Raw genomic sequence first — 72,089 nt, forward strand, 5'->3', positions numbered from 1 at the left:
GCATCGAAAGGAAGCACCGAAATTTGCGTTTTCAGTCCGGTAGATACCGGTCGTATAGGAACCGATATTGGCACCGATTTTCGGTACCCAACCCTAGTCCTCCCTCCACATCGCTGGCACAGCCCTCTCCTGGTTTAAATCATACCTCTCTGACCGTGAACAGTTCATCAGCATCAACAAATTCAAGTCTGACACAGCCCCAGTCTCTCAAGGTGTCCCCCAAGGTTCAGTACTCGGTCCCCTCCTCTTCATCCTCTACCTGCTCCCCCTTGGCGACATCATACGCCACCATGGTCTCCAGTTCCACTGCTACGCTGACGACACCCAGCTCTACATCTCCACCAAGTCCATCACCCCCACCATCCACTTCACCATCACCAACTGCCTAAGAGATATAAAAACCTGGATGCAAGCAAACGTCCTCAAACTCAACACCGACAAATCTGAAGTCCTCATCATCGGCCCCAAATCATTAAACAAATCCCTCAACAACTTCTCCCTCTGCATTGATGGCACCACTGTTCCTGCTTCCACACATGTCCGTAACCTTGGGATCATTTTCGATCAAACTCTCCTATGAACGACACATCAATCACATCAGAAAAACCGCCTTCTTCCATCTCAAAAACATCGCCCGTCTCCGCCCATCCCTCTCCTCTGCAGCCACTGAAACACTCATCCACGCCTTCATCACCTCTCAACTGGATTACTGCAACAGCATCCTGTACGGCTCACCCACCAAAATCATCAATAAACTACAATACATCCAAAACTCAGCTGCCCGTCTGCTCTCCCACTCCCGCACCAGAGACCACATCACCCCAGTCCTTCAAAACCTCCACTGGCTCCCCATACAGCAAAGAATCCAGTTCAAGATTCTCCTCATCACTTACAAAGCCCTCCACAACCTCGCCCCTTCATACCTTTCAGACCTCCTGCACCGTCACACTCCCAACCGCAACCTCAGATCCGCCGACGCCAACCTCCTTACCCCCCCTACTCTGTCCAAGCATCGGACCTGGGGGGACAGGGCCTTCTCCGTTGCTGCCCCCTCCCTCTGGAACTCCCTGCCCCAACACCTCAGACATTCTCCGTCACTCGCCACCTTCAAAACTGCACTTAAAACTCACCTATTTAAATCTGCTTTTAACCTCTAAAGTCAGTCATGTATGTTTTCTTTCTCTTCGTGTTTATTTTTCTTACTGTTATGTTGTAGATTTTGTTTTTATTATAAATGCTTTCATTGTTTCTGTTTTTACCATGTAAAGTCTCTTTGAGTGCCTTTTAAAGCGCTATATAAATAAAATGTATTATTATTAAATATCAAACTAAATAAATATTCATAAATACTGCAAATCTAAGTCTTGTTTATCAGTCTTTTTCTTCACATTTCTTCATTTTCTGATCTTCTTATGTTCACATTGCTTCTTGCAGTAAACAGTTTATTTACAGGTCTCTCCAGCTTGCTGGTTTTGGTCTGCAGCTTCACTCTGCGTACAGTTCCACTGGAGTCAGGTATGGTTTGGATTATCCATGTGTTTCGTGGTGATGCACTATCAACTAGTAGCACCACATCTCCAAGCTGGAAGTTTCTTTTCATCTTTGACCACTTTTGCCGCTCCTGGAGGAGAGGTAAGTATTCTCGAGTCCATCTGTTTTTTTTTTTCTTTTCTTTTCTTTTGTCCGTCAGGTGGATCAAAGTTTCCTTGGCTCTCAAAATCCATGCAACTGCTCTCTTCAGTCTGTCCCAACTTGAGTAATACTGCAGCAGTTTGTTCACAGGGTCAGCATTCTCCTCTGCTAGGATCGTATATACAGTGATGTTCCTGACCTCTGGATCTTCTTGCAGGTCCTGCATCTCCTTATCTGGTCTCTGTGGACATTCACTTTCTGGCCACAACAGAAACTGTGGTCCTTTTATCCACATATCATTGTCTGCATCTGTCTCTGGAACTCTGACCTGATAGAACATCGATTCAATGTCCGCCATTATGGCTATGGGATTCTCACGGAACCTCAGTAAGGCACCGATGAGTGTATTGATGAGGTCAGGTCCCTGCAGTAACTGTCCATTCGACACGTCTTGAAAGGAAGCAGTGCAGTCAAAGACAACGTGAATTTTATTTTTCTTTGGGTGATACACCGCATGGTGAGGGACGTACCAGATCCTGTAGTCATCACGGCCAAGTTGCTTTTCAGGGACTTCAACAGCGTAGCCTTTATCCAGTATGCTTTTCTTGAAGTCTTTGTAGTCTTCAAGAAAGACATCATTCCTTTTCAGTTTTCTCTTTAGGCTAGCAGCTCGCTGTATTGCCATACAGCGGTTACTTGGCATGTTAGCTTCTTCGTGTTTCAACGGAAGTCCTATGCAGTAATGTCCATCCACAAACTTTGTTGTCTTTTCCACTGACATCATAAACTGCTTGTCCTCTTGCGACATCTCTTCCTTGTCATCATAGCAACGTTCTGGAAAGTCTGTGTTGTATTGCTGAACCAATAGTTGTTCTAGTTCCACCACTGCAATTCGGTTGACGCTGTAATGAGCTGATTCCATCTTGGAATCAGTGGTCTCGTTCTTTACAGGTCCACACACCATCCACCCAGGACAGTCTTCACAGCGTAGGGCCCATCATCCTGACTATTAATTATGTGCCACGGCTCCATTGCCTTTGGGTTATTAGCTCCAATTAGAAGGCCTACGTCAGCGTCAATGTGTGGTAAGGTTACTTCATGCAGATACGGCCACTTTTGCAGATGTTGTTGAACTGGAATGTTTATCTTTTGAACAGGGATACTGCTGTGTGTGAAGACTTTGGGTAGCTGGACATACCTTGTGTCTTCAAGGCCACACACTTCCAGTTCTGCCAGAATGGATCTCTCCAACTCTGGATTGATCTTCTTCTGCTGCTTCTTATTATTCTGCTTCTTCTTCTTCTCGTCCTTGAACACGGGAGAACTCGTCGTGAATTTGTCTCCACGCCTCATTTTGCTGTTGAGGGTCGGCTCTTTATAACTGACGACACCTTTTCGTCTCCTGGTCCTCCTTCCGTTCTCACTGTCGGGGGTTTGAATGGTGTTGGTCAGTGTTAAGACTCTTCCTGCTGGAGAGGCTTTGGTATTGACATCAGCAGACTCCTCAATCACTGCCGCTCTACCCGACGTCTCCCTCCTGGGACTAGCGAGTAGAGAACCGGCCTCAGTGTCGGCCATGCTGACGTACATGTCCAGCAACAGTGGCGTCTCGTCCGTCAGCAGGTCCACTGTGCGTCTGTGTGACACATTAGATGTCCGCGTGTCGGCTTGTGGAACATTGTCTTGAGTTTGCCTGTAGACTAGACAACAAACGTTTCCCTCGGATTTCTGCTCTCTGTGGTCATCTTCAGCGTAGATGTCTTTCTTTTTTTTTTCTTTTTTTTTTTGTAAATATGTTTTATTTGATTTTCACAGTTTTTATCCCACCAGGGAAGAGGATTCACACATGTCTGAGGGCAATTACAGATTGAAATTTAAAACCTCATTCCCGACCCTGCCCACCCAATGCAGGGTTACAGGCTATGGAACTTATACATTCAGGTAAATTCAGGTGACGGAGATGCAGACATAATATCAAATAATTGTATTAATCGATCAGGCAAAGTAAAGCAATTTGGAAAATGAAAATAATAGCGAGAAGTTACATGTAAAAAATCTAATGATTAATAGCTAAAGAAAACAAAATAAAAGAGGAGGGGGGGGGCTGCTCACTGTTGCTATGGGGCGGATAGGGGATCCACATTAGTCTTTGTCGAGAGGCTCTTGTAAGGAGTCGTAGTATTCTAGAAAAGGTCTCCATACTTTACGAAAGGTTTGGGAGGACACTCTGAGAGTATATTTAATTTTTTCAAGTGTCAAGAAATACATGACATCTTTGACCCAGTGGGAGAACGATGGGGGGGCACGTTGCTTCCATCTCAGAAGGATCAAACGTCGAGCAAGGAGTGTTGTGAAGGCTACGACCACATTGGCTTTATTTGGTAAACGGGCACGGAAGTCTTCTGGTATTAAGCCAAAGAGTGCGCAAATTGGGTCCGGGTCAAATTGAGCTGCACTATAAGTCTCACTATAAGCTTTAAAAATACTTATCCAAAAGGTGGAGAGTTTTGGGCATAGCCAGAAAATGTGTAACAAGTCTGCTGGCTGGCCTTTACATCGAGGACATAACGGATCAGTTAGGGTAAATTTTTGCCAATCTAGCATTAGTGTAATGAGCCCTGTGTACCACTTTTAGCTGTATTAAGTTGTGTTTAGCGGATGGAGATGATGTATATATCAAGTCTAAAATAGAGTCCCATTGGTCATTTGTTATAACCACTCCAAGATCTGAGTCCCAGGCCATTCTTAAATTTTCCAAGGAGTGTGGGTTGATATTGTTAATGAGCTCGTAAGTTTGGGATATCAATCCCAATTTCGCTTGAGACCAGCAACGTTGGTGTGACAAAGGTGGGTTTCTTGTAGGAATGCTATGTCTACTGTCAATTGTTGTAGATGAGACATGACCCTTTGTCTCTTAACTGGGTTATTGACTCCTTTTACATTCCAGGATATGAACTTGGTTGGGACGTTAGTCACCTTACTGGACCAACCGCTCATAGTAGTTTAAGAAGAGGGATATAGCAACAGAGCGCTGCAGGGGGGGGGGGGGGACAAAGAACAAAAAGGAAAGAAAAAATTCCTGTGCACCTAGACCTGTTAACCCTATCCGTTGTACTATTACAAACTTTGTGCATATCACTATCATGCACTTTAAACTCTGTCTTTAAGAATGATTATAAAGGCAAAAACAAAGAGGATTTTAACCTGAGACCCGCTTCTTTTAAAGAGTCTACGGAGCAGTACATTGAAAGCCATTTTCTAAACATTGACCAACACAACAAACAGCCGTTCTGTATATCCAGGAGTTAGAATTTAACAAGAGGAGATGAGATACCCATTTAAGTAATTAGCTTCCTTCGCTATGTGAAGAATGTCTGGGTGTTTCTGTGAGCACTGCTTGCACACCATCCTCTTCTTGCATGTTTTGCTAAGATGCCCTCGTGTTAAGCATCCAAAGCATATTCCCTTTGTTTTCAGGAATTCTACACGATCATTGTGTGCTCTTTAATTTTGATGCAAGACTCCAATGTGTGATTCTTTTGACAGAAAAGACATGGTGGCTCGAAGGCACCAGCCGCTCCAGCCGGGTTGGCCTGCCTTGGTGCTGTATCCGGCCTTTTCCTCTCCACAGACACATTTGTTGCGAAGCTGCTTCCTTTCATTCCACTTTTGAAAAGTTTCTCCTTTTCCTTGCCTTTGTCTATCGTAGATGTGCGTCTGTCTTGGAAGTCTCCAAAGAGTAGGTCCATAGCAATCTTTGCTTGACGGTCAATAAAGTTAACAAGATCGGCAAATCTTGCTCTGCGTCCTCTACTTTCCTTGAGGTCAAATGCTACATTGCGCCACCTCTCTCTCATTTTATATGGCAATTTGGATACCACAATTCTCATATTTGTGGGGTTATCCATCTCCTCCATAAACTCTACATCTTCCATTGTATTATGACATCCAGTCAGAAAAATAGCATAGGCAGTCAGTGCTTTCCCATCTTCAGTTTTGATTTGTGGCCACTTTAAGGCTTTGTCAATGTAATGCTGCATTCACACCAAACGCGTCGTGAATTATTCGCACGAGTAGATTACATACAAAGTCTATGCACAGACGCGATGAGACTGGCGCGGCGCAAATTTGCGATGGGACGCGAATTTGCGGCGCGATTGACGCGAATCCGTGTCAAACGCCAAATCGCCCCAACGCACGAGTTGAAATTTTTCAACTTCTGCGAAATATTCGCGTTACGCCCCGGCGCGATAGCCTATCAGCGTTGAGTTGCTTCCCCTGTCATCACTGACGTCCTGCCGTTGTTGAATCAGGAAATAAATCCTGTAGCCGTCTGTGTTCACCCAGAGCTCTACGATACCTCATATCAATAGAGACCGGACCAAACTATGTGTATACATGTGTGTGTGTAAACCATATGGTACAAACAATGAATAGACGCTGCCGTATTTATTATTCATTGGAATTTCGGGCTTATTAACCATTTAATTTCTGAAGTATGCTCATTGTGCAGGAACTAAAGATATGTAAAACATACTGAAAATCATTTATGTTAATGACGGCAGCCGGTGCAAAACCCGAAGAGCTGCATTAGACATGGGAGCATATCGTTTTTCTACCGTGTGACAGTATATATTATTTGTGTATTTAGTTAACATTCATTGCGTAAAATAAAGACAAAACGAAAAGAATCAAACGATCTCCTGTCATTCGCGTAAGGAAATGAAGTCAATGTGTCTGCAGCTCATTTGCGCCTTAATAACGAACAACACCGACGGAATGCCGCTACAATAGCCAAATATTTTAATAGTGGGCGAGCTAGAGAAGAGAATCCATGAGGGAGCTCAACGCATGAGAAACAAGCGTTAGCTCCACCGTCTACATGCGGAGTGATGGAGAGCAGGATCCCAGTGTCCCGCACTGCCGATACATAGTACCAGACCAGCTATTGATCGACTCTGCCCTCCTGGCTTGATACATCATGTCATCTTTGTTTAGAGAGCGGGGATCCGGGACGCGAGCACTTCCATTGAAAGCTTGCAAAAAAAATTATATGAAAGCCCCTTCGCATTGGTTGTGAGCAGCGGCGTGTCCGCGTGATGATGGATCAGGTCATCTGCCCCGGTCCCAGGGCCCCGACTGTGGAGCGTCATCTTCATCAGACGACGCCCGACAGGACGTCCATCATTGCAAATTCAAGCCAATGGGCCCCGGTCCCTGATGGAGCAACGCCTTGCTTATATCAACACGTCGGCAGCAACTTCATCATTTTCACTCGTTTAGAGCGGGAGACAAATTGAACCTCAGCGGTTGACCGTGATCATCAGGGGTCCAGGCCCTCGGGGTCAGATCTGTTGTTTCTATGTCAGTTTATTACTGTACTGTTCTCACTGCCACATACCATGCACTGTGGTATTTTAAGGAATGCATGTGATCAAATTTCATATAAGTGATATGGAGGCAAACTTGAGTCGTTTTGGGTCTGAAGGTACACTGGAGTTTTTGCGTTTAAAAAATTGGATCCACAAACTGTACACAGGAAGGGGACGTAGTCATCGTGACGTCACCTATTGATTTGTGGACTGCTGTTATAAAATCTCGAGTTCGGTGATTTTGCCGTCGCCCTCTTGGAATACGGCAATCACAAGGTAGACCCGTCCTAAAACATACTCCACTTTATGGTCTGTTTGACTCTAAATGGACCATCATTTACTAAATGAACATCATGCTGTATTGAAGAAGACTTGAAACTAGCGACTAAGACCATAAACCAGAGGAGTCGCCCCCTGCTGGTCAATGGAGAGAATGCAGGTTTTACTCTGCAGAACCGGTGGTTGCCGTCTGAATGGATTTTTGTATTTTAAGGACACTTGCAGGCTCACAAGTGTGCATGAGTTCAAAAAAATTAATAATAATAGATCTCAAAATGTCTGGCTGTCGCATGTTCGGTTGTCAGAATGAATATTCCGACAGTGGACTCGAGGTTTCAGAGCAAACAGGTGTTTCAGTTTTTAACAAGTGACCATGTTAACTGGTGACTGTTCAGCCCAATGCGTCCATGGTCACCCGTTCAACCAAAAGTTGACTACCATTGACTGTTCAAAAATGCTCATGTTTGTAGCTCCCATTTTAAAACTGAACAAAGTCAAACCCCTTAGCCTTATATGTGATGGTGTCTGACGTTCTGTACATGAACACAGATAACGGAGTTGGATCATCTAGTGACTTGTAGCTCGTAATGTCGCTCTGGTGTAATGTCATGAACATATCTGGTCACTAAATATTGGGCCAAACAAAGGGTCTGTTCAACAGCAATGGTGCTTGGGTGAAGAGTTGGAGGGTACGGGTGCCGTTGTGACTCAAATTGTTGCTTCACCTAACAAAGCTCAGCGCAAGTTCAATCATTAAGACTCTTTATGTCACGGCTCCGCTGTGACCTCAGCTTGTCTCCCCTGTTGTCTGTCTGTCTGTGTGGCTTGAGTGCGGCTGCAATCATCCGGCACCTGGGCTCATCTCCTCACCTGACAACAATTACACCTTCAGCTTAAATACCCCGGCTTCCTGCAGTCTCATCGCCAGATTGTTCCTTCAACTCAGTGGTAGCTACACCTCGGCCCCTTTGAGTTTAAGTCTTCTCTTAGCGAAAGTTAGCCTTTTTGACGTTTTTAACTAACTTGTGTTTTCCCTCTGCCTCAGCGAGTCCCGTGCCACGTCGCCGCCCAGACGCCGCCGCACACACCGCCTCGCTGCTCCACCTGCATGCTCCACCTGCATGTTCCACCGGCTCCACAGACAAGCCAAATAAAACCCTTTTTTCACCTACTCTGCTGTCCCGGTGTCTGCGTTTGGGTCCAGGATAAACCGACCATAACACTTTATGCTTCATTCATTCACAATTCTCTCTCTTCACTGGTAGTTAAACCAACCAGGTATCTTGCCACGATCTCTGTCAGCCAATCATGTCGCTGCTTCTCCTCTCTGTTGCCCTCAGCTGTCATTTTCGGTGAAATCCTGGCACTCTCCAGTCATCATGGAGGTGAATTGTCAGTTTTGTTGCTAAAGGATATAAAAGGAGCTGTAAAGTGCCATCTGTGCATTTTTCCTTAGCGTTGATAAGCTAACAAACAAGCTCGCCGACGGCAACACAATGGTTTTATATGTGAAGCGACCGAGCCATGTTTTCTTTGATAAGAGTTCAACTTAACCATGTGACGCTCAGGTTGTAATGTTATCCTACAACCTAACTTTGGCACAAAGAAAAAGGCTGAGTTCTTAGTTAACGTGACGTCGCTGCTTGTTATGTGTGCTTGAAGAGTTACGCTGAGTTGAACATGTTCAGGAGATGGACTTGGTCTGGAACTGCGCCTGCATGTGTAAGAACACGGATGAGTGCACATTCCAATGCCTCACGCCATTTTCACTTATTGACGGTCGGGCGTGGTAATGCACAAAAGAAACACAATGTGTCGGGACGGGCAGCGAGGAAGACTGGGAGGTACCAAACATGGACCATATTTAAGATTAGAAGACGTAAAGGCAAAAAAATCTGATTTGAAAAACATTTCACGGGGAAGGCTGTGCATCAAACATGTTTGTTCGACCTGGAGAATGAGAAAATATATCATTTTAAAAGGGAACTTCACACATCCTTCACCGTCTGCTGCACAACCCTCGGATAGTGGCAGTTCAGGTAAATGTTTTTTTACCATCCACAATAAGACATGAAGAACAAACAACGTGACATTGTCATTCATGAACCTCAACAGACGGTTATTACTATATTATCAAAAATAATAAGTATGAAGCTTATCTGACATGTCTTTTATGGATGGTTCAGTGGGCCGATGCGTTTGTAAATAAAGTTTCACTGTTATTAATTGTATTACTCATATTGTATTAATACACAGCTCCTGATGGATGGGCTGAGGTCGATCCTACTTATTTATTCATAATGTGAAAAATGGCATTTGAGCCTATTAGCGTTATGTATTTTTGACGGGACTCTAATGAATCAAAGGTTTCCCAGTGAGCGCTGAATTAGTGGAAACACAAATAGGCACGGACTACAGACTCAGCTTCTTAGTTCAGGTTCTGTTGTGTTTTCTGTACATTGGGACGTTTATGTAGCACACTTCTTCCCAGGACATACATCTATATGGGATATTAATACAAGAGCAAGTCCATTTTGTTTTACCTACTTCTCTGTACAACACTGTAGCTAACAAGGTGAGAAGGTCGTTTTTCATTACACTGTGATTACATTTGTATTAATTATTTATTGATTCATTTATTGCAGCGCTGCGAGGCGCACCGCGTACGATGAATACGACTGTCAACACGTCACAAGGCTGAGTGATCGGCTTCATTTCACCGGCTCGTGCAATTAATGAGTGACGCTACTTTCACCCATCTGACGAGTTCATATCAGGATGTATAATATCCTGAGAATAGAGGCTAAAGCTACTGCTAACAATGTACTCTGTGGTCAGCTGCAATGCTTTCATAATAACAAAAATATATTTTATTCAATGGCCCAATCAAAGTGACCTTACATCACAAAAGATCAGAAATAAAACATACGACGCCGCAGAGCTCAGCAGAGTTAACGTGGGTACAAGATAAGATGTTGCAGTTAAAGCTAGTTTAAAAACATGGGCTCAGTTTAGTTAGTTCCATACTGATAGAAAGGAGCGTATTACTGTATCCACTGTCCTTAGATTCTTATTTAATTTCCCACAATTGTCAAATAAGATAAAATGAAGCGATGACATTTTGGCCGGACGTGGGTGCATCGTGGCTGGCTGTACAACCAGGAAAGCGGGAATCGTAGTTCTTAAACTTTGCATGTACTTGTACGGCGAGCGTTCCTCTATTAGCGGACCGTTTGTTTCACCGCGGCTTTATTTGTCAGCAGCGGAGGTTGCCTCTTGGCATGGATTAAAGCGGTGTGCGAAACACAACGCCATTCTGCAGCAACACCATGTGGATGTAATTGGCTGAACATTAACCAAGTGTGTACAGAGCAATTAATGCTGGAACGCTTACAATGGCGTAAAATGCAGAGCCTGGAAAAATGACAAATGTGGCCATTTCTGTAATTGATTTAGTGTGAGAGCAAGTAGATAGATCAGAGAGCAAGGCAGATTAGAGACTGATTAGAAAATAGGCAACTAGCAGAAGAGAGGAGAGCAAGACATCAAAGGAATAGATTGTGTCAGTTGGCAGGGTGGGAAACGCATCAACACAAATGTACTGGTCCTGTGAATTAGTGCGATCAGAGGGCTCAATCTGGCGTATCAGAGCTGGCTTTGGCTCCTTTCCCACCCTGGGACTGAAGATGGCTTCAGAAGTGAGCAGACAGAACAGAGAAGTGAGAGACAGAGGAGGTGAAAGTGGAGCTACAGAATAGTTTTATTAAGCATGCTACAGACGTAATGCAGAATACACAAGAGAGACCATGAGGGAAAACTCAACAAAAACAAAAAAGAGCAGGACACCAAGGCGTACCTCCCCTTGTTAGAAAATAATTCATCCTTTAATTGTGCCTCTTCAGAACTATACCAAATCATTACATTTTCAGCTGTATAAAATCAGACTTGAAAAAAAAAAAAATACAATACACAACTATTATTTCTGAGCAATAACCTCAAGCCAAGGTTGGGTAGTTTAAAAACATCGGGAATTAAGTCACCACTTGAAAGTTCTGGGCATCAGTGTGTTCAAATACTTTTTTTTTTGCATTAGTTCAAATGAATTAAACCACTGAAGGCACAGAAACTTTGGTCCAACTGAGGAGCCCTCTCCATGTAAACTGTCACATGACAAATACATCACAGTGGACTCGTCTCACTGCTTCCACAGCATGCAACGCTTTCTGAAGTGAGATCCTGTCACAACTACACATGCTTTAGAGAACCATTGTCACTGACAGTAAACACCTCATGGAACACATGTGGGAGAACAAAGCACAGGGACGGCTTCCACAAATAAAACACGGATACCTTCGCCACGTTGTGATGTTTGGTTGAATATGTGGAATCAAAACTGGGGGAGAAGGATCTTACGCTGAACGTACTTGTGGAATATTGGCGTTCAAAGTGAAGCTGCCTGTCGTGGGATTGCTTTTAAACTCGTACATTTAGCCTCAAGGAATATTCTCTTCTGTTGCTTAACTATAAAAAGGGAAAATGTTATGAATGCAAAACCCCCCCAAAGAGCTAAAAACAACTGTAACAAAGTTTAGAGGACAAAACAGCTTGTCTTCTCACTGTCCCTCAAAAATATATACCAATACCAATGTGCCTCAAACGCATAGGAGGGTAATAAATGAACATGTCCAGCTGTAGGAGCAGTTGATATTGTCAAGTAAGGCACATAAGTACTGTATCTTTCCAACTAAATAAAGAGTTAAACACCGATCGACATCAAACTATCATAGAGAGGGGGAGGGGGGGGGGGGGACATAATACAGAGGTACAGTTAAGAACAGCTGGGAGGATCCAGTATCTGCAAAAAACTAGTTTCCTTTCAAAAAAAAAAAAAAAATGATGTCAGAAATGTCAGTCTCTCTCTCTCTCTCTCAAGGAATGACAGGATCAACAAAAGCCCAACAACAACTGATTCACTCAATATGGTCGACCCCCCCCCCCCCCCCCCGCCCCGCCCCAGTGTACAGACACAGTCTGTAAGGTTTCTGACCACCAGCTCCCAGACTGTGGGTCACGTTGGCTGCTGTTCTTAGATGGTGGACTTAGAGAAGGAGACTCTCAGGTGCTGGCTGCCTCCCATGTTATAGTTGTGCAGGTCAATCAAGCCCTGGATGGCCTCCTCCACCGTCGACATCTGGATCAGAGCCATTTTGCGATCCCTATAAAAAACACGACAGTGTTATGTAGGAAATTAACCTGTGGATCGGGTCTGATGGTGTGCTCATGATGTACTGCTCCGGTACAACCTCACCGTGAAGGCGGTTAACCCCAAAATCAGCAAAAGCTCCAGCTCTGACGCATTAAATGTTCGCTGACCTTTAAGAAGGACCGGCGCGTGACAAGCCTCTTTTTACCTATTTAACTGAACTAAACTATTTATTAACAATCACGGATTGTTCCAAGATGGAAGGATCCTCAGCAGTAACATGTCATCAGGTCCCGTATATCATGCAGTGGGATAAGTCTACGTACTGGAAAAACTTGAAAGCTTTCACAGTTCCTCCAGCGTTTGAGAAGAGCAGCCGCAGGTCATCCTCCGTCACGTCTTGTCTGTTGAGACAAAGGTCACACAGTCAGTGTTTCTCATGCTGCATTTTATTCTATTTTTATAATAGATATATAATTAGACTTCTCCAAATCTGGACAAATTGTCTTGTAAGTCGTGGTCCGGTGCAAAATGGACCTGCATGAAGAGCTGTGGCTGTTTCATGAGACACAGCATTCTCCAGCATCAACAACAATCAGTATCAACACCGCTGACTGACCCCGAGCTCGCTGGCCTGGTACTCACGGGACGTTGGAGAGGTGGAGGGTGCCAGACGGCGGGAAGATGTTCTGGAAATTCTTGGAGCCGGGTTTCTTGAAGCGATGAAGTGGGGAGTTGGCGTAGTCCTTGGTCAGGCCCTGGTCGTCCAGGCCGTCCCGGGGCAGAGCCACGGTCTGGTGCTTGGACAGCGTCACGCGGATGATCTTCCCGTACATCTTCTGGCCGTTCAAGTGGCTCATCGCTTCGGCCGTGGGAAAAAGAAAGGCAGGTCATGGGTGAGGACGCTGCTGCCCGTCATGTGGTGTTCATTGGCTTTACTAACTGAAGCCAATAATGAGAAAACTTATAGTGAAAATAAACACAAACAACCATAAAATGAGAAACCGTGCTCATGTTGATGTCGTCAGACATTGAAATAATAAAGTGAGGATCGTTGTATTCCTCCACTCAGCTTGCTCACTAGGTGATGACAGCTCTTCATGAAGTCAACTTCTTTTCACACAACAACAAACAGGAGGAGTGATGAGCAGGCCTTACTCTGGCTACTGGGACTGTTCTATTGAAGGACAGCATAGCCTCTGAACAGACCTGTCCATCAATTTGAGAGCGATAACAGGTTCAACTCTGGAGTTTGACATTTCGGTGGTGGTTGTCTTTCATATGAATCACAGCTCTTTGTGTACGATACAGCTATAGGGTTAAAACCAGAGCGCCCCATTGTGATACCTGAGTGAAGGACTATCACCAGGCATCACGTCTTTACATTTTACCAGCTGTATCAAAGTGCCCCCCCTCCCACTTCTACTGCGGCTCCATTTGTCCATTTACGCAAACAAAGTCATGTTGATGACGTTTGTCATTTTGCTTATTACTAATGCAAAACAAGCATTTAGCAGCATTGCGCGGTCGGAACAGGTTTTAAATTGTCACAATGGAAAAACAATGCATGAAATCAAACTGGTGTGAGCTTACACACACCGAGCCGGCAAAACCAGAAATGGTCCGAACTCTTATCTGTAAGACTCAGTTTGCTCTCAGTTCATTGCCCCCTTGGATGCAGCATCGACTTCCTGCTGCTAGCATCACAGGTGGACGGTGACAACTGCTCACCTAGCTGGGCCTGGTTGGAGTCTGACATCTGAATGAGAGCGCTGTCCTTCTTATTGTAAAGAATCTTCACCCTCTGGACATCGCCGTACACTCCTGCGTTAGAGCCACAGGCAGGCGGGAGGAGAAGAGGTGAGGTGGAGAGAAAGCAGACAGTTAGAATAGAACGGAAAGTCAGCGCTGGAGGCAAAGGATATTTAAAAAGGCAAGAAACACAGAAGAGAGACTAGCAGAGTACACACAAGAACTTTACAGCAGACTTTTGAGTGAGAGGTGTGTAGAGAGAACAGGTAAAGAGAGAAGAGACACCCTCTAAACAGATACGGTATCATGCTGTGTCAGATGGCTAGAAATCATAGCAATAAAACAGCATGCAGAGATATTGACTTAACCGTGCATTAACAGATTACTACCTAGTGAATTTTAGGGCAAAGTAATCAACATTAACCCAAACCAATAAACAGGGGGTCAAAATGTATTACAAGTGACTAAACAAGCTAGTGTGCGCAAACATAAGCTTGCAATTATAATAATAAGAATAATAAGAATAACAAATGTCTCAAATATAGAATGGAAATAAAACAAAAAGAGAAGGTAGAAGAGAGAGAGAGAGAGAGAGAGAGTTGGAGAGAGAGAGAGAGAGTTGGAGAGAGAGTTGGAGAGGGAGAGAGAGTTGGAGAGAGAGTTGGAGAGGGAGAGAGAGAGAGAGTTGGAGAGAGAGAGAGAGTTGGAGAGGGAGAGAGAGAGAGAGTTGGAGAGAGAGAGAGAGTTGGAGAGAGAGAGAGAGAGAGAGCGAGAGAGAGAGCTAACGATAACATACCGAAGAGGGTAAACAGACTTTGGGGCGCAACCATCTTTAGAGGGAGAGAAGAGCAACAAGCAGCGTGAGACAGGTAGAGAGGTAGAAGAGTCGGAGCGGAGCGGAGGTAGAGATGGACAGATCGATCCAGAACGGAGGTAGGTAGGAGGAATGGTGGTTTTTGTTTTTCCCCCCGGAGAGTGATGGAGGTGGTGGGTCATGGAGTAGGGGAGCAGGCGGCGAAAAGGGGTGTCATGGGGGGGGGGAGAGGGGAGGGGTTTGTTAATGTGGGGCGAGGTGGTGGAGAAAGAAGGGGTGATTTGATGGATTAAAAAGTCCCCCACCATCACACAGTGTGGGTGGGGGTGGGGTGGGGGGATGGAGGGGAAAAGGGAGGGGTGGGGGTGGAGAGAGAGAGGAGGAGATGAATTGGGAGGCAAATGCAAATTGGGGGGAAAATAAAAAAAAATTAAAAAGTGAGGGGGGAGGGGGAGGGACAAAAATAAAATATAGGTCAGTACACTGGAATAATGCAGGTAGTTTGGTCAGAGATAATGGCTTGGATCAATGTTCTCTTTAGTCAAAATACAGCAAGTAACCAAAGTAGCCAAAATGTCTTTCACCCTGGACAAGCATGGGGGGGTAAAGGTACATTCATGTCAAAATCATAAGAAAATCAGCAATATGAAAGTCAGAACCATGAGATCAAAAACAACATGCAGCAGGTCGGAAATCTGAAGATCTATCTTTCAGCGAGGGAGGATGCTACTCCGAGAGTGTGAGAAGCTGGGGGGGGGGGGGGGGGGGGGCCTATGTTAAAGAGTCCATGCAGTTCAAATTTTGTTCCGTCGTACAATTTAGCATGCAAGAGTTGATGTGAAGGCCGCCTGGGTAAAACGTGGCGTTCACACAAGTCTGAGAGGCTAAAAGAAAGAGGAAGCGCAGTATCTGAACATCAAGTGTTTAGCTGAGATACTGCCACAGGCTCCTGTATTACACAGTCACTGAGAGAACAGACTGATGGGGGAAAGAGACAGAGACATTAGGCGAGACATATCGGATGCCCTTTAAGTCACAGTAAAAGAAGAAAGTCTGAGGAAGAGGGATTAAAGACTGAGGAAGCTTTCAGAGAGGCAGGTATTTGTTCCCAGGTTAGGAAGACCACAGAATGATTTCATATGAGCTTTCATATGAGCTGAGGAGAAGTGAGGAGAGCTTAGAGAGAAAAACAGAAGAGAGACAGTTAGCAGAGTTAGATACAGTTCGACAAGAGAAGGAAGGGCAGAACATCGGAGGGGAAAGAGGGGAGGTGACAGCAAACCCCCTCTCTCTCTCTCACAGGGACATAATGAGTCTTGACAAAAAGTTTAATAAAATTCAGCAAGGCTCTTGGTATGTAAGGAAAAGCAAAGAAAAAGGTTAGACTCTTTATATATATATATATATATATATATATATATATTTTAACTTCATATCAAAACTAACTGGAATAACGAGGTCCAGTCAAGCTCTTCTACAGCAGTTTGGATACTCAAGCTTTAATGTCACGTGTCCCCCTCAGTCAGTTCAGAGATCAGTGACCACCAGGACATAAATTAAATTGCACGTCACAGCTCCGAAGTTCAAAATTCCGTAAATACCGGAAAGAAAATGAGTTTCTAGAAATATGGACTCTATGGACAGGTGTTCTCCCTCAGACATTATCAGCTTGGCTACAGGAAAACTGAAGTCAAACAAATGGTGCACAACACCACCCTCGCATCCTGAGAAGAATGAACACAGATTCGTCCAAGATCACGGAAGCATGACAGCCTAATACGCCAAATAAGGTGATTCGAGTTGTGTCTTCAGGCCAAATTTGTGCAAAACATTTCAAAGTGAACCTTCTTAATGTCTCCTCTATATCAGACACAAGACAATGACAAATAGAAGCACAAGGAGGTCTGGCCACAACCCCAAAAAAGAACAGATGGATGAAGATGGTGGGTAGGGGTTCCATCTGACTGGTGTGTGTGTGTGTGTGTGTGTGCAGGTGTGTTACTGACCTCCTCGTTGAGGTTGCTGACCAGAAGGACCCCACTGGACCCCGCCTGTCCAGCGAGCGCCACCCTGCCTGCAGCAGCAGCAGCCGCCGCCGCAGCGCTCAAAGGGTTCAGGGCTCCTGACAGGAAGTAGACAAAGACAATGGTGGAATGGAGAGCAGCTCTTTCACTACACCGCTAAGCAAGGACGCAACTTGTCTCACGGGACTTAAACTCAGCCAGCTGGTTACAAACCACAACATAATGAAAAGGAAGAGAAAGAAAAGTGTGCTCTACCTGGGATCTTACCGAGGAGGGAGTTGGAGTCTTTGCTGAAGGCGGCGGCCACCGTGCAGTCGAGGCTGGGCTGGCCGTCGCCAGCAGGCAGCTCGGGTCGCGTGTAGTCGCGACTCTTGTCGTTGTTGTACTTGACATTTAGGTTGACCAGTTTGGAGAAGTCGATACGCAGCGTGCAGCATGAATTGTAGATGTTCTGGCCATCCAAGGCCTGGCAGGAGAGATAAAAAAAATCCATCATATATGTTGAACTATTACATTTGGTTTTGCAAAGCCCCGGCTATCAGAACAGCAGATGAATAATAAAGATGCGTGACATGACTAGTGGGAGCGGCTGGTACCAGTTTGGCCTGCTGTGCATTGACGGGATCGCTGAACTGCAGAAGGGCTTGGAACTGATTGTTCTTGGTGAATGTGATTATCTTCATGACCGTGCCGAACTTGGAGAAAATCTGCAAACAAAATATTTAACACAAACTTAAAACATTCAAGTACAAACGGTGGATATTGTGTCACGTGCCGACTGAGTCGTTTGCCACTGAGTGGGGGGGTCAGGGCAGCTGCTGCGTACCTGTTGCAGTACGTCCAGCGTTACGGGGTAAAACATGTTATCGATGATGATCCGCAGCACGGGACTGGAGGCTGCGGCGAGAGCCTCCTGAACGTCGGAGCTTGGCGACCCGCCGGACTGGACAGCTGACACCGCCTGAAGAACCGCCTGGGTCCGCTACGGCCAAACACAATGTGTCATCACTTCCTTTAACAATGGTGACCCATTTTATTCATTATTGATGCAAACATTGACACGCGTGTCCAGGCTTGCCAAATATGCCCCTATGGTTGTTGGTAATTAGACACAGAGAACATCTTTATATTTATACTTTGTTTTACCTCAACTTACTTCAGAATATTAAAGTATTAAGAGGACCAAACAAAAAAACTCTAGTTCTCAATCTAATGCTGACAAGACACAAGAGCACTAAGAGATTAAATGAACTGCTGTCATGTTTGTTTAAAATGAGCTTTCCAAACAGTGGTCAGATAGTCTGGCTCTACTCACCTGATTGCCGGAATCGGTTTTGAGTTCTTTGTGATTGGAGTACTGGATAAACACAGGGACGTTGCGGATGTGAGGCGTTACAGTAGTGTAGTAGTTGACCATGGTGATGGCTGTCTCCTCCGTCCCCATCTCCAAGAACGCCTGGAACAAGTGACGAGAGAAAACAGATCTCTGATCAGTTCCCCACCACTGTTGCCAAGAAGTAATTCTCTGATCATGTATACATGGCTTCAACTAAACTTGGACAAATATATGTAAAGTCATTTGATGTATCCTGCAAGTAGCAGACACGTTCAAATAAACATGCCAAACTACATAACATCTATGCCAGAGGGTCACTGCTGCAAAGTGTATCACAGTGAACTGCGGTTTCAGATTGATAAAGATTGGACGACACACGGACATCGGTCCTGTGAGGAGAACAAAGCAGCCAGGAATGACAGGAATCTAGGGGACAGATGCCAAGTGTCCCCTCCAGCCTTCCTCAGCAGAACCACAATAGGCTGAGCCTTTGTATGGCGCTGCAGGCATGCTTCACAAGCAGTTCCAAGATAGCAAGACCCATTCGTTTCCACCACTCACCTGGTTCTTTCCCTTCAGTGTGAGGATATTGGTGACTTTGCCGAAAGGCAAGCCCAGGGCGATGACTTCGGTCTCCGAGGCCTCGTTGGGCAGTTTCCTGATGTGGAGCACGCGAGACGGCGGGGCCTCCTCCACCCTCAACTTTTTACTGTCACTGCCGTTGGAAGCCCCGTCTAAAGGTTCAGCACAAGCATTGATTAGCACGACTAAACGACAGCCACTCTAAAGGACAAGGCCGGCGCTACTCTGTATGCAAGAAAAGCCACAATGTCTTTGCAATCCATCGTGAAATCTTTAAACGATCAGGCTGGATCAAAAGACTCTCTCTCAGCCCCATTGGTTCCTACTCAAAAGAGAATTATTTGAAATAGTCATTACTATATACCACAAAAGGCTCCGTCATTTCACAAAACTGGCCACTGTAGTTTTTAGCAAGTGTTTCTCAAATGGGAGGAAATGCATCTGCATTTGATGGAGACTATTTTCAGTCCCCAATACGGATTAATACACATTCAGTGCTCTAGTGAGTATTTGGGAAAACAGGACGCTGTGTGTGTGTTCATGCTAATGAAAGAACATGTGTGGCTCATTGATGTGTTTTAACAACAATGGAGCTCTATGACCCAGAGGAAAAAGATCGATCTTTGCGCACGCACGCGCACGCGCACGCACACACACACACACACACACACACACACACACACACACACACACACACACACACACACACACACACACACACACACACACACACACACACACACACACACACACACACACACACACACACACACACACACACACACACACACACACACACACACACACACACACACACACACACACACACACACACATTAAGAGGATCAATTCATCAATTTAAAAAATGATGTCACCAGAAGTATTCAAAAGCTCCCCAAACCTTACATTTCCAGTGCGCGTGTTGTTGATCTACAACAAGATCAGGGAATGTACTGTATACTTCAGAACACAGTGTTTCCATGTTAAGTGTTAAGTGTTGTACATATGCTTAGTTGGGAATAGTACACCTCCCTTACACAACTGCTGCTGCTTCATGAGACTGCTGATGGCTAAGGGGCAGCCTGGAGTCTGGATGCGTCTACATCCATCTAAGTACTCCATTGATCAACAGCCCTTTGTCATTTCAGAGCGTTTGGATGCATCTTTCCCCATGTGAATGCATAATGGCGGACACCGACTGCTCACAAAGTTAGGACTGATCGTAGAAGCTCACATGAAGGCATCATCACATGCGTACCATCTCTCAACCAGAATACAGTCGTTTCAGATGGGATAGAGAATACATTACCCCAACTTACAACTCAAAAAGGTGCTTCAATCATCAGGGATAGCTAGCGCTTGTTCAGGATTCATTAAAGGGCAACCTGACCTCATCCATGACCGCCTACCTGTCAGCACTTTCAATGCAATCTTAATGTGGTGAAAGTAAACATCCAGACACCGTTATACACAATGTCGTCTTAAGCGATAATAAGAATTAATATGAGATCTGCTGATGGGACCCAGTGTAGTTAAATCAAATTATTGTATTAGTCTGATTACTCTGTATTTGTGTGCATGTAAACACTTTTCTTTCATCTATCATTTTACTTGCAACTGTTAAGTTCTTAATTAAATGAGAAAATACTCATTTGTTATGCATGTAATTTACACAGGAGTACAGGAACAAACAAAGGCTCTACCCCGTGGTTATGTTACATAGACTTTATTTATTCAACTACCAGAAAACATCTAACATAGCTATATCGATGACCTATATTGGGATAGAAGATTTTGGCCGCATCACCCAGCCCTAATTTACACTATTACCTAGTAATCTCTGTTACATGTTCCACTGCTCAAATAAACGACTCTGGTGCTTGGTCTTCTTGAAGTACTGACACTAAATGAATCTAGACGATAAAAGATTGACAGTATGCTGAGCATGCACACAGTAGTCTTTGCCAGTCAAACCACCCTGCTCATGTAAACTGTGAGGGGCCATCTGTTACAGATGCTTCTTCTGAAAGCTAGCATAGCAGCACTGGGAATCCCTGCATCTAAGGAAGCGTCCATCCATATCTGCGAGACTGGTAATTCAAGATCACCAATGGCTGACATTGTGAAGCTACCCAAATAAAGGCAGCCTGACCATCTTTATCTCACTTTATTAGACAGGTCCCTGGGGTGACATTAGCTTGGAGGGGGCCGTTGTGCAGCGATGGCAGACTGGGACTTTGATTAAAGACCCCTGCGTGCGCCTTTATTTGGTGGCAGAGTGTTTAATAGCCTAATTTTGTCCATCTTCTCTTTGTGGCGCCACAAGCAGCTCTTTCAGTCATCCTTTATTCTGTGATTTTCTTCTGATAAGGTCTAAACAGCGAGGAGGCATTAAATGCAGCGGTGTCCACGATGTCTGTTCTAGTCACGTGTTGTGATGTGTGGGTGCCCACCTACTGAGGAGCGTGATGGTGTTAAGACACTAAACAGCTCCTGTGGGAAACCGGTGTTCCGCAGCCCGTTTCACTCTTCCAACACAGATTAATCTTTCATTTCCTTTCATGCCGCCTGCCACTAACGATTGCCTGCAAATTCCATCAAGCCCCCTCCCCATTAAAGGCTGGTCAGAAACAAACTCACCACTGATACTGCTCACGCCAGAGTTGGGACTGCTGTACATACTCAGCTCGTCTGATCCCCTCTGAGGAAAGAAAGACAGACGGTTAGGTACAGTTGTGAAATAATAGGGGAAACCATTTCCATTTTCAAGACAGGCCCTCAAAGACGACAATGAAGCAGAGGTCTCTGAAGACAGTTTAAAGGAGGGAGGAGGTGGAGAGGGACATAAAACAAGAAGTGGTCTGCTCCTCCTCTTCTGGTGTGGGTTTAATCTTGCTGAATTTAAGATGTCAAGATGTGTCATTTCATCCTGAGCTATACGAGGTCCCAGAAGGTTTGCTGGAGCTGACGGGCGCCCTGTGCTCTTAAACCTGACTGATGGGATGAAGAGGGAACCTGGCTGGGGACCCATTACACACACAACTTTATAATAGCTTCACACACCCCTCTTTCTTTCTGTCCGACTAAATTTCAACAAATTGTTCTTTTGTCACTAACATTCTTTATGGTTGCTGTAAACTAGGCGTTGCAGGCCGCCGCTACAGCGGCGTGACACAAATAAATTGATACCGTCAGGCCAAAATGTGAGCACACGGGGCACCGGCTGCAAGAATGCAAGAAATTAGTTCTCTCCCAACAGCTGGCAACCCCCTCGGTTTAGTCTCCGACACTGAAATATTGATGAAATAAACAGGATGACAAAGACCCTCCATATCAGCGGAATAGACATTTTATGAGTGTTCCGTTTCCCTTTGAGAGTGGACTTTAACTTTGTTTTGTGCAGACGGAAATGCAGCAGACAGTCGACAAATCAGGTTAGGTAGCCACAACGACAATGCACTTACACAAGGAAACAGGTTTGTTTGGTGATCAGCAGGGACACGAGCCCTGCCCATTTCATTAAAGCCATTCTAATGCAATGAAAGTTCAAAACATATGTTTTAAAGAAATCAAATTGGTCTTGCGTTAAAATGCAGGTATAATGCTGTAAAAGGAAATGTAACATCTCTTTAGAATTATTTCATGCTTGTTGTGGTACAGAAAGCTTAAATATAAGGCAGAGGGTTTCTAAATGTGCTAAAAATGCTGAAGTCAACAACATCTATGAAACTTCATTAATCATTTAAGTTAGCAAATATGCCAAAAGCGCACTGGTTCATTTGTCTTAAATATGAATGCTGATATTGTTAGTCTTGTATGATCAGACATGCAAACTCTAAGTAGTGACATGATACCAAACTACCAGGTAGGGGGGCAGATTTTCAGCCTTTAGGAGCCTTTAGAGATTATAATACATTGAGAAAACAACATCTCGCTTTGATAAACATAATACGTTTTATTGCATTTTGATTGTTTTAATCACAATCTCTGACAACAGGTAAGATGGGCCACAGGATAAACTGGCACTTCAGTTTAAGTACAAGCATCAAAATACACTAAAAACTACTCATAATGCAAAATGACCTATTTCAGGATAATATTATATTATAATAAATTAATGTATTAATGTGTTCATTGCTTTAATGTTGCAGCTGGCAAATGTGGTGGTCATCTTTATCTATTTATACATATTTCATCTTTCTTACTTTATATACTGCTGGGTTGCTTGTGAATTTGCGCCCTATTGACATCGTATCATCAGATAGACGATGATTGTTTTCTGTATTGTTGATCTGAATCGGCAATGTAACTAGGTAACTAAAGCTAACAGATAAATGCATTGAAGTAAAAAGTACAACTCTTTGCATTGAGAAACACCATGAAGTTAGCTAATGCTAGCTCGTTAAGCTAACATTACATACAAGGAAGCTAGCTTTTAACATTGATCTGTTCTGTCAGGCCACAGGGAATCAAACTTGACTCCAACGTGCCACTGACAATCATTCTCACGTAGTTCACTGAAGCCTGAGCAATGTTTGTGTGCTGCACCGTGGCCCCCACAACACGACAAGGATAACAACGCACGTTAATGTTCGCTACGGAAATAAAAGCTTGACATATTAGCCAAAGTCAAGAGTAGAGGTCGTCTTCAAGCCCACGTCACCTGGCAGACGAGGTCAAAGTTCCGATTGGCCCACGGAAATGAAATACTACACCAGTGATTGGACGATCCAATGAGGTTGATACCAGCCCGGGGCATAGACAGATAACGCACAATCCTCATTCCCTCCACACTCACTCATCACCGGCTTTAAATTGCACTTTTAAGATTTATTAAAATGTGTTACACAAGAAGCAAACTCCTTTAGACGAAAGAGAGAGAGCGTGCGAGGGCGAGTATGAAGTTGGCAGTAACGTTTCAAGTGTGAACGCAGTCGTGCAGTGTGTGGACACTTTATTTGTTGGTGAATAAATGCTACAACTCCACAAGACCCAAGCCAAGTTCCTGTGTCCTACCAGCCACCTGCTGATTAAAACAAAGGGGGTTAGCCCCGAAGTCAGCGACAACTTCAGCCCAGGCTCACTTTAAGTGGACTGACCCGTCTCATTTTAGCAGCACGCCACTCACCCCAAAGCTATGTAGGAATATTTGAAAAAAACACTAAAGTATCAATACCAAAGGAAAGATTAATGCAGACAATTATAATGTGCATTTTGTTTCATAATGTAGCAAGAGATGACACATGCACTGTCCAAAGTTTGTGTAGTGATCACTAAGCAAAGAACAAACAGAAAACTCACCTTCACTCCAACTGCAACATCACTGATGCTGAAAGAGAAACAATTTTCATTTGGTGAAAAGGTAGAGCTTTAAAATGGAAAACAGCATTTAAAAAAAGAATACATGATACCGTCAGATGCACAAGCATTTATGGCTTTTAAAGAAACTTGTTACGATGTCTATTAGGAAGTTTCAATTGTTGGGGGACAATTGTATGTTGTGATACATCACATAAACTGCAGATATGTGTTACAGTAAGTCCCAGAATTGCTCTAAGCCAAAGCCCTTCCACCTACAAGCCCAGCAACACCATCACTCCTACTGCGAGGCTGTTTAGTTTCCAGTCCTTCATTCTGAATATAGAATGCTGCCTGATACCAGTAACGTAACGTGTTAATTCACACTCCCTCCTTAAACACACACACACACACACACACATATATATATATATTCATATTCCTCCTCACACATCAACATTATGTGGCTTCATGCTGTTCTAGCCAAATGTATGACTCATAACACTTTGGTTGAAGTAAAATTGAAGTCCCGCTTCATGTCCACCCACAGTCTTAAACCGACACACCCGAGCACACTTAATGCAACCGTATACACTTTATAGCAAACACAGTAACGTTAGGCCCACATCACGACAGGAGTAATATAGCCGCTGGGTACCGTCTAACACCGTGCAGCTTTGCGAGATAATGGAGTGTTTGCACATATTGATTTTAGCCGGGACATATATAATATGCATTATCAGACGATTCCACACATTTACTGGACCCGCTCGGTCAGCTAAGCTAGCTGGTTAGCCACAACACAAAGGACCGACGTTACTGTAACGTTACATTAGTTAGCATAACGGGTTACTTCACTGCACGAGCCGCTTCGTTAACGTTAGCACACTGCTGCAAAAATAACGTTACTATTGCGGGAGAGTACATTTAGCAACTGTGTTAACATGTCCACTTAGAACATCGCCAAGTATTTCTAAATATAAGAAGCAATGCTGCTAATGTAATAAACAGCGGGCGTTAGCATGCTAACATTAGACACTTCCTTAATGGACGAGAGCGCGTGGCTATGGAAACACCTTAACGCAAGCATACGACTCATTATCAGCTTCTACTTAAAATGACGCATTCATATACGCAGTACTCTGTAGTACCTCGATAAAAGTCAAATGAGATATTACCCGTCCATTTCTGTAGAAATCTGTCAGTGCGTCCGCTTTCGGTCCTGTTGTCTTTCCAGTTTAAACCGACACTGCGCACGCACACATACACACGAGAGTAAAATGGAGGCAAGACGATGCAATGGCGGAAATAGTCGGAAAGTGTCGAATCTACTGAGCGCGCTGTCTATTGTTACAGCGACCAAAACACACTTACACGTATATTGAGTGAACATTGAGTAAATGTAACTGGGAGCGTAATGACGATGCTGTAACAAGAGAACCTCTTTGTACCTGATCCTCGTTTATTTTTGACAGGGATAGAAAACATGAAAGACCCTTTCAAATATGATAAAAGCCTGCAATAAATTGTCAGAAACAAAAAGGATCGGGCCACTGTTTGTACAAACTTAAATCTCAAGAATAAATAAATAGAATAAAGCATTATTTGAATTAATTATTGGGGTATCACATAACGAAATTGTAACTTTCACAGTCAGTTCATGTGACTTGTAATCATCAGCTACAATAGACACTTTTTTCTCATAAAGTAAATCATGTCCAAACTCCATTACTGGTATTTTGCAGGCTGGCTCACTGTCACACTGTCATGACTCACTAGAAACACTTGAATAGAACAGAGCCACCATTAACGTTGTTGATACCTGTGCTCTTCCAAAATGTCTTCTGTTTAAAAAGAAAAGGGCTTATAACAAATATATGTGCTGAAAATCATTTTGCCTTCACCAACATTCAGATAACATAATCCACAGTACACAATGATGTTATCTTATGGTTCTAGCTGTTAGGAATACAAATGTTCACTAATATGGAAAAACTTAATCACGTCGATTGACCTTTCAACACAAACGCTGGACTCAGAACATCCTTGTAACTTAGAAGAACTAAGTAAGAAAGTGAAAGAAAGATTTAGCATTCATCTCACAGAGATTGTATTACCTTTGAGTATGTCCCTAAAACGTCTGATTTGTGTCATGTTTTACCCTCTGATTGCTGTGATCTACTCAGATTATGCTGCTTGGACATTGCTCTGTGGTTTTATGGCTGTATAAAGGAAACATCTTTAAAATGAATGTAAGTCCAATATTCAGTCTCTTTCAGCTCTGTTTTTGGTCTCCACCAACTCCTGAGGGAAACATCTGTCTCTCTAGCGGCTACATGCACTGCTGTGCTCACCAGCTAGTCTCTAACTGTTTCCGTCTGCTGTTTGCTGCTGAGCGGGTCGAGTACAGTGGCTTTATCGGAGCCTTTCAGCTGAAAAAATCGTAGATCAGTCAGACTGAACCAAAACAGTAAAGTTGCAGACTGAAAAAAACTAAACAATGAAGTGATACAAGACAGAGAGCTCCATAGTGCTGATGGGCTTGGCGGAGTCGGTTACAATTCTCTGTGTGCAAGCGACCACTTTCACATTAGAGTCATTTGATCTCTAATTCTTTTGAAATATAAATATATTGATAAGGGCAACTTTAAAATGTCAGACTGACAGTGGGACGAAAGTGTTCTAAATACAGTATATTAAAGGAACCCTCTACCATAAGATATTCTTGAAACATCATGATCACTTCACGACTTTTCTCGTGGACATTTAGAACTTCCTGAAAATGCCTGATTGACATTATAAAAAAGCATTTCCAAGATGTCGGGGAACCACACGCGATGACACCCAGGGATGTTTTTTTTTTAGCTGGGCAGTTAGGGACTCCTTCTGCATGCAAGGGGAAAGGAGAGGGGAAAAAACGGGGCAGTTTTTGCATAATGATGAATCTTGACAGACATACGTCATGCTCCTGGGCTTCTGACAACGTCACGCCCTGGGTGAAATGAACGCCTAACTGCTTATCTTAAAGGACCTGGGATTTAATTAAAAATGACATTTCCCCAAAGACCTGTGCCTCTGAGGCTGCCACGTTGAAATTAGCTGATGAGGGGCCCTCTGAGCGAAAGGGAAATAAGCAAACTGTCAAACGCTCAGCAAATCTCTGCCGTTTATCAGTGCTGCTCGCTGCTCAGGAAATAACAGTGGACTGACATCCTGCGTAGCACCCGCCGCACCATGGATACAAGTCAAAAAACATATTGTGATTAAAAAGGAGGTGGGAGGGGGGTAAAAAAAAAAAAACAAGCCTGTCAAATATGATATTGAAACAAACAATGTGGTGTGGATAAGTAGAGGAATAGGTTGCTGAAATTAGCTCTTCAGTCACCACAGACCTATATTGCCACTGACAAAAGCATACTTTACGACTTGAAATTTCCGTATTTTCTAATGAGGCCCACTCAAATAGGGAGTCCTCTACAGAATTATACCAAGCAGGCAAAGGGGAAATGAAATGCAACACTGGTACTCTGCGTTCAGGGCCCCTATTTATCAAGCGTCTCAGAATCCCACGGATGGAATCACAAAGGTTTAGCTGAAGGTTAAACTACTAAAACACTCCTACATCAGAGCAGGACCAGAAGTTATTGATAAAGCTTCGACGCTCACTTTCAGTGAGGAGGAAGACGACTGTAAGAGAGGGAGACATCGCTATGTTTACGCTGTCGGCTGCAAAGTTGAAATAACACTGACATTTCGTAGTTTTGATAAACAATTGAAAAAAATGTAATTGCGGATGATACGATACTGGCTTTCTGTTAACAATACAAATACTGATCATTTCGGAAATGGAATTAGATTTTTTTTATATAGTTTAAACAAAAAGGTCTTTATTAGTCCACGCTACATTAGGTTTCCGTTTTGCCATTCTCTCACGTTTGATGTGGAAGTGTGCCACTTTACTCCGCCGTGTGCTGGGTTCTGATGTCACATTGGTTTCAACGGTCATGTGACACGGACCAGCAAAATGTGTCAGGGCTGATATGACACTAAACATTGTACAAAAGTAGTGAAAATGTTTGGACGTGATGCAGCAACCCACGTTTGTATTTATAGAATTTTATTATTGATATTTTTCAAAGGAATCGATACCGACTAAGTAGCTTGTGAGTAACTAAGTCTTGATCTGCCCAGAGTATACACGTTTAGTCAATAAAGCTGATTCACATACTGAATGTAGGACAAAAATGATGTTGATATAGAATATGATATAGATTACATTAGGCCAGATAGGACCGCTTGATAAATACAGGCCCAGAACCCACAGGCAATATTTGGGCCTTAATGATTGAACTCTTTCATGGGCTTACTGCCAAAAATATAGGTGTGACATCTACATGTACAGACTCTTTTTGTGTGTGTGTCTCTGCCGTAGCGGTATCACATCGAAGGCATCATTAAGAGGAGGATAGTGTCTGGCTCAGTCAGAGGTGATGTCACCAAAGCGTCCCCTACCTGGACGGGGGGCACTGAGAACGGGGCCAGGTTGTCTCCGCGGGGCGGGGCGGAACTAATGTGCTGCTGCAGGAGGCTTAAAGGGGGTTCGTCCCCCCCCCCCCCCCCCCCTCAATACATCCCTCACCTGTAATCCACCACATTAGTCTTGAGTGTGAGTTGATACGCACGCTGATGCATCCACAGGACGGAAACGCACTCACACACGCAGGCGGGAAGCATGCTACAGCGGAGCTTCCCGAGTAAGACATCATTGCCGATGCACGGCCGGGATTCAGGTTGGTAATTCAGCCCCGCGCGCTTGAAATTGAAACATTTAAACAGAGAACAGTAAAGTCATCAAATGTCATTTGTGTCATGGCAACCGGCAGGGAGATAAAATGTCATCTAGTCTGAGAATGAATATTTCTGCAGGGTCGGAGAACCCATTTATTAAAATCACGGCGCCCGCGCCCCTGTGAGCTAAAGAGACAGTATTCCCCATCATGTTTCACAGTCAACCTCCAGCTTGACATTTTGATTTCACTCATTTTGTCCTTTCCAGTTTTTCTCTCAGAGTGACAGCACGCATGCATGTACGTGTGTGTGTGTGTGTTTAAGTGTGTCTAAGACTAAAAGCCATCCTAAAAGGCAACACAAAGCGAATGTCAGAAATGTCAGGACGCCAACATGGCCGCTGGTGACATGGGGGATTGGCAGATGTGCCAGGCATCCTTGGAAGAACATGTCCCAACTGCTATTGACGAATTCGCCCGCACGACGTCTGATCTCTTTTCTCTCGCCGTTTCTCAGTGGAGATTTTCAAGCTGACACTTGATGGAGATGGCACCGGGCAGACGGGGAAAACATCGACTCCAAAAAGCTATTCTCAAAGCACATTTTTCCGTGTCTACATGCATTTCAGCGATCCATCATTCGCAGGCAACAGCTGTAGGAAGAATGTCAATGTGATATTATGCAAATTTATTCAGCAAGAATATCACAAACATTCATGGATTGCGGTGCATTGCGGAATGTGAATTTTATGTGCTTTGACACTGTGCTGAATAACTAATGATGTGGGACTGACCTGTTTGCTTGAATGCCTGCCACACAAAAAAAAACTGCACTAAGCTGCAGAACGAGAGAAGTGAGCAGCAGCAGACTTTCCCACTTTATTTGATCAAACCCGTAACTTACTGTCAAAGCAAACTCATTCATTTTGACAGGGGAGGCAAAAAGGCTTTCAGACCAGTTCTGACTGATGTGGGATTTGTGGAGGGCTGACACAGACACCTATTTTTCTGGGAGCTGAAGCTGCTGATGCTGGATAATTTGTGCCAATATTGTCTTTCCCTAAATTAGATTATTTTCGGAAAAAAAAACATCTAAGGCAGGACTTTGTCCCTTTTCATACATCGGTTGATTGATTTGTTTATTTGAGTGTCCCGCACCAAATGGAGCCCAGCCCAAATGGGCTTCCAAGACTCTGGACAGCAGCCAACAACCAAGACGGCCACATGACCAATCAATACATACAGTTCCACAAATTCAAAATGTACGGTACCTTTCAAAACTTTCAATTTCCTTTAGACAAATAAAAGTCTTGTTGTGTTGGAGAACGGCGAGAAGAGTGTCCGATTTGGGGATATCATAATTGTGTCCCTGCTCTTTGCAGATGATGTGGTTCTGTTGGCTCCATCAGACCGTGACCTCTAGCACGCACTAGAGGGGGTTTGCATCTGAGTGCAAAGCGGTCAAGATGAGGTTCAACTCCTACGAGTCTGAGGCCATGGTTTTTCCGAATGAGAGTCAACTCCTCCAAGTCTCACCCAAGTTTTGTCCTCCTGTCAATTCAAACACGGATTGGTTGTTTACAATGTAACATTATCAGAGATCAGAGACTAGAAAAGCGTAAATGCTGATGTCCTGATCGCATATTTTATTTGCGTCATTAAAACTTTATTTCATACTGTGATGGTTAACGTTAACTTGTGTAATTGGTCCGCGGTTCACATGCGTGCCGAACCGTGAGGGGGGATCCGTACGGATGACGGATCGACAGTGGTCTGTTACACCACTAGTTGCTATGAATTTTCTATAAATCTTGCGAAGACAAAATCTTCTTATCAAAGACCCAACTCAACATTTTACCTTCAGACAGCCAAAACAATCATTGCTTTTTCAAACAGATGACTCTCAAGTGACACATGGGGCAATGGAACACAAAATAAAATGTATTCTTGACTACACCAATCTCACAAAGGAGTCACTACAGTTTTGATAGCATAACCATGTATTGTACCAACAACAATCATATAGACACAACACCCACTTACAAACATCTTAGCCCTCAAGCCCCCCATCCAGACTTCGATATTAAAACAACCTCACACTCCATGTGATTAGAAACACGTATTGATTTCCAATGTGACTGCATAGAAGTTCCCATGTCTCTCCATTGGGACAGAGACTCGGAGAGAGCTGTCTCTTTTGCCTCCACACTGTACTGAATCAATGTGTCGCTATCCAGGCAATAGCCTCAATATTCTCCCCCGCTCTGTTTCCAATTTGGTGCTCGATTGGAGACATCATTCTTCAGTTGTCTTCACAGAGAGTGGCTGTCAGTGGGGACGTTAGTCTATCCACTGGCCGGTGGGCTGTGCAGGCGGCGCTGCATTTGTATTGTGACTGCATGGAGGGCCTCTGGGTCCTGAAGAGTTGCGAGCTCTTGTGTTGTTGTCCTCACAGTTGATCCCGTATTTGCTGTCATCACACAATTGATTTCTATTTTTGAGATCTGTTGAAATACAAACCTGTGCAAAGTAACATCAGAACATGCAGATTTGTTGTTGTTGTTCATAAAGACAAGGGTGGAGCTGGAGGTCCAGGTGAGATGCAACAGTGACTTTAATTAAAGCTGCACTCGTCAATATTCTCGGTATTTTATACCTTGTTTTCCGGTGTTGTCGAAGTGGCTAATGGGGACAACAATTTTTTGAAATTGGTCTAGCATTGAGTAAGAATGCTGCAGACAGCCGCCATTAAACGGGTTGTAATGTATGCGCACCGTCAATTTTCAGTAACAGTGTATGTTTTTGAAACTGAAAGGCTCAGATTGTTATTATAAGGAGTAAGTATACCACTATGGAAAGCCTACAGAGAAGGAGTATGCTTTTCTTACCTTTCACTTGATCCGGTCTTTTAATAGACACTAAACTATCAAATACAACTTCATTTAGAATAGTACGAAAAATGGCAATAAGAAACACGTGAAATAACTTAAGAGTTAACAAAATCAACAGAGATTAGTACAAAAAATACACATATGAAAGTAAAAAAAATAAAGAATTAGATATAATCAAGAACTAATGAGATATCATGAATTAAATGTGGTGACAATTTCTTTTTAAACTTCTCAAAAGATGGTAAGTTCTTGATTTGTATTTTGGCATACCAGGCTATCAACTAAGGATCAAAGTCATAAACTAAACCTGAGGCTGTGCTCCTTGCAAACGCTGCCAGAGTAAACGCCGCAGCATTCAGTTTGCATACCTGCATGGGAGTCAAGGGGCTCTCTACTGAGACAATACACTTTTAATGTTTCTTGACCACCTGCTGGTAATCTCCTGATTTCCTGATTACCTGCTGCTCATATGACTGTATCACGTGACTATGCGTGTGCACCAATCGCCTACATTCCCACACTAATGTGATGTCAGCTCTACTCTGTTTGCTAAGCTGGGATGTGTTGAATGTCGCTTCTGACGCCAAAAAACGCTTCATACATTTCATATCATCCTCGCATGAAGCTTGCAGAAACGCACACAAAGCCGCGTGGTTAACGTTGTGAAACGATTAATTAGGTTTAGGCAACAAAGCTACTTGCTTGAGGTTAAAACATAATGGTTTTATGTAACCCTCGTAAATAAGCAACAACCACCCTCACACACTTTTTAAAGCAAAGTTACGTAAAAAATAGGAACAGGTGTGACGACCCTCCTCCTCCTCTCATACACTAGGTGCCCTGTTGTATTTCATTTGTTACAGGTGCTGATCGGAGGTTCGTCTGCTGGATGAGCCACACCTGTGCCGGTGTGGCTCTGCCTTAAAATACCCTCTCCAGTTGGCAGCCGGTCTCTCTGGGAGGAAGAGCCTTGGTGGCGCTGGCTTAACACAATTGCATCGGTTTATGTTTGACTACTATTTAACTTGGTTTACTGCTGTTGAAAATAAATTGCTTCTTTTTAGCAGCCAGCTCGTTGTCTCCCTTGTTTTGTCTTTGTGACACAGTGCTACGTAGAAAGTGTAAAGACAACCTTTGGTTTCACAACGGGACATGAACAGTGGTCTCCTGGGTGAACGTCCGGTGATTGTTTGACTCCGTCCACCAGCTTTACCACGTAACTTTCAAAAAATGGTTGCTCGATATACTGTGTCACTTTCTCTGCGTATTGCTCGTAGTACAAAAACGACCGCATTCAATGCATCCAAGTTTCTCAATTTTTTTACTTTCTTTGTTGTTTGGAAATGTATACACTACAGCCTGGTCCTAGCTTATAAGAATTGATGGTGTTTGAAGAGGTAAGCGCATCGTATCAAAACTGGAAAGAATTTCTACGTTGGAAAAAGAGCAAAGAACGCCACCGAAAGCTTTTCTAGACGGTGTTTCTTCTCTTCTCCCGACTGGCTTCAGCAAGAGTTTGATTGACAGATGGTTCATCCAATCACCTGCCAAGTATTTTGTTATTAAAGGGCCTGCCCCTTTTCCAAACAGTTTCTAACGACGGCTACTGACATGGTTCAGGTTAGACCCAAGCAGGACGGGCACAGTGAACTGAACGACACGATAACAAAAATGTTATTCACTCATTCACGTAATAAACACAAAATGCAAAAACTGTGAGAAGCTATTTAGTTAATGATACAATATCAAAGTGAATGTGATTCTCTGATGTCGCTGATGATGTTCTCCCTGATGTGTGATGAAAGCTGGTCTCTGCTTCTGATGCTTTTATAATCGGCTGGTTAGACATCACAGTGCACTTAAAATAAAATGTTGCTGCAGCTTCTCGTGTCACTTTATAAAAAAAAAACCTCTCAGAGGAAAACCCTCATTGTCCCACAGCCTCATATATCAGAAGTGTCTGTCGCTGTTAAGGCAGTGGGTGGAATTGGAACATAAAAGTGTTAACCTGACAGTCAATTAGTATGCATCACAACAACAGCATCTCCTGTGAGCGTGTTGACTATGCAAAGGAAAATCCAACAGGTGCTGATATGTCTGTCACAACCTTTTTTTGTATTTTGTTAAATTCAATAATTAAACACTTGTGTGAATCCTACCACATCATTGCAGCGCAGTTGGGCTATTTTTTATGTAATCAGGCAGATATATAACTGTCAGGCAGGTTGTGATATTATGAGCTACTGTTTTGTTTCCTCTGACAAAGGAAAAAAAAATATATCAATAAAGGTTAATGAAATCTTAAGTAAAAGGGTAAAAATGAAACACTAAAGTATGGATTACATGTTGTACTTTCCTGTCACTTGCGAGTGCCTTCATCATTTCAAGTGTCGATTTGTAAAAATAAATTTTTCACACCTGTAGTGGGGTCCATTTTGTCCAGACCAAGGGGAAAAAATGAGTCATTGTTACACTTTTAGTTACGGTCAGGTTCCTGTTTATGCTGAAAAAAGGTATAAGAAAAAGGTAACTCGTCGATTGGAAAGTCTTGGTGATTGACATCCTTCATCTTCAGGACCCACGTGGGGAATTCTGATGATGAAGATGACGTCCCCGTTCTTAAAAGAGCCGTATTTAACATTCCGAACAGTAATGCACTCAAAATGCTCCCAGGCGTATATCTGATTGGCCCAGTTGTGTTTTAAGCTGCTGGTGATTCAGAGGTCTGACCCTGTAATGTTCTGCTTGATTGTTTGGTAGAAAACATTTTGAGTCACTCCAGACATGAGGACATTATTTTTCGACATATGGTTTCAGAGGTCCTACTGAACAGAATTATGCAACTTGATATAAAGAAAAAGTCTAGTAAGGGCAAAATCATCTTCTAAAAACAAGCTTCATGGTAAAGTTAGTGAAGCTAAGCTAATGTGATTAAAATAGATTATTTTCTTCTGATCATTTGTTTTTGTGAATATGATACATGGGAACAAATTGACATATTATGGTATACAGCATTAGTAGCATAATAACAGAATGGTTTGTATTTTACTGTCACCATGTAGCAATGTCTCAACTGTTTGGTAGAGGCTGATATTAAAATGGACACTGTTATTTCTATTGCCCCAAGTTCTTAGTGAGGACATTAAAAGGTAATATCTTTCTTCTTTGTTTTCTTGTTTGGACCAGTTGAGGGGCCAGACCCCCAGGTTGGGAACCACTGCACAAGAGCATCAATTGTGTTTTAATACGCCGCTGAAAATAGTCCCCAACAAAAGCTCTATTCCCTTCTGTTTGAGTAACATTTGAAAAAAACTACCAGCTGTTTCATGAAACTAAGAAACGCGTGGAAACACAGCACACCCGGCCTCCAGCTCCATCGCTTATTTCCAGAGCGTACAGTGTTTGTTGATGTATGTGCGTCAGTGTGTGAACATGTGCTTGCAAGTGTCTGTGCAGAGGGCCGCTGCATTTCATATTCCTGCTGTCTCCTTTTTTATTAGGCTGTTTACCGGTGGAGCTGAATACCAAGCGGGGGGGGGGGGGGGGGGGGGGGGTAGCAGATGAAAAGTGAGGGAGTTGTGGGGCAGTTTCGAATTTAGAGGCATTTTTCGAAATTGTATCCAATTTCTGTAATGCTCAAGCCTCCTGTTTTCCAAGGTCCCTCCACTCTCCTTTTGCAGACAGAGAAGCCTGAGCGCCGAGGCTTCTGGAGCAATATGATCACCCGCCCCGCCCACCCCGCCCAACCGCTGCCCTCACACACTGATGTGGGGCCCATTCGAACAATATTGGCACAGCTGCAGCACCCAGGGTGCCTTATGATTATGAAGATGAGGAAACAGAGAGCTGCAAGCTGTCTGCCATCTCCTGGGGCCCATCATCCCCCCCCCCCCCTCTCTCTCTCTCTCTCTCTCCCTCCCTCTCCGACATGCAGGTAAATCTAACTATCCAACTTGTCTGTAACACAAAGACTGATTCACAGAATGAGGGAGGGGAGGCATGGAAAGACAAATCAGCCTTATGACAATGCAAGATATGGAGAAAATCAAATATCCTGATATTTTTTACCAAATACCGTGATGTCGATACTGCAACGATTACTGTAGGGTTGACTATTGGGGCTTTTACCAAAAATTAGACACAATGATATTTTCGATAAAATATTATCAGTAGTGGGGATATGATGACAAAGATAAGTGGGTAAAGGCAAGTAATAGAAAAGCTAGAACAGTCTGGTAAGATCATAAAAGGACTTTACTGTAATGCAGCCTTTAAAATTAGGAAAAGACTAAACGTATGGCATACATTATCACCAATCTAAGACCATAGCTAGGCACAATATCAATTTAATTTCCAGGTATAGCCCTAGAATTAATCAATGGACGTGGTGATCATGTTTTAGAGCCAAACAATGCCTCTCTGTGGCCTCTCATCACAAGTTCACAAAGAGTAACGTTAACTGTTTCATTAAGGCCAATTCATCCTTTCCGCAGCTGCGTGTCCACGAGGTCCATGCTGACCCTTTGTGGAAGTCTGCGTGCAGCCCAAAATTTGCGACCGTGCGGAATATGCACATGCTTTGCATGCTCCGGTTTTGTTCCAAACTCCAGTCCAGTCATTGGCGTGTGCACCTCTAACTAGTTTGCCTGGAAGCAGAAGAGGATAACTAAACGGATGCTTGTTTTAAGAAGAGTGACTCTACTTCTCTCTTGATTTATTACCTCAGTAAACATTGTAAACATGAGTTTATGGTCTCAATCTCTAGTTGCAAGTCTTCTTCAATACAGCATGATGCTCATTTAGTACATTATGGTCCATTTAGAGTCAAACAGACCATAAAGCAGGGGATGCTTTAGGGCGGGGCTACACAGTGATTGACCGGTCGCTAACCAACCAGAGCCGTATACGGCGTCTCTACGTCACTCTTCTACAGTTCAAATATATTAATTAACTTCCGTTCATGGTTGCAAAAATCCAAGATAGCGCTGGTCGTAATCCCAGATGGCGCCGGCCAAAATGCCGAACTCGAGGCTTCAAAACGGCACTCCACAAACCAATGGGTGACGTCACGACGACTACGTCCACTTCTTATATACAGTCTATGTGGACGCTAGACCGATGCAGACCCTCAATTGTAGTATGGAACAGTGATTGCATCCGCGCAACTAGTATAAATTGCGCGGATGCATGAGCCTCTGCCATGTTGAGAGCATTGTGGAAGCAATCCCATATTCCCAATTCAGCCCTTTTCATATTGGGTATATATTCATTGAGTCTCATCTGATTCTTACATTGACCTACATGTTGATTAAATATCTATCCAACAAATTTAAATAACAGCTGCTGCCTTCTAAATTCAGCCCACTGTATTGTTCTCAAACTACTTAATCCAACTAGTGAAGGTCCTGACTCAAAACTATTACATTTAGTTTCTTTACAGTAAAGAAAGGATCGTATTTTGATCGGCTTTATTCTATCCATGCCTGGTTCCCAATACCAATAATGCAATCGGCTAGGACATTTCTAAATTACCCATCAGACATATTGTATTGTTTTTACTAAGTAAAATCCTGATTCTTAAGTAAATAAAATCTTGTCACACTCCACACACACACACATAGAGCCACGTGGCAGGTGAGCTCCAGGCGCACTGATCTTTGAGGCTGCAGGATCCTGCTGAGGCTCCCCGGGCCTCCTGTGATAGCGGAGCCTCCGGGGCAGAGCGGGGCTCCGTCACTGGAGCCCGGTGACGCTGTGTAGATAGGCTTTTGCAGGAGCCCTTCCACAGCCAATGCAAATTGAATGTGCCTTTTTCCAAGGCACAGGATGTGATGTAACCGTCCCTGGCATCCCTGGGTCTGACAAGATTTTGACAACAAATGATGATCTTATGTAAGGTGACTACACCAAGAGCCAAGGACAGTGTCTCAGTCAATGAGAAACATGGAACGTTTCCAAAGTGGACTCTAACTTGCACCAACATCTTTTGACTTGTTGCCATTGGAATGGTATTGCTTGTGGTTTGTTGTTGTTTGGAGTTGGATTCACTGCATTCATACTTTTAAAATATAATATTCCAGTTTATTGCAACTTGGGTTTTATTATTCTAGTTTTGACCATCATCTCTATCAGATGATATGAAGTATTATCTTAAATCTGGGGATGTGGCAGCAACAAAGCAAGCAGTCAAAGGTCATTAGGGGCCTCTAAAGCCCCATGTTCACTGTGTGGCAATTTATGGTTATTTGATTATTTGTGTGTTTGTTTCAAAGGAAATGTTTAGTTTATTTTTCTTCCAAATCTTTTTGGCTAGTCACATTGCAATCTACCAGATTTATCCCTGAACAGACAGAAGCTTTTATTTCTTGATTGCTCTTCCTGCTGTGTTGTTGGAGCTGGAATCAAGTAATGTTTGCCACATGTATTGAAAAGGAGAGATGGTGGAAAGCATGTAGGTAGAGTGAACTAGCTACAAAGATCTAAGAACCTTTGCCATTCCTGTCAAATGGAGTTTACTCAGATGCTGTAATCCCTGTCATACTATTAAATGTTACTCCACTGATTTAGTGTTGCACAAAAAAGGTCCAAAGTGAAGCAGCAGAGGCTGAGACATCCTAAAACGCTGGATGCTACATTTCCCATAATGCAACAGATAGCATCCTTCATCAGACATTCGATGCACACCAAGCTTGTAACACAGACCTTTTAGAAATGTGTAGTCTCCTAGACTTTATGCATAACCCTAATGACATCACCAGGGTTATTTTCTCAGACTCTACAAAGCTCCTCCAGAGCCACAGAAGGCACTATACAACAGTTTATTTCCGATGGCTAGACTTATCTTTATATGTAAAATTGGTGCCTTTAGTACTCCGAGTAAACTTGAGCTTGAATCGACAGTAACGTGTTTAGGATGAACTAGGATGAGATTTGTGTTACAGTAGGTCTTTTCAGGCTTCTGCTTTTCCAAAAATATATTCTTTTTAAAGATCAGAGCCTTTCAGAAAATCAAGAGGAACATTTCTATATAATTAGTCGGGTTTCCATCCAAATGTTTTGCCAATTTTAACCGAATTTTGTCAAAATCTGCAAAAGAATGAATGCGCGTTTCCATCCACTACCTTTATGAGATTATTGGGGGTATGTAAATCGAGCAATGGGTGGCGCCAATTCTCCAGTCCATCATACCACTGCAGAAAATGAGAGCGTAACAAGAGATCATTAAAAGAGAGCTCCGGTGGATGTTAAAGTCACATGCTTCATGTACTTAATCATGTATTCGATAAATCTGAATCTTTGCTGCTTAATCAACTTTTCCACCTCAGCCAAGTGTAAAAACGTATACTTACTAATTAACTAATATTTCAAGATTCATATTTAGTTTTGAAAATGCACATAAAACAGGTGGACGGAAACACAACTATTGTCCTTTAAAGTGACGTCCCGAGTAGGGAAGGAGGAATTTCTCAACGCAGACTGTCGTGAGATCCAACTATCTGACCTGACATCATCCCCTTCAACATGAACAGGTCTTACAGACACATCGAACAAAATCAATCTCTTGAAATGTCCATGTATTTCTGTTCTTCCTATGACCGAGCAACGACACACATCAATGTTCCCATTGGCATAATTCAGAGCAGAAAAACAACAGGGGAAAATGAACTAATAAAAGATCAAAGATATTTTTCAATTGACCTACCTTATAACAGTTTCCCTGCATCGTGTTTTTCAAGCTGTTTGCAGCAGTCGTGTTAAACCCATCTGCTGAATTTCCCCCAGTGTTTTACCCTCTGATTCCATGCGGCCTGGACAGCTAGTGCTCATGCTTGCTGAGCCAGAGGCAGAGCAGCCGGGCCTTCAGAGGAGCCATTAGGCAGTGGCGGTGGCTGGATGGGGCCACTGACCTTCAAAAGCTTCACTTAACGCTGCAATCACAGCAAGTCCGGTGCTAAAATAACCAATCCTCCTTGTGACCTGAGGCTCATTCACTAGCAAATCTGTCTTTTACATGGAAATGATCAGTATTCATGTCTGAGAGCCAGTGTAATACAACATAAATCCACCAGTACAACTCCATGCCAAACTCATATTTTAGGAAATAAGCTCTTTGAATAAATTGTCGTCGATGGTGAGGACATTTGCAGGAACAGCACCTTCACATGTCCGACAGTGATGTAGTTCAAAAACACTTCCGTAGCCCTTTAACACGATCAATCGGAATGACATTTCAAAGAGTTGATTACCCTTAGGACCAGTGTGACTGGTCATTATACCTCTACATTTCTGTTTGAACATCTTCTACTTCCTTCAACCAATATCAGCTGCAAGTGATTATACTGTATATCTGATCTGTTGGTCTTTCAGCTGGGAAGGGGTTGGCTGGTTTGCCATTTTCTACAGGTCTCACTCAACTTGTCAAATACTGACGCCCCTCAGGTCAGGGCCCCTCGACGTCTGATATCGACACACGCAGGCACCTTTTAATGTCTGTATGAGACCCACCAGGCTCTTAACCAGCTCTAATTTAAACCCATACATGTCAGTATAGTAATATTAAGAGCAAGAAAGTCAGCATAGGGGGGGTTTGAGGGGAGGTTAGATGGGTCAAACAGAAACAGGAGACCTTGTCCCGTGTGAGATAATGTTGACTTATTTTACCTGAGTTTTGTTACATAACTTCCACACTTACCTTACATACTTATTTTACACAACAAACTTATTTGTACCCAAACCACAATCTTTTCCTAAACTTTACCAAGTAAAGTACAACTATATTTGTATAAGTATATTTTGAAAAGCGGATCTGTAAGTTTCCTGTGAACACAGAAGTTTATTTTGAAAAGACACATGCAAGTATCGAGTGGGAACTGACCCGCCGTCCCCGACACGTCCAAAACCAGCCTAGGCCCGTTACCCTTTGTATTGTGTGACCTTTCATTAGGCCATTTCCTGTCTTCCCCAACTGCTCCTGTCATGTTTCCTACGTTCACTTGAGGTCGCCACCTAACAACAACCATGGGATCATAATAAGCTGCTTGCACAGACAACCTATACAGGCGTTTATTTGGAGGGGAATAGTCTGTGATTGTCAGTAAACTGTGCCGCTGTGAACCAACCAGGTTTTGAATGTGTTGTTTTCAAAATCGATAAATCTAGCAAGAAAGTTGCCAAGTGGTCAACTCTGACAGCCCTTCCCATCAGGCCTCCCTCCAGAGCCCCAAAATTATCATCATGACCCCTTCAAGAGCAACGACCATTGCTATTGTTAATGCTCACAGCTGTTAAGCTTGCAGCTTGTGAAAGACCCGGTGATGAGCAATGAGTGCACGGGTAGAATATGTGCAGGCAGAGATGCAGGCAGCCCGTCCGATCATTACATTCGACCCAGATTAAATGATATGACAGGTTTATTGCACTCCTGCGGCAGCCACCGATATCATATCCCAAAGACCCCGCGACCCAAGGACTTCAACAGCTTCAGGCCGGTGGTGTTAACATCCCACCTGATGAAGACGCTAGAGAGGCTGGTCCTTGTCCATCTCCGCCCCCTGGTGAACTCATCTTTTGACCCACTACAGTTCGCTTACCAATCTGGCATCGGGGTGGATGAATCTGTCATTTACCTGCTACACAGATGCCTTTCTCACCTGGAAAAGGCTGGAAGCACTGTGTTACGGCCAGTGGTGTATAGTAACGAAGTAGAAATACTTCGTCACTGTACTTAAGTCGTTTTTTTGGATATCTGTACTTTACTTTACTATTTATATTTCTGTTGACTTTTACTTTTACTTCACTACATTTTGCAAAGAAAACTGATACTTTGACTCCGATACATTTCCCCTGAAACCTTCGTTACTCGCTACAAAATCAAATCTATCTTTAGAAACAAAATGAATCATGAGACCAGCGTCGGGGACTGTGGTGGAACACAGACTGCAAGCAAGCAGGTTTGGTGAATCAGTGGTCCTAGCTTGCAAGTTAAATCATTGGTTAATCACGTTAATGCGCAATTGCAAACAAGTGCTCTCAAAGCCGCGGCGTTTTGATTCCAGTGATGCCCAGGATGCTATATGCTATAGCTAGCAAGCGACTACATGAGTATAATTCCACTCTACGATGACTGATTTCATGATGGAAGCAGAAATGGAAGCACCTGCTACTCCCGCAACAAACTACGGTGGTGACGAAGACCAACACCCGTGGATCGCTAGCGAGTTAGTGAGCTGAGGAAGTGTTGACAGTTGTGAGATTTTGTTGATTTGAGTCATCTTAGCTATAATCATTGCAGCACTAGTTGGCTAACGTTAGCTAACTTAACGTTAGCTAACGTTAGCCAACACACCATAGGATTGACAGGAGCCGCGAGAGCGCAGCATCAGGGTTAGTATTAGGGTTAGCATTAGGGTTAGCATTAGGGTTAGCATTAGGGGAATCCTTCCCAGCTGTGCGCAAGCTGTCTGTGAAGCTGAACACACCTCTACCTGCCTGTGAAAGACTATTTAGCGTCGCAGGACTAGTCTTCAGCCCAAGAAGAGCGAGACTGAATTCTCGCAACTTCTTTTGAAGATGAACTGGCTGGGTTGTTACTTTTGGTGCTGCTTCAGTATTGATCATGTTTTGATATTTGAGTCATTTTGTGGATGATCAGATGGATGATTGCAGATTCAGCTTGAGCAAAACCTTTGCCTATTGTGTTCAAATCAGGCCCATAGGAGTTTACAAGGCAGGCGTCCTTTCTCTAAACACTGACCTGATGCATCAAGTTGATATTTTTTGCTGAACACAATATTATGCATTTGCCCTCTACATCCTCTAGTCGGAATGAGCATACTTATAAACACACTGTTACAACTCCTTCATAGTGTCGTATTGCTTTTCGGAGAATTATGATGATAAGTTCATAGTAGATGCAAAAGTATACTTATGTACAATATATTATGTTGAACATTGTTGCTCCTGGATGGATCACAGCCAACCCAATTATGTTCAACACAGCTCCATGTCCTTGGTCCTGGTGCCACAGCACTTAAAAGAATAAACTTCATAATTCTCAAAATTCTGACCCTTTGCTTTTTTATTAACAGCATTTACTTGTACTTTTACTTTCAATACTTAAGTACATTTAATATCAGAAAATTACTTTTGATACTTAAGTACAATAAATATCAGATACTTTAAGACTTTTACTCAAGTAGTATTCTAATAGGTGACTTTTACTTTTACTTGAGTCATTTTCCAGTAAGGTATCTTTACTTTTACTCAAGTATGGCTTTTGGGTACTTTATAAACCACTGGTTACGGCCTATATAGTGTGCCTAGGGGTACACAGGAAGTAACATAAAAGGTGATGGAAAACCTTGGCAAAAGTTTAACAAAAACCAAGAGGATAAGGCAGCGGCAATTAGACACATTTATTAACAGTATAGATGAACAGGAATAAATCAGCTAAATAAGGAAGCGTAGCCGTCAGGGTCTCTAAGGCCAACATAAAAAACAGAAAACCCCCATGCTAACTGGAAAAGAAGAGATCAGCTGAACTACGAACAAACAAAACACAATACTGAACTCCCTAACTAGTCACAAAAACAGGAGAAAACTTTACCAAAATAAAAGGCAGAGAACCCCTACAAAGCTTCCATTAAGTTTGAACCCCAGGTATGGCAGCACAAATGCTCTTGGTAGCCGCAACAGCAAACCGACAGCGCCACAGGCCCAGACTGAACAAACGAGGGCCGGGAACTACCAGTGAACATCCACGGAACGGACATTGAGATCGTGAGATCTTATAAGTACCTGGCTGTTCACTTGAACAATAAACTGGACTGGACTGACCACATACACGCACTCTATAAAAAGGGTCAGAGCAGACTCTATCTGCTGAGGAGACTCAGGTCTTTGGAGTGCAGGGAGCACTCCTGAGGACCTTCTTTGACTCTGTGGTGGCATCAGGCATCTTTTATGGAGTGGTCTGCTGGGGCAGCAGCATCTACGGTACGGTGGATACGGTGGAGGTGGTAGGAGATGATGGAGGAGGATGATGGCTAAGCTATCATCCCTGATGAACAACACTTCCCACCCCCATGCAGGACGCCCTGGCAGCTCTGTGCAGCTCCTTCAGTCACCGGCTGATTCACCCCCGGTGTGTGAAGGAGAGGTACTGCAGGTCCTTCCTTCCTGCTGCTGTCAGGTTGCACAACCAGCTGTGCTCCCAGTAGACCACACAACACCAAAAAACACAAAAAATCTGTGCAATAGAAACATACTGTGCAATAAAAATACCCTGTCTGTATATATAATATTTTAGCATTTAAATTCTTTAGTTATACTTAGTTACTGTGGATTTTTTTACTTAGTTGATACTCTTACTGTTTATTACTTATTTAGTTATTTACATTACTTGTTGCTCTTGTTTTTTTTACTCTGTATCTTGTGTGCACTGTCCACTTTGCTGCTGTGATCCTGTGAATTTCCCCACTGCGGGACTAATAAAGGATTATCTTATCTTATTTTATTTTATACTTCAGTCTGACGATTATTTTCGAGAGCCTTAGCTTCTCCTCTTCTTACCCATCAGTCCGGGGAAAGACTGTCTCGCATGCATACACACACCACATTAGTAATCTAGTAATCATAGGGCTCATTTCCATGTGTTTTTCGATGCAGGTGCATCCATATGTCAATTGAGAAATCATCAGTGCAAATGCAAATTGGAGGTTTGAAATCCTCAACGTACGGAGCGTCATACCTTAATGAGAGGTGAGCGGTGAAATTGAATAATGCCGTAAAGAATTCCCTCGGCATCAGGCAGAGAGAGAGATAGTGGTGGTGGTGGGGGGAGTCATGCATGAACATTTCTCTCAGTGCTGGAAATCATCCTGAGCACCCTCAGCACAATTGGCTCCTCTTTAAATGTAATACATTCTAATAGAGAACTGTAAGGACGGTGGCTCTGCACACAGCCAAAGTGATATTTAGTGTAGTGCTGTCTGCTTTGTTTATCCATAAAAGAAAATTAAGGATAGAAGGGCAATCTGTTAAGACGCAACCGAGCGTGCATGCGCAAGCTTTCCAAAGTGCAATTTGCATCTCTACCCCAAGGGTGATGCCTTTTGTTTTACTCCGCCCGGTGCTGTTAGGGATGCTTCGTCTGTATTTGAAGGAAGCACATCTAAATCCCAGCACAGCGACGTTGAAGCACCCCCCGTGGCAAGGTGCCACCAGCACTGTTTGTGTTCCTCTGGCTGGGGCCATTAAGTGCTCTTAACAAAGCAAATCTTTTCTTGTAGCGCGAACACTCCTACTTTCATTTACAGCCGCCCACGGCTCAACACACACACCTGCAGCCCATTATACTGCATGTCAGGGTGTAAATTCTACACTAAACACTGATTTGAAGCTAGTTGGTTTGACACTAAAAGCTGCTTCTTTGTGCGGTCCATAACCATGTGCCGTAGCGTAAGCTGCTAACGAGTGTTTCTGATTTCGAAACTTTATTTAACCAGGTAATCTCTTTGAGATCAAGACCTCTTTTGCAAAAGAGACCTGAGTACAGCAAAAACCAAACCAAACAGAAAGCATCAGCACATAGTGTATATACAGTAGGCATTAGAAACCATTAAACACAAACAAACAAACTCTAAAAAACGTTTTAAAGGGAACATATCGTGTAAAACTCAAGTTGTGCACATATATTTGTGTATTTGTTCCACGAACCCACAAACTGTGAAATAAGACAACCTCTATAGCCAAACACTACAGTCACTTGCCATGTGACTATTCTCACCTGGGTGCAAAGAGACACTCCAGAAAAGCGTGATGTGTTTTTAAGCATTAAAGCATGCAAACACATGGCCCCCATTTACTTCAATTCATCAAGACTTTTCTCAATTGTTTTGATTCTCCTTTCCCCGTGGAGGCTGGAAGGAAAGGTAACACCGAGGTAACATGTGGTGAGTAATTGATATACAAATGGTCGGGTGAAGTATTCCTTTAAATAAGCTAACAGCCTCCTGGCAGCAGCTCAAAACTAACCCGACATGGGAGTGACATCATCCCACTCATCTATCTATTTGAGAGACAGCAAACAATCCTATTTCAAAAAATGTTGAATTACTATCCCCTAAAAATATTGATTTTCAGCCATGAAAAAAATGCTCTACCAAGTGTTACAAATGTCATTCATCTGTACTCAATGGATACTCCAACCTCCACAAGGGTAATTCAAAAGCACAGACAAAATGAGGATTTCCTTGAAGTAGGCAGAAAAAAATGCCACCTTAAATTACTGACATGCAAATTCCCACAGGACACCCGTTATCAGATGACCTCCTCTGTCAGGTGAAGTATGGGAGGTCATTTGTGGAGGCTTTACAAATTATGGACATGGCAGATTGACACAGTTTTTTTTTTTAAGAACACAGATAATCTCTGCAATTATTGCAAATAACATGAGCGAGCCATGCTACACTGGTCCTGAGTGAATAGGACTTCAGTGAGGGTTTCTCTGTAAACAAGCCTTTGTTCAGATGAACTGATGCAGGAGGCAGCATGTCTCTGAAGACACGGGCTCTCTGGAAAACAATTTACTCTTTGATTATTGTAAATGTGATTTAGAATATTGACGTTTGAGGTTTACACTTTTATCTCATATTCATTATTTTTTATCAGTAACATCGTTTATTTTTTGTCCTACAATGTCCTTGACCTGTGACGCTTTTTGCTACTCTGTCTTCATTTAAAACAAAAAATAGAAACATCAAACCAACGTGGTGTGCTGGAGCTGAAGTGGGACACTGTCTGATGCAGATGTAATGTTTAATAAATCTTCACAGGCAGCAGCGATGCATGGCTTATTTACAACTCGGGGAGCGTTTATCCGATAGGCCACAGTGACGGGTTAATCAGACACCATTTCTCTCATTGTCCTGTGACATTTCACTTATTGATAATATATGTGGATTAGATTAGCAGTGTGACAAGTAATCACAATTGAAGGCCTTAAAAGGGCAGGCCATCAGGTCTGCTCATGGTACAGGATGAAGAGAAATGCCCGGCGGCCACCAGAACAACGCTGGGGTTTCTCTATCAGACGGGAAACACCGAGTTAAAAGGAACTCGGGGCAGAGTAGTGCTTCCTTCTGCATTCTGATTAAAATTTCACTGCTGCAGATAAGACCAGAGGTGGATAATAATTAGTTGCATTTACGTGGTGACACATACCCGGTTAGCTTTTTCTGAGTAAATTGTGCTTGTTGGAGTAGTTTTAATGCAACATATTTGTTCGCCTTTTGAAATCAATACTTTTACTCTGTATCACTATTTATTATTACTATATATTACTATATATTATCCCAGGTCTGATGTGGCTCTCTGCTATCACGCAGCCATGCCACACGTCTCAGCAGAATAATGAAGGAAGCTACAGCGAGAGATTTAGATCAGATCAAACCTCCCTGACCTCACTTTTTGCCCCTCTATTGGACTGATGCTTTCAAATAGTGGATGCAGCTCATGCAGACTTCAGCTCAGACCAAATTAAGCAGCAGCTGCGATTGCTTGTCTGTGGTCAGTACATCTCTTTTTTTGATGGTATAGCATTAAATTAAGCATGGCCGTTCATGATGCATGAGAAGAAAACAAGACAAAAGAATGACTTAGATTGTACTTACCTTTCTAACTGGGTATATGTATGTCTCTCTTTACTCATGAAGTTACTCACCACTGTAGTAAGTAGTCTTTTGAGTGGATACTGTTGCTCAAGTAGTTATTTCATAAAGTAATTTGTTACTACTATTTCAGTACTTGTTCCTAACAAGTAACAGTGCTACTTCTTGAGGGCAGTGTTGGCTTCCTGACTCACCTCTGGATAAGACAGAAAACCAAGAAGACGGAGTGAGGTGTAGACGGATGACATGAACGGTATTAAAATCCCAACACAGTCTTCACCAACAGTTCGCGCCTGTCCTTAACTGTCCACCTACTGTACAATGTTTTCATTGAGACACTCGAGGAGCCAACAGGCAACACTCTGAGTATTCAGTCTTTTTTACATTTCAGTCTGCTGCTGTGTGGAGGGTAATAAATCATGTCTCCATCTCCTCTAAGAAGGCTCCAGACACTTTAATCATCCCATATTCTTGTGTGTTTAGCCATAATAATTTGGCTCTATCATGCAAGGACAGTCCTGCCTGTGATTTATGTGTGAGTGCGAGAGGAAGGCGAGCCGGAACACATCCATGCCGCTGCTGCTGTGTGGGCTTGTTTTTCACTTCCCACAATCTTTTGTCATGGTGTCTATGTTCTATCAGTTCATTTCCTCGTCTCTACCAAAGCAGGCGTCCATATGTTGCTCTTTATTAAGGCTGCAAGAGAGACAATTAGATTGTACTACACTAAACAGTATTTTAAAGTCCTATACTGTACTAAACTTTACTACACTATACTATAGTGTATGTAGACCCTATAGAAACCATCTATCCACCCATTCTCTTCCGCTTGTCCGAGGCCGGGAAGCACTGGCAGCAAGCTAGGCAAACAGTCCAGACGTCCCTCTTCCCAGCAACATTTTCTAGCTTCTCCGGAGGGATCCTGAGGCGTTCTCAGGCCAGATGAGATATATGATCCCTCCAGGGTGTTCTTCCTCAAGGTCACCTACCAGTTGGAAGTGCCAAAACCTCCAAAGAAGGCGCCCGGGAGGCATCATGATCAGATACCTGAACCACCTCAATTGGCTCCTTTTGGCTTGAAGGAGTAGCGGCCCTACTCCGAGTTCCCTGCAGATGTTGAGCCCCTCATCCTATCTCTTAGGCCATGTCCACATTACTCCGTTTCCACTTGAAACCACATATGTTTTGCTACGTTTACACTGAGCGTCCACACTACGCCGGAGTTTTCGAGCACCGTAAACGGATAAGTTTCTCCGGGGTTGCCTCTTCGTGTGGACGGTCGAAAACGGATACGTTCAGAAACGACGACGCCCACACCTGCGTTCGCTACTTGATTGGTTCTTAGCAGTCATGACGTATCCTTCCCTGATTCGTCACATGTCTATCACGTGACCCTTACCTGAAAGCTGACAAACAACAACATTGATTACCGATTGACTACCAGGTTAATTTAACATGGACAACTGATTACAGGTGTTGCTGACCTTGTTGTCTTTACTAGCAGCTGTTGTTCAGTTAAAGTCTGCATTTTTGCGGAGGAAGCAGCTGTTATTGGAGCGATTAGCGAGCGGTGTGACCAGCGGCGTTATCAGCCCTACGGAGCGGACGTCTGAAGTCACGGTTAGCAGTAAATGCTCTCCAGTAGGACAGACAGCTAAGCCACCATCAGAGCTACGAGTGAGAACAGCAATTCTGACGTTCCCAAACCGTACACTCTCCCACCCCCAGCTGCGCCTTTAGAATGGATGACAAGGGACAACCCTGGTGGAGGCCAACATCCACTAAAGCATGTTTGACTTCCTGCTGAAATTACGGACACGCCGCCACTCCACAAGACTCCCTGGGCTCACCACAGGTTATTAAACAATGGTGAACAATTTCCTCTGACAGTATATCAAATCTGGGTGAACATCTGTTTAAACCAATCTACTACTGCTACTCTAAAACTGCAATGAAATGAAAACGGGACAGTGGCAGTACATTTCTTTTTGGTTGTACCAAACAGATGCTGCAATCTGCTGTAATGTTTTGAACAGCTGAACAGGTGACGTCTCACCTCTCAATGACTGGAGAGAGAAAGAGAAAGTGAGAAAGGGAGGGAGAGCAGGGATTGAAGAGCAATCACAGAAGAGAAATGTCATATTTGCATATCTCAAAAATACATCACAGGGTGGCCATAAAGGGGCCTGTGAACACAGTTTTGCATATTGAGAGAAATTTCCACTGCTTCACAGAGAGCGCTGTTTATGTGCAATTTTAAGAGGAAGATAAAGGTTGTATTGGAAGGGAGGGAAACATATCACTCCCACCGGTAAAAGCGGAAGAAATATATTTTTTTCAGAAAACATATACGCGACCACACAGTGCCCGATGAAGCCTATCTGGTGTTTGTCAGGAGTGATGTTATCCTGTGTTGGACTCCAGACAGCCTGAAAACTTGGATGTATTTTGGTAGCTGCCCAGTCCTTTTCGCCGGATAAACCTAAAATATGAAATATGCTGGGATTAAAAAAAGGTCCCATGTTTCCAGCAGAACCATGTGAGTTGGATTAGTGCACATTAGTAGCCTCTGGTAAGCACTGCCACTCAGACCTACCTTCCTCTGTTAGTGGAAGTGTGTTAATGAAGAAGTCAGTGTGTCAGTTCTTAAAACCCATCTGGTCAGACAGCGCCAATATCTCAATTAGTGCTTACCCGAGATGGGGCTCACACTGAAGCCCTGTGATTTTGCCCGTCACCGGCAGCCACACTTCTCTCCAAACAACAGAACCATCTTGTTTTGATTTGATTAAAATGGATTAATTAATTACCGTGCGCCAAAGCTGTTGTTTGTGATTAATGAGGCGGCAACACCTAATCAGCTGGCAGACGGAGGAGCCTTATTGGCCGTCCTCCCCGTCTCACCTTGCTGTTTATTACTCGACCAAACTAATCCTCACCGGACTGCGCATAGATGGTGTTTACTGGTTCCAGATACTGATGATGTCTTGACACACTCTCATAGTCTGCGGCTGTTGGGAAGATGGTGATAGTTGTTGACCCATATGAATTTGTATCTACAGCCGTGGAATTGTTTGGAAGGGAATGACAGTGGCAGGTAAAGTAAATCAATGTTGAATGTAATTATAGACTGAATGAAAGAGAGATACGGCAATCCATCTGAGAATAATACAACATCAAGGCTTAAGGTTGATTCATTATCATTCTACAACACAAGGTTGCAAAACTAAATGCCAGCTGCAGTCCTTTTTAGCAGCTCAGTTGCCAGGAAGAAATGTTGGTGTTGTTTCTTCTGGACTTTTCACTTAGGAGACTCCAAATCAAAAGTAAACGTTGATTTTACGTTTGTTCGGCTTATTGCGTAAAGCTACGTAAGAAAATCCATCAAGTGCGGTTGTCATTTTTTACGGTAGTTGAGTTGTTATACTAGTTATGTTACGTTGTAACATTAGTATGTTTTTCTTTTAACACAAACTACTTAACACACCTTTTTTCTAACCTTCACCAAGTTGTTTTGTTGTTAACCAATCGGTTCACAACACTAACGCCGTGACGTGGCATTGTGAATTTCTGCAAGTGCGATATGAGGCTCATATAGAATATATTTGTGAAATGTACTTTTGGTTCAGAAACATTCATGTATTCTATGGTTTGCAGAAACATACAATGCAGATTTTTTTCTGGCGACTGGATTGTTTTGAATATCCTTTGGCTTCTGCGCAGGCACCTCACCTCACTGATATTACTGATGCTCGGAAGATCTGCACGGATGATGTTCTGGGCTGTTTTTCACCCGATGCAGAACCCTTCTATCCTAAGCTGTGCACAAACAATGCCAACATCACTTGAGATTATAATTTCACATCATCGTCTTCCAATAAGTACTGCTGGAGTGCATAGATAAATAAGTAACACACAACAGTAAAATGTTCCTTTAGATGATTGACAATTAAAAAATCTAATACTGCATTCGCCAGTATTGGATGGATCCGATCAACAGGTTCTTCATCTCTTACTTATCTTGCTTCTCATTGCTGCCATCAGACATGACCAGTCAAAGGTCCTCTCATGTCCACACGGCCGAGCAACACCTGGAGCTGCCAAATTGTTTTTCATAGACATTCAATACAAGATGATGTCCTGCTGATAAGGGCGCAAGATCAGAAAATCTGAAAAAAATCATTTTGTAGGCAAAGAACTCCCATCATCTGTTTGTTAGCAGACAGGCTATGTATGTCTTATTTTCCAAAGGTGTCAGTGTCCAGAATCTAAAATGTGCCGCCAAAGCCAAATTACATCCCTCAAGGTTTTTGTAAAACTGCATTAATTGATTTATTTGGCCACTCTGGTGCAGTGGAACAAGCTGTAAACACAACGTTCACATTATCACATTTTAAAATGTACAATACTCGATCATTTGTCTCTGAAAGTTGGTTATTACCAACATCCTCTGTTGACTTTGGATTTGACATATTATCCCCCAATAAATGTGATAAGGTGAACGCTTTAGCAGTTGCATATACAGAGCAACATTTATTCAAAGCTACTACAAGTGAAAACCTTTTTATATACCAACATCACACAAGGTCATTGAAAAAACGACTGATCAGTGCAGCTTTAAGTGGCATGCTCTTTTTTTGTTTTGTTTTGAAGTCCTCTGAGCTGCCTTTCACATGTGAAAGGTGCTTGATTTAGTAAATACTTGTTAACTGAAACGTGTCCTGTAGGACTCTGGGGCCAGAGGTATGGCGGGAGTAAAGGACTAACACAGGACCTTTACCCAGGAAACCGCTGTTCTTAAGAAAGCTAAAGAAAATGACTTACTTTAAGTTACGTGACAATGCTCAGTACTCAATACTTGAAGGATTAACGTTGCCTATATAAATATTTCACACACAGTACAGTGTGTTTGCCTGAACTGCAGAGTTGGGAGCGGCTTTATATGGAGTCCTCTTTACTGGATGTGTACCAGAGCTGTTTGTTGCCTCGGAAATGTCATTAATTCCCTGCCAGGGTTTTCAACAGCAGCGTGTCTACGCTTCACACGCTGACCCCCGTTCACTTTCACTGTAGCTCTTGAAGGGACTACAAATAGGGTTTCATACAGCCGAATAAACCAATCCTTAGTTTAACTGAGTGGCCTTTTACAGGGGGCTCAGTGCCCTTCTTTTTACAATTTTCTCAGTTTTCTGAAATGTCAGCTCTCCTCTGCATGCTGTTTATCTTGCCATCTAATTCCTGTCACAGAGAGAGAGGCCGAGAGAGACAGACGGGTTACCAGCCTCGGTGTTTTTGTTTTTTTAATAGAGCAGTTATGGAGGGGTTGGCCTTTTTGGGGGGTTTGAACAATGTTCTGGGAGCACTCAGTCATTTCTCACTCTGTGACTTTTAAGAGCTCATGACGGATTGGGTTGCCGCCTCTTCCACATTAAACTGAGAATGGTATCGCTCAAAGTAGGCCTGTAATGCACAAATAACCCGCAGCCATTTTAGAATAAATGCATGGCCGTGGCAGCGGGATGCGGCAGACCTTTGGGTGAACCCCGAATGGAGCCTTCTGTTTCCTATTTAGCCAATGCCTGTGATCTGTCATATGTACATACATATATACAGACTGCTCTCTACCCACTCTGCCACTGAAAGCTGTTTCTTGTGCTGGTAGGGGGAGAACAGCCAGTCTACCGTAGTGTTACACTGCTGCAGATGTATAGGGCCGATATTGGCCTTTTATTAAAACTCAGATCCAGCCCAGTTGGTTTGCACTCCCTCTGACACAATGCAGTTTTAGAGAATGCATTTTTTATTCAATCCGCCACTGAAGTTGGAAGGAGGCTGTGTTTTGTGGTAGTCTGTCTATCTGTGTGTCTTAGAAAGATATCTCAAAAAGTTACCAACAGCTTTGGCTGACAGAGCGTTCAGTGCAAAGATCACTTTACTCACATTTGGTCAGGAGCCCGATCTGGGACGTCTGCCATCCCAAACTGTTTTTAAGCAATGTTCTCCGAGCACTATGTTGTGTTTGTGAGAAGGTTTCGCGGCATTTTCCCTCTCTGAATAAAATTTGTAATTCTTAATTTTTTTGGCAAAGTCCGTCAGCAGCTTCAGCGCAGAAACACTGGTAATAAGCCAAAACACGTCACACACACACATTTATTCCCACTCACTATCAGTCATGATAGTCAAAATAGCTGTGCCATGGTGGGGCACCCCCCCCCCCCCCCCTCCCCAAAGTCCCAAAATGTCCTTCCATTTCACTGTTGATGTTCTAAAATGTAACTGTGAAACACAACACGCTGTACAAACACAAGAAGACGTCAAGGAAATGTAGCTGGGATGGGATCAGTTTAGCAATTGTGACAACATTGAAGCTTTTGTGGAGTGTCAACAGGCGTCCAAGCTGTGTGTGTGTGTGGGTTCAAAGGATTGGCTGATTAGCTTCAGCTTTAAGATACTATGAGGACCTTTTAACTCAGTAAACGAGACCATCAGAGAGAAGATTGGCTATTTCTATATAGTTATTCTTAATGCTTTCCATCGGTGCCACCAGTTTGGATTCTGGCGAAATCAGATGAAATCATGCAGGTTCACCAGAAACTCCTTTAGCTCAGACTCCAGCGGGGCCTCCGAAAGCGACCAGCCCACCTCGGGCAGACCCAGATCCGGCTTCGTGCCCGGTAAGCGTCTCCTCCATAGCCAGGAGTGGAGCTTGGCCTCGCTGCTCCGCCGGTCCCCGCTGTGAGCCAACACTGTCATTATGCTGCTGGAGACCCAGGAACCCATCACCAGGCCCATGAATTGAAGGATTGTGAATGTTATTAAGCCATGCTAAGTAGAGGCACAGGTCAGATAAGGATTTACAGTTACAAATCACTCCGCATTCATTTGTGTATTGCATTTTTTTAATTTTTTAATTTTACAAGTCACATACCTCATTTGTGCTGCACCTGAACACACCTTTGGCTCGCACTCTTGAAACTTTCACAATGATAACATTGAGCTGGAAGGACATTTGGGGATTGAGGGGCATCATAAATAATATCAGGGAGTTAGTCTTTAACATAACATTCACTAGAGATGAATACAAATTTTTGAATTCATGCATTTTCTCCAGCAAACACAGCTCCAGTGTATTCTGTTTCGCTGCTACTGACTATGCATTCATCCTGGCATCCCCTGCAGGCACTGAGAGGAAGGTTCAGATGTGACTTAAACAAAGCTGGAAGACTGTCCGGGGGAAAGTATTGCTGCGAGTCATTACAGCCTCTTCTTGTCTTGTCTGGCTTGATCGCTGCTAAAATATTTAGGACTAAATAATGTTGCTTTACTGTATCCTTCATGAATAAAGAACATTGGGGACGGCGGCGCATGCAGATGCAGTGGCCAGTAGCTCCCATGGACTTTGCTACAGTTTTGTTTTTATTCATCAAAGTAATAGTAATAGTGTCATATTAAAAGTTGGTGTACAATGTTTCCATGATGTTGAATTTTTAATGGTAAGATGCCAGCCATATTATCTGCCCAGAGAATTCACCAGTGTTTTTGTTGCTGCAACAATCAGAGCACATTTCCCTGCCTCTGCTGGCTACTTACTCCCAACTAATTAAACCGGTCAAACCACCAATATATATATATATATATATATATATATATAACTGTTAAATTGCAAAGCAGAGACTTCAGGAGAGACTGGAGAGAGACCTCAACAGGCGACTTGGGGCAGGTGATCCAAAATAGCACAAGCTACTAAAGCAGGAGCGCCCCCATCATGTGTGAGGCCACGTTGCCAGAGAAGGAAAAGAAATCATCCTCACTGGAAACATTAAAAACTGGCATGGGATATGCACGACCCAGGACAGGAGGGCTCTACAGCGGGCAATTTAAACCGCCCAGAACATCAGTGGTGGTACATTTACTGGGCATCAGTGATATCGGTGAGGTGAGGTGCCCGCACAGAGCTCAAAAGATGTTAAAAGACGATACCCACCCAGCAACAGTCTGTTCACCCTGCTGCCATCTGGCAAGAGATACAGAAGGAGCTTCTTACCTCAGACTTAGACTCCTCAACTCATCCTCCCTACTCCACCATAAAGGGACGACAACTTGTTCAACGCTGTGTTGTAGAATGACAATAAATGAACCTTGAACCTTGAAGAAAAATAATAATGGAGACTATCATCACCAGAAAACTACAATATGTTGTCTTCTTGTTCAAATGTCCAAAAGACTGATATAGTCTTTGGGTGTGCAACATGACTCTTCGACACCAGTAGAAGCGAAAGGTAATTTGTGGGGCAGAGCCCCAACAGCTGGCAGCACAACAAAATGTGGTTTTAGTGGTAGCGAGTAACTTAAAAATGAATATAATTCTCGGTTAATGCATGACAAGCTAGAGACCATCTTGCAATGGGATCCCACCAGCTGTGATGCCAAATCGGGCCAGAAGGGTTCGAAGTGTTGGGGACCATTTGACCTTCCCCACTTCCTGCACCCTTGCTCGGAATACGGCCATCTTCAACGGTGCTTTCATTTTGATCTCAACTACACACCGGTTGAGAATGTGACACTTGACAGAATCTGGCCCCAGACAGACATAAACATCTGTCAAAGTACTCAAAACTTCTTCTGTGGTAGGTACCGCTACAGTAGGTCTCCAGAACCACATTCTCACACACACACAAAGTGAAAACAATTCCAGCGTCACGGCTGGTTAAAAACCCTTGGTTGCTGCTGTTATTTAACATTATTCTACGGTCTCAGGTCAGTGGATGATAGTGTGTTTTAAACGTGCTTGAGAGGCTGCTATGCGGGGATAGCCCTACACTCTCAATGACAAGTGCTCCGATTGTGGGAAAACAACAAGAAGCGCGCCCTTGGCAATGAAAGTGGATGGCACAAATGTGATGCAAAGTGGGGCTGGTTGCCTGTTGCCAAAAACCTTTAAAAAGGATGCCTTACACTCCAGCTATTAAGTATTACACGTAAAGGTGGGGGAGATGTGTAAGACAAAATAAATCTAAATTATGAAATTTACAGTGAAATTAAGAATAAAGACATTTAAATTAAAAATACAATGGTCAATATTTAGGTATTAAGTCTCAACGAAGCCAAGTCTTTTATTTTATGCCTATATGTCTATTTAGTCTATTTATTTATCTATTCTTTTATAGGCTTACATATTCGCAAATCTGTTTTTATGGGCTATCGCTGTGATTTATTTGATGTGATTGTTTCACATTTTGTACCTCCTTGAAGTCCGGCTTTTTGTCTTCATCTCTCATTAGACAGTAATAGCAAAGTAAAGTACAATATAAGTAAATAATTACTGTAAGTTTGAGGTGCGTTTGACAGTTTTTGTTGTCGTCGTCGCCTCCCCTCTCACCGCCGTCTAAATGCACTGAAGGCCGCAACGGGATGCTCCGTGCGTGAAGACACAATGGCAGCAGGGTTTTTTACTGGCACAACTTGCCACCAGAGAAACAAACATTTATTCTAGCTTTCTCACGAAAGCTTTGATGCCCCAACAATGTAGCATTCCCAAATGTGAGTTACGCCCCACATAATCTTGTCATAAATTTGTCATGATGCAACTTGATTAAGTCTTTCATCAGACCCACATCATTCAAACTCAACACCTCCAGTTTGTAAATTGGACTCAAAACGAAAAGAGATCAGAATCACAACCGTTTATTTTGCCAGAGTATGTTGCGCATACAAGGAATTTTACATGATGGATGGTGCATAACATCAACACAGTGCAAAAAATAGAAAATATTTAAATGTACAATCAAATGTAAAATAAAGTGCACAGAAGAACAGATAACAGTACTTTAATGTAAGTGTAATTTAAAATTAAATTTAATGATTTAAAAAAACTACTAGTTTAGTTTTTTATTATTATATTCATTAGACAGCCTGAGTTGTCAAGTTATAAACGCCAAAGACTTACAAGTTTACAATGCCACAGCCATGTTTCTCTGTTCTATGATTCACAGTGTCAGCACATGAGAGAGATGTTCTGAGCCAATGGGGTTCTAAATGGAACCACTTTTCTAACCAAAGAGCCTTGAGACTTGTCTGGCTTCAGCTACACAGCTGATTTAAGGCTTTAGAGGAATCTCCAGTTGAGGAATATTTTACAGCAGTGAGCGTAGATCTGCTGCATTTATTCTCTAACAGCCTCCATTAGTGTGTGAAACTAGCTCTGATCACAACAGCTTACTGGTCACCAGCGGGCCGCGCTGTGGATGCAACGTGACAAGATATGAAGTGCGCTCCCTGCTGGGTGATTGATAGACGCTACCCAGGCTGGATAGAAGGAAATTGCTGTTGTCCTTCTTATTTGCACTCATTGATCCATCTAAAGGCTAGAGGGAGGTAGAGGGAGAGACTGAGAAAGAGACAGGGATGGTAGATGTAGCCACGCCGGAAGCAGGTGGAAGTCAGCGGCAGTCCAGAGCTTTTCATTACCCACGCCCAGCTTCACCCCAGCACTGCGTGGAGGGTCTCCTCTTCAGGAGCGGCAACACAGGGGGTTTGGGAGCACTCAAATGCAGTAAAACGCAGCAGAAATAGGGCTGGATGTTCAATATTAGCGTTTATTGTCTGTCCACATACTCAGAGAGAAATGATCTCTTGGTTTCTGGGGTTTCTTTACACAGACTAGATTTCTGTAAAGGTCATATTTTAACATCCACATCTTTGAGAACAGTGTCTACATACAAATTATAACTTAGAATGTAGTGTTTAATGGAATGACAATTAAAGTACAATATCTAAGTAAGCATGCTAAATAACGCACATATGAGCTGCTGGGTCCTGTTTTTTCTGTGGCCCAACCTTAACATGTGATCATCTTATTAAGATCAAATTTGCCTTCGCTATGAGAAAAATTAGAACAATATTTCTCCTGAGTGAAATTGGCATGCAGCAGTTGCAGTACAAAGGGGGGAGAGTGCAAATATAAAGACTGCAAATACAAAATTGGTGAAGTGAAAAGAAACAACCAAAACAACTTGAAATCCTCAAAAGTGGTGCATGCATATAAATTCACCCCTAAATGAGATCTGGTGACAGGTTTGGACCGGGCTGATGACTGACTGGTCATTTCCCTGGAGCCACATTGTTAGCATGGCTAAAACTAAGTATGTAGAAATGACGCAAGTTTTAAGACACTTATGTATCGGCTTCACTCGTCAGAACCGGAGGTTGCCGCCTGCAGACGAGCAAAGACAGCTGACTTCCAACAATGAAAACAATTCAATATAAAGAATCTCAGCCATCAGCACCTTTTAGTTGTTGTGACTGAGACTGTTGTGTCTTGGGACGTGATGAAGTCAAAGTTCAACGTTTTTCCGCGCTCAAAAAAAATGCACATTGAATTCGGCAGCTGAGAGCTGTGTCTTCCTCCATGATAAAAACAATAAAAAAGGGGAAACATGTTTTTTAAACATTCACACAAAGATAAAAGATTAATTTCGGCCCAATGATGGCAGCAAGCAAGGGGAAGAGAGTTTGTCTACGACAGGCCTGGTGTGCCAGCGGGGAGTCATCGTTATTACACAGACCCTACCCTGGAATGTTAAGCTCTCCACATCCTCGGCTCCTCAATGGTCCAGGAGGAGACCGGGAGCCACGAAGAAAGAGCGAGTCTCTACCCCTCTGTGTCCTCGTCCCCACCCCGCCTCATCCTTCTCCACCCGCGTAATCTCCCTAACATCCCCTGCAGAACAGTGGAGGCAATATTTTGTGACAGAATCTCTCAGACTATTAGGCACCCAGAGGCACCTGTGGGAGTCATCTCTCTCTCTCTCTCTCTCTCTCTCTCTCTCTCTCTCTCTCTCTCTCTCTCTCACTCACTCCCCTGTCTCCCTCTCAATCTATCTCTCTCCCGGCAGCACAGCTGTTATCTCTCAGAGATGAACACACACATGCTCGCTCATACAGTACATATGCACAGAAGCATTCCCTCGTGCACCTTCACCACCCAGACACTACACACACAACACACACCTGCCTTCGGCAAAAGTAAACTCGTCTTCGCTTTATTCTGCAATTCTTCACTGCAGCAGCTGCAACAGAAGAATCAGAGTGATGCATGTGTTAAGGAAACACAGAGGGAAGTGACAGAAGAATGGAATTAATTAGGTGAGCAAAGCAAAACACTTCATGGCCGTATTTACATCAGAATTTGTGAACTAATAACGAGAATACAAACATTGGTGATTAGCCTCGGTCTCCTGCTCGGCGTGTGTTTCTTCCTTCTTGTTCAGCAGAGTTTCTCCAGCCAATGACAGGGGACGTAACGCCTTCTGTCGGCGGGTTAAGCGGCAGGCTGGTACTCGTGTGGCAGCAGGGAAAACAGCAAATGTCGACTTGAATAGGACGAGAGCGGGACTTAGTTATCCTTCTCTTCCTCTGAGGACGGATCTTCCTGCTGCAGGTTAAAGTGGGGGATCACGGGGCAAGTTATCCGTCTCTTCTTCAGGATCCAAGTGTGTTTGTGAACGGTCTGTTGTTCGTCCAATGAGGTGGGGACTGTTACCGAGGGTATTTTAGGGTACCATTGCTGTTACCTCTTTTAGGGGTTTGGCGCAGTTATATAGTCTAGGCTTTTCTTCTTACATGTAGGCCTCTCTCGTTGTAACACTGGTATGTGGTCATGTACCTCTGCTTTTATTTTATTTATTTTATTTAACCTTTATTTAACCAGGTAAAATCAATTGAGAACCAATTCTCATTTTCAATGATGACCTGGCCAAGAGGCAGTAGCACAGTCCACACAAGTTACACAAACAACACAGATACAATACAGTGTGACAAGCAATGGAAAAATGACTAAAAACAACCTAGATAAAATAATAAACACGATGTACAAAATAAAAGGCAGATTACTGGATGTTATTTGTAAAAAAATGGAAGAAAGAAAGAGAAGTGAGGGCTGGTCAGCAAGTACAGCAGTCAACTATAACTTGTTGCAGCTTATGTTTGAACATGTTGAGAGAGGTGAGAGCTGTTAGTTTGAGTGTGTTTTGTAGTGAGTTCCAGTCCTTTGCAGCGGCAAAATGAAAAGAGTTATGACCAAACACAGTACGGACTTCCACCCAAAGAAATGGTGGCTGAATGGAATTTTGGACACGGTGTTCAAAACACTGACGCATCCATCCATTTTTTTATAACCTGCTTGGCCTGTTAATCAGAATCAGAATCAGAACCATATATTTGCCAAAGTATGTTGCACATTCAAGGAATTTGACATGACAATCAACACAGTGCAAAAAACATATTAAAATTTACAATAAAATATAATATATAGTGCACAAACAAACAGATGTAAGTGTAAAAGTGTATTTAAATAGGAAACCTAGAAGGGATGTGCAGGGGAGTGACGGGTAGGAAATTGTCCTGGGGATGACAGAGTCAGTGAGGGTCCCGGGCTTTGTTGATGAACTGCAGACCAGAAGAAGCTGTTGGTGTGGCGTGAGGTCTTGGTCCTGATGGACCGCAGCCTCCTGCCAGATGGAAGGGGCACGAACAGTTTGTGTCCAGGGTGAGAGGGGTCGGCTACAATCCTTCTTGCCCGCTTCAGGGTCTATAAGGCAACCCTGTCTCTTAGAAATGATATACCACTTGTCTATTATAGCAACAAATATGATACGTTATCAACACAACGAGGAAATGTTGTGAATTAGCATATGTGGCAAATCAGAAAAATGTTGATCCTGAACAGGCGGCAACATCCGGTTCTGAAAAGTGAAGCCAATGCGGAAGTGCTTCTGTTTCAGCTGGCTTTTTGTTTGTTGTATATTTAGAATGCGTGTTTTTATGAAGTAAATAACCACTATAGATGACGATAACAAACTAAAAGGATAACATTTAGAAGTTTTCAAAAAAAAAAGAATAGTCTGAAATATTTGCTCCCTTTTTTCTTTAGTGCTGATCCGGTCTGTGATCTGATCCATGACTCTGATCCATGATACCATCCGAGCCGTGAGTCTTAGTATCCGTTGCACCACTAATGTGACCGACCCACACTTCTGTTTCAGCTGGCTCTCTTTTTTTTCTAACTTTTTGTTTGTTGTTTATTCAGATGTTCTAATATAATTATGCACGTGGTAGATGTTTACTGTGAGATTTGTGTTGCATCTTCAAAGTGTCTATACTTTAGTCACAGCCCTGTGAGAAGACAGAGCGCTGCTGTGTGATCCAGACTGCAGCAGAGGAATAGAGCCCTCCTAAATGATGTGGTTATGAAATGAAATCCCATTATCCTGCTACTGGGAGATGTGAAAATGCACGGAGGTGTTGATTTGCTGTCAAAGGTGAGCGTTAAGGCTGCACAATTTTCACCTTTGTCTGCAGTCACCTGAGGGAATGTGGACCAGTAGATTTATTTGGTGGCTCTATTGGAAGATGATGAGTCAAGCAAAGTGTTTTTCTAATAAAAGCGGCTTCTGCTACACTAACTTTCACCGAGGCTTAGATCGACATGCTGGGAAGATATGAAATTATCAATCCAAACAGTTTGGTCGGATTGAGATTCTGTGTAAATATGCTGGATTCATAAATGTTTTACAATCTGCTATGGTGAAAACAAACCGTGTCCGTTTACTAAGGTGCACTAGTACAATTCTTGGTACTTTTTTTACTTGACTTATTTTCGGTGTATTCTCCTTTTTATCGTTTACTTATCAAAATCACAAACGATTTGATTAGCTTATGAAATAGGATGTTATAATTATTAAACAAGTTACATAACTTTAGCACACCTTGTGCCCCCTACAGGACCAGTGCATGCTCCTCTGTAGCTCGAGGCAAAAACAACCAACATAATGTACCACACCACATCAACAACACCCAAGCGCCAATATTCAATACACATAAGGCAAATAAGAACTCCAGTGTGCTCACAGTGTCAACAAAATTTAAGTATGCATGCATTCAAAATCCAAAGAAACTCATCAAACAGGTCGGCATAATAACTCCATTTACCAGGTTCTAAATTCTTTACAGCAAAGTAGTGACAGCATCCAATTTCAGCTCCTCAAATGGAATAATACCAAATCACTGCTATACACCACTTCCCCATGTGCGGCAAACACACACACACACACACACACACACAAAGAGGAAATTCTGCAGCATGTCTAAATGACCAAATTATCTGAATAATCTTATGCTCACTTTGCTTTTATTAGTTTTTTTCCTCGAAGACAGTCACATTTGGTGTCAGTAGTCCAGGCTACCATTGGATAGCGAGGCAGCTGCAGGTGCAGCATGATAGACACATTCATCAGCAACTCATTGTTCTTACAGAACGCGTGAACTAGCGAGACTGCAGTTGCTACGATTAGTTACTCCGCAATTTGGCTCATGAATAGCTGGCCCATATCTTTCCGTACTTGCCAAAGTGCCGCTATGGGAGTTGTTTAGTTGCTTTATGGACACGCCAGCACTGGTGACCATCAAGTAATGTTCTTACAGGTTATGGCCTAAGTGTTGACATGAGCTGTGATCTGTCTTTCTCAGATTGTTTGCTTTGAATATTTTTATTTTTTTGAGGTGAGGAGTCATGAAAGTATCCAGTATTACACAAGAAAAAGTAAAAAACAGGTTAAAGATAAGAAATAGTGATTTACTATATAGTATATTACTATATATTAACCCTTTATTCAGTATTAAGTCAAAATAACTATATAATGATGATGACAACCTTACTTGGACACCAATGGAGTTTTATGAAACAGAGGAATGCTCAGGCTTTGTATATACACACAGTACTTAAAAACAGCACCAGACATATCCATCAAATATATTTTGCGTAAAATTATGAATGACTTATGTATTTGTATATGCCTCTTTTATGTAAAGGATCTAAAAACATGCTTCAGTCAGTGTTTATATATTTCACTAAGGGTTTCTGTAGTGCCCCATGCTGATGCAAATACTGTATCCATTACATACTTGCCATTAGGGGACGTTAGAGAGTTTTGGAGAACAATTGTCAATTTTCGAGATGAATCTATCGATCAACACTTGTGCTGGTAGTGTTCAGAAAATATTTAAACGCATCAAAGTTATCCAGATTACAATAAGTGTCACGATCAGGCTTTGCCTTCTGTGTTCTGTGTGTGTCTTTGTGTAGCTCTCCTCACTCTACCTGTCAGCCACTCCCTCAGCACCAGCCTAACTCCCTTCACCTGCCACTGATCACTAATCAAGCACTCCCTCATCAGCACAACTCCCCTTAGCTAACATACAAGGGTAATGTTAGCTCCACAGGTGTTCACATAGAATCGTGACGTTTTACAAACATATATCTCATCTCCAACTCTCTGGGTAACTAATATCACTATTACACAACGTTTAACCATGACCAGCTGCTAATCGACTAAACCAGCCTGAACATGGAGAGTATGTGGAGCAGGGCCTGATAAGCAAAGGGTCAATTGCAGAAAATGACTCTATGCCTTATTAATCTTTGGTTGTTGGGAGATGATGGTCTGTTACTTTGAGGTAATTTCCAGAGCAGGAAACGAAACACATCAGTCAATCACTTTTATTATTTACCAGCCATCATCATTACATCTCTTGGTCTGTTATTGGGTCCTACAAATCTTATTTCCTCAAATACCTTCAAGACTCGCTACCAGACAAAATGTTGAGCTGGAGATTTGTGGTGGAACACTCTGAGGTTGGTTAGAGTAAACCAAAGCTCCGTTCAGAGGGGATTACTGAAGATTAATTATTTGTAATTACCATTTCCTAATTTGAATACAGCCGGCTGATCATGTCAGTGATTCTCCTCCTCAACCACGGTTTTAATTTCAGCCCCAAATGCTGCCTGTGTTCAGCTCACTCAGAGGTGGCCTGATAACTCTGCCGTCGCTCCGCAGAAGCTCCTCTGGGTTTCAGCTCATTTTCAAATGCTTTACTCATCAATTGTGCCACTTCCCCAGTGGCAGTCAGTGCCACTGTTTAATTTCTGTCTGTGAACGTAAAGGCTGTTGACATGGAAGCATTTAAAGAATAATTGTGGGTAGTTTCAGCCTTTCTCGTTGTTTGTCACCGTGACAATTGATTGCGGCAATTGAGGCTTTTTGTTGCTGCTCTTGAAGTGCTGCTCTTTATTACCCACTTAAGGGCCAAAACACGCTGCAACAATTTAACCTAAAATGTGACTTAAAATGTAACAAGTCTAGTCAACTGTGCTTGTCAAAACCCAATAGGAGTGGGCTAAATGGAATATGAAATAAAAACGAAATAGAAAAAAATAGAATTAGCGTGGGGTGTGAGAGTTGCTTTTTTATCCAGTATATTGTGTAATATTGGACCATGAAGTGTCCAAGATGAGCTAAACATACTTTTGGTCTTCATCCACTCTGCGTGCTCCTTTGCAGCTCTTGATTCACTGTCACTGAGGTAAGCTGCACTTACCGTGAGCTACATCACTCAGAACACTGAGTAAGAGAAGTTACTTGACAAATAAGTCAAAGTTGACATTGCTTCTCATGCGGGGCATGTTTTTCTTTGACCCATCCACCTCCCCTTCCCACCGGTCCTGTGCAGGTTTCTGCAGTCTTAATACTTCTTGGTTCATTTCTATATCATAATGCATGGGGTATCTACAAATGACAGCACTGTAGATTATTGTATATTGTCTATCAACACCGTAATAAGCTAGTTAAGAGTCTCTGCCGATATTTTAATCTCCGGCCCATGTCGTCTCGGCCCACGTTGTTCGCCTGAGATGGTGGAAGTAGTTGTGGCTCTGGTGCCTCATCGTATAGGCCTTGAGTTCAACACAGCCTCTACAAGCATGGTTGTCAATTGCTCATAGTTTACCTTCCTAGGACCATCTTTAAGCCTGTTTTTACAGATCTCACAAGTAGTAAGATTTTCAGGAGTCTGATCTGAGACTAACTCTAACTGCACTGCCCAAGTGACTGCACAAGTGAAAGGTTCAATGCAGGCCTTCTTAAACTAACCACTTACCTTGACATACAGTTGCATACTGCATTGCACCCTGAGGGGGGGGGACTCAGTAACTGTCTCTGGGTAATGGAGCTATCAGGCCTCTCGTGGGATTGGTTTTGCCATCAACTATTCGGGGTCACCTCTTAATCAATGTATGTACAAATCATCATTTTGACCTGATGATGGTGCTACATGAGAAGTCAGAGGATCAAAACAGATATATTATATCCTCGAGGGAACATGAACAAACTGATGTTCACAGTCACCATATCTCAACCCAGCTGAACACCCAGACAGCCCTCTGCATGAGCATCATCAAAACACCAGATGAGGGAATCTCTTCCGCTCATCCCTCCTGTAGAGTTCCACACACTTGGAGAATATATGACACGGAGCACTGAAGCTGTTCCTGAGGCATCGGGGTGGAACAACAGCTTGCCAACACACTTGTGTGCTCACCAAATTGCATGGCCATCTGCCTATATTATTAGATTTGTACATTGTGGCTTGAAGGTGGTGCAAGAGGGTCACTGCAATCATTATTTCAGATATAATCCTTTGTGGACTAGGAATATCCACGTTCAACTTCATGGCAATCTGGCCAGTTAGATGTTCACACTCCTCGGGTTCTGCCTTTAGGAGGGCAAAACCAAGTAGGTATGATTGCTAATACTGCAGAACAACCTTGTTACACATAAGGATAGCGGCCTGCTATTACTCGACAAATGGTCAGTCTGTTGGAGAAAGTGCTCCGCTGTCCCTGCAGTAGGTGGTGGAGAGGGTGGTCCGGGTTATCCAATATGGGTAATAGTTTCTTCAGTGTCCTCCTCTCCACCACCTCTTCCAGATAGTCTTGTTTACCACCAATGATGGAGCCGGCCTTCTTAACAAGTTTGTTCAGTCTGCTGGTGTCTCCGGCTCCAATGCTGCTCCCCCAGCAGACTACGGCGAAGTACAGTGCACTGGCCACAACAGACTGGTAGAACATCTCCAACATCTTGCTACACACGTTGAAGGATCGAAGTTTCCTCAAGAAAAAGAGTCGACTCATCCCCTTCTTGTACACAGCGTTGATGTTGGTCTTCCGGTTCAGTCTGCTGTCGATGGAGACACCCAGGTACTTGTACTCCTCCACCACGTCCACATCCTCTCCCAGAACTCTCGGCGGTTGTGGAGTCGTCGTCTTCCTCCTGAAGTCGACCACCATCTCTCTGGTCTTGGCCACGTTCAGACGCAGGTGATTTCTACCAGCCCACTCTACAAAGTCATCCACTACTGCCCTGTACTCCTCCTCCCGTCCGTCCCTTATACACCCGACCACTGCAGAGCCATCAGAGAACTTCTGCAGATGGCATGACACAGAGTTGTACTGGAAGTCAGTGGTGTACAAGGTGAACAGGAAGGGAGACAGAACAGTTCCCTGTGGGGCTCTAATATCACTGACCACCACATCAGACAGCACACGGCCCAGTCGGACAAACTGTGGTCTGCCTGTGAGGTAGTCAGTGATCCAGGAGACAGGTGGATGCATTAACCCCCACCACCCGCAGCTTCTCACTCAGCAGCACTGGTTGGATGGTGTTAAATGCACTGGAGAAATCAAAGAAAGTGATTCTCACAGAGCCACCGGATCCATCCAGGTGCGACTGAGCTCGTTGCAGCAGGTAGATGATGGCGTCGTCCACCCCCACATGAGGTTGGTATGCAAATTGCAGAGGGTCCAGTGAGGATTTCACCTGCGGACGGAGGTGGGCCAAGACCAGCCTCTCCAGCACCTTCATCACATGAGATGTGAGGGCAACTGGTCGGTAGTCATTGAGGCTAGATGGTGTCGTCTTTTTTGGTACAGGAACCAGGCACGATGTCTTCCACAGCACCGGGACTTCCTCCTGCTTCAGGCTCAGGTTGAAGAGGTGTTGCAGGACATCAGTCAGCTGGACGGCACAGGTCTTCAGGACCCTGGGGCTGATGCCATCAGGTCCTTCAGCTTTGCCTTGGTGGAGTCTCTCCAGCTGTCTCCTAACCTGGCCAGTCGTCACAGAGAGGGGGGGGAGGGTGGAAGAGCCCTTTGATGTTGAGGGCTCTGTGTCCATGCAGCTCACCAGGGGGGACAGAGGGGACAGAGGGGGAGGTGTTTGGGAGGTGTGGTGTGTGGAGGAGACAGATGACGGCTCTGAGCTAAACCTATTGAAGAAAGAGTTTAGCTCGTTGGCCCTCTCTAGGGAGCCCCCTGGTTGTCTCCCTCCAACCTTGAAGCCAGTAATCTGCTTCATCCCCGTCCACACCTCCCTCACATTGTTCTGCTGGAGTTTGGCCACCAGCTTCCTCCTGTAGGAGTCCTTGCACTCTCTGATCTTTATCTTCAGGTCGCGCTGGACACTCCTGAGTTCGTATCTTTATTGGTTTGTTAAATACATGCTTCCCTGTTACCAATGAAGAACAGCACGCAGCCATCTCATCTTTTTGATGATATCTACCCCTTCCATGACAGTATTACACGATCAGAACAACTGACATAGTATAAAGATCATGAAAGTCCAGTCAGGGTAGAGGCTATGGTGGATGGTACCAAACCTTCACCCAGGAAACTACTGCTCATGTCCTGTGAGAAACCAAGTCAACAGTGACTTATTTAATCAAAGTTTTGTTATGTAACTTACTAACGTACTTAACTAACGCCGCGTACGTGAGTAACGTAACAAACATACTCATTTTAAGTAACAAAGGTAACTATTTGAATCAAAACAATGATCTTTTCCTGACTCATTTTGTTACCAGTACTTAACCAAGTAAACCTAAAAATTAAGTAAACATACGCTGGTTTATGAATACGTCTGATTTGTTTTGAAAGAATCTATGCATATAACGAGGAAACCGACACGTCGTCCCACGTCCAAAATGGGCACGAGAACGGAGTTTGAAGTGTCGAGCCACTGACCAAACGTTGAAATGAGAATGTGTTGGGCGCGCGGATGGTCCCGTCGTTGGTCCCCACAGAGCACAAAATCAAACCAACCAGCATTGTTTCTTTTAAAGAGTTCAACCAAACAACGAAAGACGTGTGCTAGCTGCAAAAACTGCAACTTTGACACAACCAACAAATCAGCGGCATCTGGAGCGGAGAACAAACCACATCTGTTCTTTTACCTCACGTCTCACCAACAGTCATCAGTTCACAACAGCACCGAGCGACAACAGGTTGTGGATTATGACTTTAATGAAGCATTATTATGTCCCCGCCACCTCCGGCTTCTGCTGCTGTATGCTGGGAGAGAGAGACAGAGGAAGGTATGGAGAATGGAGGGAGAGATAAAGGAGAGGGGAAAGCACTCTAACATACGAGGAGACAAAGAGAGATACTTGCATCTCCTCCAGCCGAGCGGGCTCTGGAGGTTTAAATGATTGTCGTGGGGCAGACGTCGGCTGCACTCATATTAAACAACAGCTTGTCTGCAGAAATAAGCTGCAGGGCTATTGGTTTACTCTCCATCTCCGTCCCTCGCTTCTTCTCCTACCCACTATTTGGTGTGTGTGTGCATGTGCAGAGATAATTGTGTGTATGTATTTGTGCGCATGTATCCGCGGATGTGTGCTCTGCATGCATGTGTATTTATTTCTGCATTCGCTTGTTTCGCTTTTTTTGGTGTTCCTTGTGCGTGTTCATGAACAATGTTTGCACACTTGGAAATGCTTTTGTGTGTGTGTGTGTGTGTGTGTGTGTGTGTATGCCTGCCACAGTGTACGTGTTATGGGCTTTTTCCCAAACACACACAGTGACTCCCATGTGCCCAGCTATTGATTTAGAAATGACCGGCCTGCTCACTCACACCATCTGCTCTGCTAACGAAGAGCGACGGAAAGAGAGTGGGAGCGAGGCGGTGAATGAGATATTATCCCAGTCTCTTCTCTCTCGTCTCTACAGCATCTAAAAAAAAATAAATAAAAACGAAGCAAACAATTAAAAGAGAAAAAAAAGGAACAGAGCGATGGCGCGTGAGCTGATGTTGATGTGACGCTGCCGCTCTGATGAAGAGGTTGCAGGTTGACCAGCAGGGTCACGATGGAGAAGCAGTCTGAACATTTAAGAAATAGCTGTGGTGTGTTGCTTTTGAAAGTTTAAAATAGAACACGATCATGAGCTTGATACGAGATACTAGTCCTTTTATGCTTGTCGTAGTAAAAACAACAACATCAGTTTACCCTATTTCCAACTGGTATTAATCTGTATTTTTAGATATTATCCACTTAATGAGATCTGGTCACTATGTTGTGACCAGATCTCATTATAGAGCGGACTGGTTGGGCCTCGCTTGCAGGTACACGCAGAAAGGGAGCACCGAGGCCTCACAATAAAAGCTGCCACCTCGGTCCTCTCTCTCCATGCACTTTGTTTGCTACCTTTTCCCCACCACACATCCATCCACTCACATCACTTACTGGCATCCACATCTTGTTTCTTTTTGCTATTTCGTTCACTTCTTTTGAAATAGATCTGTTAATGCAAGTGTTTTTCTGGTGTCTGTCTCACCCCGCTTCCTCTTAATCTTAGTATAGCAACATGAAAGGGATAGTTTGGATTTTGTGAAGTGTAGTTGTATGAGGTATTACTGCAGTAGATGGAGTTTGTAGAAACAGACAGGAGTAGCAGCACGGCATTTTATTTTTTGTTGGCTAAAATCAAGCAGCCGCCTCTGGTGCTGGGAAATCAAAGTGAAAAACTGCAGTTCCTCACATCGCCACTTGAGGCTATGTCCATATTTAATACATTATATGGTTAAAATACATTTAGCTGCTGCCCCCTGTCTACAGCTGTACATTACTTTACTCCTGTCTGTTTTTTTCGCCATTATGTTTTTTGCAACCAATGAACAGTAGTTACTATATTTGTAATGTGGAGGAGTGACGTAGAGACGTCGTATACGGCTCTGGTAGAGACCTGTCATTCACAGTAGCCCCGCCCTAAAACATACCCTGCTTTATGGTCTGTTTGACTCTAAATGGACCATAATTTCCTAAATGAACATCATGCTGTATTGAAGAAGACTTGAAACTAGAGATTGAGACCATAAACTCATGTTTACAATGTTTACTGAGGTAATAAATCAAGAGAGAAGTAGAGTCATTTTCTCATAGACTTCTATACAACTAGAGGAGTCGCCCCCTGGTGGTCATTAGAGAGAATGCAAGTTTAAGACACTTCTGCATTGGTTTCATTCGGCAGAACCGGAGGTTGTAGTACACAAAGTACCTCATACAACCCCACTCAAATAATCCAAACTATACCCTTCAGGCTACAAACAACCCACAATGCAACACTTCCTGTAGAAGCCACTGCCACACCCATACTCCCCCCACTCAAAGAGAATGTCTGATGTTGAATACGTCAATGTTACTGTGAAGACTGTTATCGTGACCAATAAAATGACTGTTTTCCTTTTGTCTGAAACAGATTGAGGAAATGTTCAGACTGTGTCAACACGGCAAACGGAAGCATAGCCACAGCAAATATCTTGGTCCTAATCATTGTAAAAGAGATGGAACTAGAATCACAGGCCTGTCTCCACGGACAGCCTGTCTCCAGCCTCAGTTTTCCCCTAGTCGCTTTAAGAGCTTTTCACAAACGGCCAAGTGAAGTGTCTTAAACTTTGTAGCCCAATACGTCAGTGTAATCCTGGCTGTATTCATGTCAGGTGCTGCTGTGGCCCCTCCGGTCCACATTAGCGACACCTCCACATCTGGCAACACGTTATTCAGCTGACAGAGGGGGCTTGTGTTGTATGGTTAGTGCGACTATCAATGGAGATGCGACATACAGGTTGTCAAAGTGTGCTTCATCCCCTTCTGACAGGCTGCCTTGAATATTACATGCGTCCCACGGCGTTAGCTGTTAAAAAACTGAAGGTATGTTCCATGTAATATTCATCCGGCAGAGGCCCGTACTGGATCAGCAGCGCAGGCCATAATACGCTTTATATTCACTTCCATTCACACTCGCTACCAGCAAATACACAAGCAGGATGAAAGATGCATTAGAGGTTACGAGGCGCGGTGTCGCATGCTAATGTTTCCCACACAAAAACACACACACACACACACACAAGGATAATATCGCCTACAAAGTAGTGCACAACGCTGGCTGGGAGCAAAGAGAAAGGTGTGCGTTGTTTGTGTCTTCTTCCTCCTCTGCCCCCCCCCACCAGTGGTCCGCAGCTTGTTATCCGTTGGAGTGTGACAGTGTGATAATCCATGTGCCGCTGACCCTATGATGTGCCGCAAGACCTGCTTCCGTGCTTGTGTGGGTGTGTGGGTGTGTCCACGCTGCTGCTTTTAACATTTAACGGTGCTCGAATATTTGTTCATTGTGTGTGTGTGTGCGTGAGTGCGCATTCGAATGCTTCTTTTTCTTTTCGCTTATCAGGCGCATGGGGCGATGCATATGCCGCTTCAATCATCCAGGAAGTGTGTGTGTGTGTGTGGG

At 43.4% G+C, this 72,089-nt stretch overlaps 1 protein-coding gene across 4 annotated transcripts; it reads right to left on the reverse strand.

Annotated features, from left to right (window-relative positions):
- Positions 1 to 11,025: 11,025 nt before the first annotated feature.
- On the reverse strand, positions 11,026 to 25,561 carry LOC142943724 (polypyrimidine tract-binding protein 2-like). Of its 4 annotated transcripts, none has more exons than XM_076085417.1 (14): positions 25,471 to 25,561; positions 24,296 to 24,323; positions 21,635 to 21,695; positions 18,974 to 19,146; positions 18,392 to 18,532; positions 17,903 to 18,058; positions 17,673 to 17,783; positions 17,344 to 17,542; positions 17,059 to 17,174; positions 15,035 to 15,068; positions 14,218 to 14,310; positions 13,132 to 13,348; positions 12,813 to 12,890; positions 11,026 to 12,499 (listed from the first exon to the last, which is right to left on the reverse strand). In XM_076085417.1, the coding sequence occupies exons 1-14, from the start codon at positions 25,476 to 25,478 to the stop codon at positions 12,370 to 12,372; spliced, it is 1,545 nt and encodes a 514-aa protein (XP_075941532.1). In that variant the 5' UTR covers positions 25,479 to 25,561; the 3' UTR covers positions 11,026 to 12,369. The 4 variants fall into 4 exon arrangements, with proteins under 4 accessions (XP_075941532.1, XP_075941531.1, XP_075941530.1 ...); XM_076085416.1 differs by having other exon boundaries at positions 17,332 to 17,542; XM_076085415.1 differs by lacking the exon at positions 25,471 to 25,561 and adding an exon at positions 24,572 to 25,388.
- Positions 25,562 to 72,089: the final 46,528 nt, after the last annotated feature.

This window comes from Anarhichas minor, unplaced genomic scaffold (assembly GCF_050575085.1).
Source record: "Anarhichas minor isolate MPS153535 unplaced genomic scaffold, ASM5057508v1 ptg000155l, whole genome shotgun sequence".
Lineage (NCBI taxonomy): Eukaryota > Metazoa > Chordata > Actinopteri > Perciformes > Anarhichadidae > Anarhichas > Anarhichas minor.

Excerpts from the sequence above, each read along its gene's own strand:
- LOC142943724 (XM_076085414.1), bottom strand. The coding sequence starts at position 24,714 with ATGTGTGTGTGTGTGTGTGTGTGTTTAAGGAGGGAGTGTGAATTAACA. Across the intron at positions 21,696-24,295 it reads ATGTTGCAGTTGGAGTGAAG|AGGGGATCAGACGAGCTGAG; the intron begins GTGAGTTTTCTG and ends TTCTTTCCTCAG. Across the intron at positions 14,311-15,034 it reads AAGTCTGTTTACCCTCTTCG|GAGTGTACGGCGATGTCCAG; the intron begins GTATGTTATCGT and ends GCTCTAACGCAG.